The sequence below is a fragment of the Protomyctophum bolini genome (assembly GCF_963924005.1).
Source record: "Protomyctophum bolini genome assembly, chromosome: 22".
In the NCBI taxonomy this organism is placed as follows: domain Eukaryota; kingdom Metazoa; phylum Chordata; class Actinopteri; order Myctophiformes; family Myctophidae; genus Protomyctophum; species Protomyctophum bolini.
This window is the reverse complement of record NC_137883.1, coordinates 23342636-23413535: the sequence shown is the minus strand read 5'-3', so window position 1 is coordinate 23413535 and position 70900 is coordinate 23342636. Positions and strand designations below refer to the sequence as shown.

Genomic DNA, 70900 nt, shown 5'->3' with positions numbered 1-70900 from the left:
AAGGAAGCATGAGGTCAGTCCACTGCCCCCCCCAGGTTGGCAGAGGAAGTGTAGCGCCCAGGATTACATTAGATAATTGACACTGGGTTGCAAAATCGTGCGATAAAAATGTAGAGAAAAAACAACAACAAATCACAGACTTTTAATTCCCGGTCCTTTTCCCCTCCTATAGGGACGCCCTGGCCAAGATGAAAGACGTGTACGAGAAGAACCCCCAGATGGGAGACCCCGCCAGCGTGGACCCGCGGCTAGCGGAGGTCGGACAGAACATCGAGAAGCTCCAGTTTGAAGTGCAGAAGTTTGAAGTGAGTATATAACGTCACGTCACGTTGGCCCCACATCTGCATCTCATTTCTGCTGGATGTGTTTGTGTTGGCAGGGGAGTCCTGTTTGGCTTATCGGAGACAGTAAATAACGAGGACTTCAAAACAGCCGTCGTCCTCTGTCTCTCTATACTCCAGGGTGTTCCAAGGCATCTGGCTGCCCTTCCTTATTAGGAGAACGCTCACTGCCGCCGCAACGCATGTGCTGCGTTCTCCCTGTGAGCTGGGGCCAGCTGGGCTTTATAGGCAACAAAAAAAACCTGCAGGGAAAGAGGCAGTGGTGTGACATAACGAAGTGCAAGTACTTTGTTATAGTGTGCAAGTAGTTCTTATTTTTTATGTTTTTTTGTGGCTTTCGCCTTTATTTTATATATATTTTTATGGAGGGACAGACAGTAGCCTGACAGGAAATGGGGAGAGAGATGGGGGGGGGAAGACCAAGGGGCCAGTGAGGCACTCCAACGTTGAAGCGCTGGGCCCTAGTGGTAAGAGGAAGGACTGCAGTCGGACCCGTGGATTCATGACGAAACCCTGTGCAGCTGGGCTTTAACATTGAGCGCTCGGTTGCACTTCCGCATTGTGTGTTTATCAGGATCTGTTCTATACTTTACTTGAGTGTATTTAAAATGTCTACTACATTAACTTTAACCAGCTCATACAAGTCATATGGGGCGGCAGTGGCTCAGGAGTAGAGTGGCCGTTAGAGTGGCCAGAAGGGAAGCACAAGGTTCCCGGTTCGATCCCTGTGGGTTTCCCCCAGAGTTAGTGTCGAAGTGTCGTTGAGCAAGACTCTGAACCCCTGATTGCTCCCGATGTGCATGTTGCTGCCTTGCATGGTTTCCTCCGACATTGGTGTGTGAATGCGTGTGTGAAATGGGTGAATGTAATGCACAATCTATGTAAAGTGCTTTGGATAAAAGCTCTATATAAAATGCACCATTTATCATTTATACCAAAGGCTTTTAAAATGATACCCAATGCCTCCCTGCTTGGAACCTGGACTGGGGGCAAGTCTGGGGGCAAAATTCGACCGCTCGTTACTTGCTACAGCATAAAGTTAAACTAGGATCACAATATCGTATAAATCTCAGTCTCTACGATATTGGACAACTGAAAGGACTGTGCCGTATTCGTGAGAGAACACTTGGCTCCCTCCATGAGTTGAGGGTGACATAATTATCTCCCTGAAGATCACACAGCCGAACCGGCTTTTACATAGTCTTCATCTCTGGGAAACGATGATGTGGATGAACGTCATAATAGTAAGACTGCCAAAAAGCTACAACCTTAGTTGTTTAAGATGCACGTTTGTGTTTTGTATTTCAGGGCTGGTTAGCGGAGGTGGAAGGCAGGATGCCGTCTAAGAGCGACGCCCACCGGAGACAAAGTGGACTCTATGAGACGCAGAACAGCAACAGCACGACGCCCGTGGGCAATAACAACTGTGCCCAGGACAGAGAGAGGTATAGGATTAGGATATACACGCACGCACACATGCACGCACACACACACACACACACACACACACACACACACACACACACACACACACACACACACACACAATCGGTTAGTTCGATTAACTGTTGCATCCCTATTGTTTCTTTTCAGAAGATTACGCCATTATATTCCTAAATGTTGTTGTTTTTTTTAACACTGTTATGGTGTTTGTTTGTGTTTTGAGCAGCCCGGATGGCAGTTACACAGAGGAGCAGAGTTCGGAGACTCAGGTGAAAGTCAACGCCAACCCCGCCCTCCCTACCTCCAGCACGCCAGAGTTCGACGACGAGTTTGACGATGAAGAGACCCTACCCACCATTGGCACCTGTAAAGCCCTGTACCCGTTTGAAGGTAGGCCTAGAGACCCTACCCACCATTGGCACCTGTAAAGCCCTGTACCCGTTTGAAGGTAGGCCTAGAGACCCTACCCACCATGGGCACCTGTAAAGCCCTGTACCCGTTTGAAGGTAGGCCTAGAGACCCTACCCACCATGGGCACCTGTAAAGCCCTGTACCCGTTTGAAGGTAGGCCTAGAGACCCTACCCACCATGGGGACCTGTAAAGCCCTGTACCCGTTTGAAGGTAGGCCTAGAGACCCTACCCACCATGGGCACCTGTAAAGCCCTGTACCCGTTTGAAGGTAGGCCTAGAGACCCTACCCACCATGGGGACCTGTAAAGCCCTGTACCCGTTTGAAGGTAGGCCTAGAGACCCTACCCACCATGGGGACCTGTAAAGCCCTGTACCCGTTTGAAGGTAGGCCTAGAGACCCTACCCACCATGGGGACCTGTAAAGCCCTGTACCCGTTTGACGGTAGGCCTAGAGACCCTACCCACCATGGGCACCTGTAAAGCCCTGTACCCGTTTGAAGGTAGGCCTAGAGACCCTACCCACCATTGGCACCTGTAAAGCCCTGTACCCTTTTGAAGGTAGGCCTAGCCAGTGTTTTTTTTGTCGACTAAGACGAAAAATGTTCGTCGACTACCTTTTTTCACGGACAAAAGCTGAATGGAAACTAAATTTAAACTAAGCTATGATGACTAAAACTAAGACTAAATATATTATTATATAGGACAATTTCGTCAACAAAAAAAAACTAGACTGAAATGTTAGGAAGGGACTAGTGGACAAGAGATCCAGTACGAGATCAAGTACGAGATCAAGTCCTTTTACACTTGGTTGCATGCTGAAAATAGCAGATCTACAAGCTCACAACGCGTCGCACTCTCCTTCTTTGCCTCCAGGTAAAAATGAAGGCACCATCTCCGTGACGGAGGGCGAGCTGCTGTACGTCATCGAGGAGGACAAAGGAGACGGCTGGACGCGAGTCCGCCGGAACGAGGACGAGGAGGGATACGTCCCCTCGTCCTACGTCGAAGTCTTTTTGGAAACCAACGCCAAAGGTGCTATGACATACATTTAACTCCCAAACATTCTTTGTTCCTTAGATTATTTTCTTCTTTTACCTGTGAGTCAGAAAATGGATCCTTCTCTTTCCTGGACGTGATTTCCGATAAGAGAATGCGATCACAGAATTCCCCGACTTCTTCCTGTCTTGTCATCGACAACGATGGACCAATCCCATCTGTCCATTGGGCCTGTACGAAAGGCAGTTGGATTAGGTGGGGTTAGTTGCAGCTGGAGTTTAATATTAGTATCCTGAATTTGCATTGCTGTTACAACAGAGGTGCCCAAGCTTGTTAGCTCGTCGAGACCCCAAAGACAATTTCTGTTTCCTTTCCGGTATCCAAATATGAGTTCATCAACCTATAGGCTCCATTTCAAAAGCTGTGAAAATGTACGAATCTACATAACAAGCTCACAACGTGACGCACCCTGCAGCGACATGGTGAGTTTGCAGATGTGCTATTTTCGCTATTTCTTAGGAAACGTTAAAAAAAAATGGGTGTGTTTTAAACCACTGTATTACAACATTTGGCGATGTCCCAGAAAACACTAGCCTCGGTCGCAGGCGTACACTTATCTGTGAAAAGAAAAGCCTGGTCACAACGTAAGGCAGAAAAGCTATCGGCGGATGTATCCTCCGGAAACAGCCGTCAAATGTATTTCCCCCGGATACGATATTTTCCCGACCAATCACAACAGTTTTCATTCGCGGAGAATGAAAACTGATTTGTAAAGCATCAACGTAATTTCCTTGGGCAATACTTCCGCTGATAGTCTTTTCAGCGTATAGGTCTTGCCCAGGGTGAGAAAACACTGAGACGAGCCTGCTGTCCGCTAAGTGAGAAGAAGAACTGATAATGGACCTTTTTATCTGGAGAATATAAGTCATATGCACTGCAGTGTCACCTAGTGGTCACAGAAGATAAGACAAGGCATAGTGTAGTTTAACCTTAATGCTCGCCCACTGACAGCTGTAAATATTAGATACACATTTTCAGCGGGAGTTTTGTCTCCGATTTCTACGCAGAGCCTGACATGTTAGGTCAGTGGAACGTGGCTTATTGTTTGTATGGTCCACGACGTCTTATGAGCCACTGAATTCACTCATTGTATGAATAATTATGCTGAAACGATCAAGTCACTGATCAAATCAACGATCGATCGACAATAATGTGTTTCCCTTGTTTGCTGTACCTAATAGGAAAGCATGCCTGTTGTGCAATGTGAAATCGTGCAAACAGAAAAAGTAATTTGAATATTATGTAATATACGGTATATATATATATATACATTATGAAAAAAATATTTTTGTAGGCTATAAAAAAAAAGACTGCTCCCACTCATAAGTAGTGTTGCATGCTACAGTATAGCTCAGTATTAGTGCTGGTAGACATTAACAATTTATTGTTACGTTGTTTTTTACCCTTACTTAATGGTTAGTCTCTTGAAATAATGGATACAGAAAATGTCATGTAATGAATGGGCCAGCTAAACAAAAGTCTTTCTTTTTTGCAACTAAAGCCATTGCATTTGGTAATGCTAGTGTTGGGCTGTGTTTCTGCAGGCCCATAAAGGAATACAGGAGTGAGAATTAGCTGTACTAAAACTCCCATGGTGAGATGATCAGGTTTATTCTGACATGCAGGACATGCTCATCATGATGTCTGAGGCTCTATTGTGGTGTCCTGCATGTGTGGTGGAGGGCTGCCTCTGTGTGCGTGTGCGTGTGCGTGTGCGTGTGCGTGTGTGTGCGTGCGTGCGTGTGTGTGTGTGTGTGTGTGTGTGTGTGTGTGTGTGTGTGTGTGTGTGTTTGAAAGCATGATCTGTGTGGAACGCGCTTTATGGTCTTATTGAGTTCGGCGACATTCCTTACCATTTAAAATGTCTGCAATGTTACAGCGTGATTTAGGGGCTGTGTCCACCAAGGCCTTTCTCTCCCCCAGCTGATAAAACGCCAAGAAGGCGCTCACCTGAAAAACACTTCCAAAAATATATTTCAGTTCTCAGCAAAGCAAAGCAAATAAAAGTATCGGGACCAGCACGCCTCCATGCTGGATTACCGGCCTAGGTGCCGCGGCCCAGGCCAGGAAAATGAATCTTGTTGGACATGCTACCCTTAATACTTTGTTGCACTACAACATTGCAATGCCTAAAATAGCAGATATACAGGCTCGGGGTCGCGGACGCGACAGATTGTGAGCTGTAGGTCTGCTTATTTTTAGGCGTACACCATCATCTGGCGATGGAACATAAATTAGGCATATATCTCTCCTGATTTATTTTTGAGGAGTTGTTTGATTTCGACGTGTATATAGGCTGAGATCTGTCAAACTGTTTTCACATTACAAAACTGCTCATTTTGCTTTCTGCCACAGCTCATGGTTCAAGTTGGAAATATCATTTTCATTTCACCATTTCACACTGAGCACTATAACTATAGAACTATACTGTATACAACAATAAGCTAATAGTTTAAAAAAAATCGTTCTAAGTCAAGCGGATGGCAGAGTTCACACCACAGTTATAACAAACACAATGTAGTGCTCAGTGTGAGCGGCCCCTTTGTGGAGGATGTGCCGCGCGCATGCTAGCCCATTTTGTGATAACATGTGCTTAATCAGCATGTCGTGACAGGTTCAACTGGGTTGTCGTTTATAACGTGCATTTCATGCCAGACCATAAACCAGAGCAGAATATGCCGAATTGATTAACCCATTTTTGACTATTGAAAAATAGCAGATCTATAGGTCTGCTATTTTTTTTTAAATCGTGAAAATATTTATTTAGAAGATTATTTTTAAATTTTGAGGTCAGGCCTAAATGGGTTAAATTGATTGATTTTTTTTTTGCTCATGGTACAATAACTGCTAAACAAAACAATATTGTCAGTTTTCACCTAGTTGTGAACAGATTACGTGTACCTCGCTGATACCATGGCATCATTCATCCAAAAATACTTTAACCACTGAAACCTTACTTTGTTGACGGGAGTGACGCAAGGGTCTATATTCATTTTATTTTCCCCCCACCAAATCTACAGTATTTGCCGGAATTAGCCGCTCTACAAGCTCAAATCGTGCCACGCTGTGAGCTTGCAGTTCTGCTAATGTTCGCCCCCTGAACAGCGGGGCGCGCTAAAGGGTTCACGTGGTTAACGCAATGCAATGAAACTGCTTTTCGTCCTTCATTTCTATATATCTGTCTGAATAGCTTTTGGGTTGCTGTGATTTTAAACTTGATTTCCTATATCTAACTTTTTTTTTCTTTTTGTCATTCTTTTTTTTTCTTTGTTTTTCTTTTCCCTTTTCTGATTTGCAGATTCCTTAAAAGAGTGAGGCTGGATGAGGACTGGCAGGGCAAGCAGCCTCTGGGAGAACCCGCCGTGCTAAAGTCAGAGAGACAAAGTGAACCATGAACACATTGATTAAAGCATCTCTCAATTTACAAACGATTTACAAACATCGACATAGTATTACGCTTCTCCTGTAAACGTCGCTGGCATGAAGTGACGATGAAAGAAATTCCCTCCAAATTTTGTTTTAGCACCGATAACCTTTCCGTACTCATAACACGTGTACAACAACAATCACACGCACCACAAACAATATAGATTTTTTGTCTACGTTGTCTCATGCAAAGCTTGGCATCTCGATGCAACCTGACTCCGCTTGGGCTACCGTGTGTTGGCTCTCTGTCTGTCTGTCTGTCTGTCTCGCTCTCTCTCTCGCTCTGAGAACCTACCGTGTGTTGGCTCTCTGTCTGTCTGTCTGTCTCGCTCTGAGAACCTCTGCCCTTTACCGCTTCTCTCTCTCCTCACCTTTTTCCCCAACAACACACTCATGCACATGGAGTAGGCAGGGTGGGGTCAGACATTACAATCAGGACGTTGGGACCGACTGGAGACAGACCTGAATAACTCTGTTCAAATATAACCAGGCGGTTGTGGGTTTTTGGTCTGTTGGATCAGTGATTCGAAACCTTTATTCATTTCAAGGACCCCCAGTTAGATTTGCATTAGGCCACGGACCCCCATTTGATACCACTGTTTGTCGCTGGGACCCCCAATCTACGCTGTCAAATCTGCCAGTGGGAATTTAACTGTTACGAACTGAACCAGTTCTAGAACCAGAGTTATAGACCTGTAAAGGTCTGTTCGGTCACGGACGCAGACTACTGGTCACTGATTAAATGGCACTGCTGACCCATCTAGGAGTGGAATCAAAACTGCAATCCATAACGTTCTTGTCCTACGTGGGGATTTGATCCCAGGCAGCACCGAGCGAGCAAGTTGCCGTTTGCCGTTTGATTGAGCCGACTCAGCGCCATTGGAGTTGTGACCCGATAAGGACAGAATAGTGAATCATGTTCTGGCGAGAGCATTTGCTCCGACTGCCACTCAAAGTAGCTATTGGCCAATCACAGCGTGTCCTTGCACAAGTTGTGTAGGGTTTCGAATAACGCTGCTGAGCTAATAATGCTTCATGCGGTACCTCTTGAGTAAAAACCACTAAAATGCAACTTACAGATTCTTATCCAGAGAGCGACTTACAAGTATGAGATCCAAATAGGTAGAGTAAGTGTGAACTCTAGTCCAACAAACAAGGTAAATGGTCACATAAGTAGAGTGTAAAGAGAACAATCTAGTGCCTCAAAGAAAGTAGGATACAATGAACCTAAACAATATGTTAAAATAAAATAAAATAAACATTCTGTGGTAAAAAAAAAATGGATATCTGCATAGTAAACTAGCCTTTGTCAAAAAGAACTAAACAAAAAAAGGTAACAACAAAAGAGTCTGAAGAGGTGCAGTCTTCAGTCGAGAGATTGGGAGCAAGTCTGCAGTTCTGACTGCAAGAGGGCGTTTATACCACAGTTTGGGAGAGAAGAGTCCAGGACGCGTGGAGCGTTGTCCAGGGAAGCCTCGGACAGTGTTCCTACAGTATGTTAGCTGGTCTAAGAGAGCTGGATGGCTTGTAGGTTTTGATCATGCCTTGAAGGTTTGGTGGGGGGGGGGGGGGGGTAGAAGAACAGGCAGGCCAAGTACAACCACCGCAGTTGTGTTAGTTATATTAGTTATAACATACCGTTTCCATACAGTATGTTATAACATACCGTTCCATACAGGTTGGTCAGTTATATTGATAGTTATAACGTACCGTTCCATATTGTTAGTTATAACATACCATTCCATACAGGTTGGTCAGAATAACATTTTATTCACGTTAAAGGAAGTTATGGATTGCAGCTTTTAAGGCGACCTACCATTCATTCCACTCACAAACATAGCTCTATAATCACCAGGTTTTGTTTCGTGTGCGTGCGTGTGTGCTGTGCTCTGCTGTGCGTGCGTGCAACTCGGTGAGGATCTTGGTATTGTGTGTTTCACTGACTGAATCATGCCGTGCATATTTTCCACATCGACCACAACAACTCCCCCTGACTTTGGAGTCCATCCATTCCATACTGGGACTGGTATCCGGTCTCATAGTGACTGGTCTGGGACAGTGTTGTTTTTGGCCGTTTTTCTTTTCACTCGCTAAAAATAGCGGATCTACAAGCCCATAACGCGTCGCAGCGCAACGCGTTGTGAGCTTGGAGATCTGCTATTTTCAGCATGCAACTAATTTTAAAATGACTTATACTGGATCTCTTGTCCACTAGTCCCTTCCCAACATTTTAGTCTAGTTTTTATTTGTTGACGAAATTGTCAATACTGTATATATAGTCGACGAAATCAACACTGGTCTGGTCTGGGAGGAGCAGGAACACTTTAGAACACGTCTGAGGTCATTCGAGCTTTTGTGTTGCACTCCAGACAGTTTCTAAGTTGCTCGATTCAATATTTAGATATTTAATATTCATTCGATCGGACACGAAAACCCTCATTCACTATTTTATTGTGCTAATATTATGGGTTATAATGTTGCATCCAGGAGTCCCATCCATGCATGAAGTCTATGCATGAGATATTGAATCAAAACTGTCCGGGGTGCGCAACAAAACGTTAACACGGCCCTAGAAGTGTTTCACGGTGTATTAACCCCCCTTTACACTCCATCATCTTACGACGGCGTCAGCTTGTAAGGTCAGCTCATTTCCGGGCAAGCGATACCGCCGTGTATAACGACGTATGCATCAAACTTCATCGTCACTCTCACCGGTGTCACCTTCCTCTCGGACTCACACACACCTCATGCATCTCCTTTCCTAAGCGCTTTGTCAGTTTGTCACCTTCTGGTGTCACCTTCCTCTCTGGGACTCTCACACACCTCACGCATCATCTCCTTTCCTAACCACAATCTCTCTCCCCTCTAGCGTCTTGTTGTTGTATTATGATGGGCTGCTTTGAGCACTGTACAGCGGCAGTGTGGTCGTTTCCAAATTCTGCATGCTTGCCCTGTCTCCTCCTCCACCCCTCTGCTGTCGGCCCAGGGTGGTCGTGGCTGACTTACAGTGCCGCGTTGCCACCGACGACCGGCCTTTCTGATTCAGTTAACCCCCCCCCCCCTCATTTGCCTGGTCACTCACCTTCTTAATTAACCTGATACGCCACCTTCCTGGTTCCGTGCCTGTGGTTGATTTTTATTATTTTCAAAGAAAGCTCTTATTGTGTCATTATAACAGTGAGTAAGTCATGCCCTCCCAGTATTACCCAGCTTAAAGCTGCAATCCGTAATGTTTAGGTCCGGGTCCTGGGACTCGAAACCCATCCGGACCAACATTTCTACAGTTGCGTTAAGCCTCGCGTAGCGATGCTAATATCACTGCGTGGATATTTAGTCTCGTCCCTCTCAGTGTTAGATTTTCTCTCGCAATGTCCCGCCCCCATATTTTAATACTGGGCCCTGGTTGGTTATAGCCTGGTTCCAGACGAATCTGGTTGGCTCGTCACCACTTCGGCCGTGAAGTCCTCCCACTATTGAGAGGGGCCAGACTTGGGCAGATGAAAGGCTGGCTACACGAGGCTAGAGACCATCTACAACAACCACTATTGGACATGTGCTAGAGAATGTCTGGAACACAGTCAACAACGTTTTATTCACTAAAATAAGTTATGGATTGCAGCTTTAATCTCGTTACTCTTAACTAAGCAAATTGACGTTAGAGGTCCGACAATGTCTTTTTCTCTCTCTCTCAATTGTGCTGTGATTGGACGGGACTCGGGAGGGTTATGAATGTGTCAGGCTGTGATCATCACACAGTGACACAGTGTGGTTGTGATAATGTCAGACTCAGCAGTGTCCGACTCCCGTTTGTGTTGAAAAGCAGACGGTTTGGGATAGTTTACAGTTATCAATTATCACAGGTGTGTCAAATGTCTCCGTAATGCCCCCTTAACCCCCCCCCCCCCCCCCCCCCACGCGCTCGCTCGCTTCTATCCGATGCTTTAGTATGGTCTGTTTACTGCTGTCTACCGACACTGTATGTGAAAAATATGCCGTGATTCACTCCCACGCAATGTCACGTGACTGAAATAATTAAGCGAGGCACAGTTCTCAATTTTGGGCCTTAAAACCACTTAAACCCTATTATACTTTGTTGAGCGGAGTGACTATAGGCTGGTACGCTCGCTCCTTTTTTTCCCCCCGGCGTCTACAACAAAGCTCTTTGACGAAAATGGCCACTCTACGAGTCCACGGCGTGTGGCGTACAGTAGCTCGTACGTCTGAGCGTGTGTTTTCTTCGTCAAATGTTTGCTAGGGTTCTAGTTTTTATGTTACCACTGCAATTGAAAAACAATGCTGATGTCATCTGTGGTACCAAAAAAAAGGATTTTAGACGTGATTTTTCAGCTTTGTTTGGGGGCAAAGAGAGATTCTGTCGAGACTGCAGATACTATTATGTCCACTGTTTCCCTATCTCAAAAGGCACATAAGGTTAACATTTGTATTTCATTTTTTGATGACATTTGGGTCGAAGAAATGTTTCGCTTTTTAAGTTTTAGTGTAGTTTTTAAGCTGGAAAAAAACATTTGCACCTGTTTTTTTTGTTTCTTTTTTTTAATACCAGCAACTTGATCTGCCTATCCTATGTTGGACTGAAATCCCTTAACTGCAAATATGTGTAATAAATATTTTTCTGTTTTGTTTTGATTTAAAAAAGAAATTAAGCCGTTCTCGTCTCCGTAAGTATTTTAATACATTTATTTTTAAATGTAGGCTATAGGACTGAATACTGATCGACATTAAAGTGTCAAATCTGGAATAAACAGTGAATCGGTTGGTCTCTGTGGTTAACATGGGTGCAACGACTAAATGCAAACACCTGCTTCCTAATTCCGGCAGGGAATCAAGTCCGAGAGCCCCAATTTGAGCTTTTTTCGCCCCTTCCACCCTTATCCTTATCTGTGAATACATATGAAAAAAGAAAAGCCACTTATTGTGTCAATAATAATAATACAAAATCGAATATTCGTAAGAGTCGAATCATTTCAAAGTTGGTGAGATGGATCGGAGAACATTTAGGTGAAGCACACATACCGAGTATATATGTAAGAGCGGTGACTTTATGCAGTAAAAATGCACCATTTGTAACTCTGGGAGTGTACGAATGTGACCAAATGGGTCCATTTGGTCACATTCGTACACTCCTCAGAGTTTAAATTAACTCGCAAATCTTGACAGTGTACAGACAGCCACGTCTACCAATGTTTAGCCAGTTCACCGGAGAATGAGGCTTTATCTGTACAGAAGAAATGGCTTATTGGAATTAGAGAAAATATATGAATATATAAATACATTTTAAACTAAGAAAAAAAAGAAAAACATCTATTTTAACTATTGAAGTTATACTGTTACCTTTTCTGCTTTGCTAAGTAAAGACTTGTTTTTTTTTTCTGTCTCTTTTTATTTTGTTTTTGTAAAGTCTACCAAATGGTGTGTTTTTGCACTTTTCGTTTTGTGTTCCATTTGGTAGCCAATGCTTGTGTTTTTTGGAGCACTGAATACTTTGTATTGTGTTAACTGTGCCAATTAAATATACTTGGTAAGCAGACAGTCGTGTGTTATGGTCATTTTCTTTCCATAAGATACACAAGAAATAGCCATAATCACACACTCGGGCACCTCCCTAGGGAGGTCCTCGAGGGAGGAGACCCCGGGGCAAACCGAGGCGCAGTTGGAGGAAATACATTTGACTCACTGGCCTTGGAACGTCTCGGAAATAATCCCCCAGGAAGAAGTCACTAATGTTGCTCTGGAGAAGGAAGTCTGGAGCACTCTGGTGGAGCTGTTGCCCCCCGCGACCCGACTACGGATAAGCGGTTGAAGATGGATGGATGGATGCGACACACCAGGCCTGGACTATCCACTTATGTTACAACGGGGGCGGGGGAGAGGGCAAGTAAAAACCTCCTTATTAGGGAAAAAAGAACACTAAAAACAGCAGTACAGAGATGGGGAGTCACTGAACAAACACTCAGACTCAGTATAGCAATGATTACCATCAGAACTTTTTGTTTTATGACTTAGGCCAGGGATACTCAAATAGATTTACCTGTGGGCCACATTACAAAAATGGCAAGGGGCCAGGGGCCAGTAGATAAAATTACGACATTAATGATACTTGATAACTTCTCTCTTTCAATTGCTTTATTTTCGCAAAATGTATCAAAGTACAATGTGCATGCACACAATATGTAAATAAATAAATGTGTTACATTTTCTTGCATAAACACAAAGAGCTGTTTCCATAACTGCACAAATTATTGCACATAACATGAGTAGCTGTTATAATAACATAATAACATAACATGAGTAGCTCTTTGCCTGCCTGCCTGCCTGCCTGCCTGTCTGTCTGTCTGACCATGAGTAGTTATTTGTCTGTCTGTCAATGAGTAGCTGTCTTACTGTCTGCCTGTCTATGAGTAGCTGTCTGCCTGCCTGTCTATGAGTAGCTGTCTGTCTGCCTGCCTGCCTGTCCAATTGTCCATGAGTAGCTGTCTGTCTGCCTGTCTGAGTAGCTGTCTGCCTGCCTGCCTAATTGTCCATGAGTAGCTGTCTGTCTGCCTGTCTATGAGTAGCTGTCTGCCTGCCTGCCTAATTGTCCATGAGTAGCTGTCTGTCTGCCTGTCTATGAGTAGCTGTCTGCCTTCCTGCCTGTCCAATTGTCCATGAGTAGCTGTCGGTCTGTCTATGAGTAGCTGTCTGCCTGCCTGCCCAATTGTCTATGAGTAGCTGTCTGCCTTCCTGCCTGCCTGTCCAATTGTCCATGAGTAGCTGTCTGTCTGTCTATGAGTAGCTGTCTGCCTTCCTGCCTGTCCAATTGTCCATGAGTAGCTGTCTGCCTGCCTGTCCAATTCTCCATGAGTAGCTGTCTGTCTGCCTGTCTATGAGTAGCTGTCTGACTGCCTGCCTGTCCAATTCTCCATGAGTAGCTGTCTGTCTGTCTGCCTGTCTATGAGTAGCTGTCTGCCTGTCTGCCAGCCAGCAAGTTGGTTAACAGAAAATAAATTGTTATGGCTGAGTAAAATAAAATACAATAAACACAATTTGCCTGAAAATAGATTACCCAGCTATGACCTTTTTCATGAAAAAAAATGAGTAGTGATTTATTTTCGTTCGAGTAATAGTACAACTCTAATAGTATTACTTATAATAATGTAATTAAAGATAACTTCATTCAGATTTATATCATATATGGTTGTAATGGGTGTTTTCACATGTCCCATTTCACGAGCTCAGACCAAGGAGAATCCTTTGCTCATTATGTGAACGCTCCAAAAGCACACAGACGCCTTTGAAGTGACCCGAACTCAGACCACGTCACGAGGAGGTCCGAGTTCTGTTCGTTTTAACATAAGCGTGAACAAAACGTGCTCCAGGTTTACATTTAAAAAAAGTATCAATATCACAATGTAGAAATACTCCGTCATAAGTAAAAGTCTGGAATTCAAAATTAACTTCAGTAAAGTATTGGTATCAATTCAAAATGTGCCTAAAAGTACCAAAACTAACCACCGAGTGGCACAATCGACAGTTGAGGACAGAGATTATAATTTAACCTTTTTTTAATTCAAGGACTCCCAGTTTGATATGCATTAGGCTCCAGATCCCCATTTGATGCAATAGTTATCTCTGGGACCCCAGTGAGTCAACGCCGTAAAATCTTCAGTGTTTAACTCTTGATCCAAATGGACGAAAGTAAAATAAGAAATGGGATTCATATAAAAGTGGACTGCAGGATAGAAGTAACATTGTTTGCCATCTAATCCTGTAAGTACGGTCAATACAATGGAGTGAATGGGAGTGAGCTTCTGCTCAATATCCAGACTTATCAGCCATGGTATATGCTTTGTTGAGCTGTCCGCCATGGACCCTGTTACAAACACTCCATTTTGACCCCCGGATGGTCCACAGACTGAGAAACAGTGACAAAGACACAATTCCCAATGGCAAACGTGTTTCTATTATACATCTTTATTTCTGTGTTTAAGGTTTAAAGCCTTAAGGCATCAATAAACATGGCTTGGATTTGCTTGGTTTATTACAAATAAACTTAATGACGAAATGTCACACATTAAATGTTATTTTGTTTTGAGTATCAGCTCCGTTACAGAAATATCTTCAACGGCAGTCAGCCTTCTAGATGCTTTTCAGATGATCCCGTCCTTGGATGCTCTATCCATGTTTTCTTAGTCCTGTCGGGCAGCTCAGGCCAAATGTACTACGGGTGGTAGTACAGTAACCAAGTACAGTCTGTATGGAAGAGTCCTTTTACACGAGCAGAACAGCATTGATGCAGCCGTCGTTCTCTGGGTTATTTGTACACTGGGCATATTTACCTGGGGAATAACAAAAAGAAAAAATACCTTTAAAGTTACACCATACTGTACCACTTATATGCATAGCACACCATAATAAAGTGCTTTACAGTGTACAGGATGAACTGTACTTCCATGCAGAGCCATGCACATGTTCGTTGTTTTTGAGGTGGCGCTTTCTTTCAGAAATTACGTCATGTGGCAGCCTAGAGTACTTTAAACAAACATTACCAAGCGCTCGGGCCTCACTTCGCATGAGTGTGATCACTTCGATGAGTATAATCAGTTCATCAGACATTAGTTCTTTGCAAACTACATTTGCCGCTTATTTGAATATTATAATAATAATAATAATATACTTTTTTCCCTGTAGACCAAATATCTTCAGACAATAGCCGATCACCAAGCTCAGGATGTGTGTGATATAGATTGACAACCCAGAATAGGGACGCTATGTTTCCAGAGAGATTAAAACCCCATTAACTGAAGACTCACCCCAGATGACCTTTCCTCCTTGTGTAACCAAGCCCAGCTCACTGACATTGACTTCAATAACAGTTCCCTTGGTGATGACTCCTAGGGACGTGTAGAGAGGAGATGACGGGTTCTTCTTCACTCCAAGGATGGGCAGGCAGAAAGTGGCTTTCAGCTCTGGATGGGTGACATGGGCCTTCTTAAAACGCAAGCCCTGGAGGAGATGGAAAAGAGAAAATAGTTAGTAAGGTATTTTTTTAAATAAACAAAACAGGAAAGCATCTGTCATTTTACATTTTTGTGTTGGCTATTAAAAGAATAGCAGACATACAAGCTCACTGCGCGTCACTTTGTGATGCGTTGCGAGCTTGTACATCTGCTATTTTTTAACATAATTTTGAAAAATGTTGAAAATGTGAGAACTACTGATTTAGAAGGCATTTGTAGAATCGGCCCCTGGTCTTACAGTAGTTTAGCCATCATTATCTATCAAGATAAGTGTATCTCTTCACAGTTTGGAGTGCAATAGTCGATTGTTCAGTGGACAAGTATACAATGCAGTTGGGTGATGAGGTGTTAAACATACACACAGAAACATGCAGTACACAATGTTTCATCTTCTTACCATGGGTCTGATGAAACGCTCATATTTAGGAGGCTTTCGAGTGAAGCCATCGCCAACAAAGGTGACTTTGGTGACCATTCTCTTCCAGGCTTTCTTTTGCCTCTTTCCTGTCTTGAGGACTTTGAGCACCTCCGTCTCTCCCTGGGCTCGCACCTTTGGCAGGGGTACCTCCCATTTACCCTTTACAGAAAGAAAGAAAAGACAATTAGTTTCATTTTTAGCACAGTATGTCCGTTTACTTTAGGGCTGACACTATCTGTAACGAAGGCTCTCACCATCTCCAAATATGGAGATATCCCACATATCTTACTAACTAACATTACAATCTCCATACTTGGCCCGGGCTGACCTAGAGCTTCATATATGGAAACTAAAAGAGTTGACATCCATGGCTATGGTGTCTATAGCCATGGTCCATGGCTATAGACGACTGGCATCGTCATCGTGACAAGCATCCAGCCAGCAGTATTTACTATGCTCCTCGAGAGAGACTCCAACGCCTTTCCGTACGAGACAGAATTACCGGACACCACTGCGGTAGGTCCTAACTCAAACAACCAGTTCTAATAATCACGTTTTTTTTTTTATACTATCATTTATTTTCTTATAGTTATAGACTAATTATAGTAGAGAATGTTCTATATTTGCAGTCCCAGTTTAAAACGCCAATTAGTAGACAGGCAGCACATAATATATAACTGGCCATTCAGAGTGCACCACCACAGTGCCTCGGATCCAAGGAGAATTTAAGTGAACTTACAGCCTTCTCTTTCCTCTTCTGCTTGATCATGTTGGAGAGGACCTTGGCACGGGTCTGTCCCTCTCTGTCCAACAGGTAGGCGGGCACGGCTCCCTCGGGGGTCTTGTCATCGTTCTTCTGCTTGGTCCTTCTCTGTTCGTGCATTTTGATGCTGCAGAAACATGTGAAAAGAACAAGTCGACGTGGTTTTAATTTTCTAAAGCGATGCTTAAATATTGTTTTGGCCACAGTTCAGAGTACGGTTAAATTCACTTATATGATTCTTCGGTCAAGGTGAGAAACAGCATGTTTAAGTTATCCATCAGGTTGGCTAATTTCGGCCGCCATGCAACGGAGAATAAATTGGGCATCGGACTGGTGTGTGTGTGTGTGTGTGTACTCACGTCTTCTTCATCTGGATCTTCTCAGAGTGCCTCTGCTTGTGGTAGAGCTTGGCCTTCAGTCCGATCATCTTCTTGGCTTTGTGCGAGCGCTCGTGAACCTCACGACTCTCCTTCTTCCTCTTCCTCTCATGGTGATCCAGGCGGTAGCCATGCCGCTTGCGGGCTAACTCAATGTGTTCGTTCTGAGGCTGCAGAGGACACACGAAAACACAAAAGCAAACGGATTGAGTTAGATTTCCTTTGAAATTGATCTAATTGAGTGTTAACTGAATTTATTCTATTGATCTAATTGAGTGTTAACTCAAATAGCTCAGATGCTTTCCCAGTTTTAATTAAATTAATTGCCAAGCAAGCAATAGATGTACAAGCTAGCAGTGCCGGCCTGTATCAACCAACTAGCCTGATCAGATCACAGCCATTCACAGGCCCATGTTACAGCTGTTGCATGCTCACAATGTTGACATTTAGATATCGATGACCTGGTGTACGAACTTAGCGCACAGCAGCTTCAAACACCTTAAGCTCTAGGACGATGAATGGACAAAACGATGTCTACAATGTCTGACTGATATATAACATTTTTGAAGTATAAAATGAAGTGAAGTTATTATTTTAGCATAACAATGTAACATCGTGCCTCTGTACTATTTGCAACTGTTAATAATCAATCTATTAATGTATGAATATGACCAGTCCAGCCCTACTTCCCATTATTAGCCATATTTACTTTAAATCATTATTTCGCAAATTTTCCAATAGAGCGTTCAGCTGATAAACACACATATAGCCAAACACCCAACTGATTATTTAAAATGTCAAACATAGCAGCACATTCAGATCTGTACCCAGCACTCTGCCACATGTAGCTAACGGCTGTTAGCACAATATGCTACCATGTTTTTTGCACGATCGACTTAAAAAAGTACGACGGAGCGAAATACAAAGTATAACTTCTTACCATGTCGGTGTCTTGTGTGTTAACAGTTACAGTGGCGGGGTTTCGGCTGTGATCTTTAGATGGATGTTGGGGTTTTTGGTGTTATTTGTGTTGAGTCTGTTGACGTTCAGGGAAAAGCTGTTATGTTCCCCGCTGGTTCCCCGAGCCGATATTTGAGAGGACGTACGTCATGCACAACACATGTCTACGTGTGCGTCCGTTGAGTGTCACCGGGTGGAAACCATGGTAACAAATCTACGCGGTCCCATCAGGACATTATACATATAATATAATAATATATCCACAATATTGGCTCAGATTAAACAACCATAAATCAGGCGGTCATTTAAAAAGATAATCTAATACCCCCGCCCCGTTGGTAGCATATAAATGTAACAGCCCTTTATTAAAAAAAAGAAAAACAGGAACCGCATGTAGGTGGATACATCTTTACAGGGATGTATTTGAGCGACGCATCGACGTTTTGAACTGAGGTTGCAGCTCAATGTGAGTGTTGTTAAATATTTGTGTCATTATTTATTATCACTTAAAATAACTTTAATATAAATGAATCTATTTAAACACTCATTAACTACATGAACGACTTGTTTGAGTGTGATCAATTATAAGTGTACTATTCATGGTAATCTTATGTAAATGCTGTGTGTTTTAGATCACTTCACCAATGTTGTGGATCAGCTGTCATATTTTAAGGACTGAGGTTTCATTTTACGATGCGACTTAAAGCCTGTGGGAGTTTTGGAGTCATGCTTTGGGTAAGATACTATTTGTGATTACATGATGCACTAACAGTCTATTTAAATAATATTCTCGTTCTAAAAATGGTTTCATTTATATTCACAGGGTAGGAGCTTAATATTTAGTCATGTGTGCAGATGGAGACTGAATCATCATGTACAAAGACAATACAGCTTTTTGCCAGGTATGTTTGCTTCAGTTGTAATGTATCAGTTTAGATTTGAATTAAAATGTCTGTTTTTCTGTAACAGCATATTATGTTTATGTTTAATCAGCTTTGAGCATCATCACAGGTTTAAAAAGACAGGTGTTGTTATTAGAAACACTGAATTATTTTGTGGCTATAAAACTTAAAATCTAAATAATGCAATTGCCTATCTAATAAGTTAAAACACAAATCCACGCAAACCCATTTAACAGTCTGCACATATTTGGTTTGGTGGATTGGTGATTTCTTGTAGCTCTCACAGTTCAGCATATTGGAATGTCCAGTGTGTTTGCGTTCCTTGTTTGGTGACCAGATATTGTCCCATCATTAAATTGCTAATAATATGTACCTAATGTTTCATTTGTCCTAGATGATGTCAAATCGGTCCGAGCTCTGGTCACTCCGGACATATCAAAGTAAGGGCCGATTCATACTCCTGTTTCGGCGCTGTAGTGCCGAAATGATTTCGGCTCGTCAGAAAATTTCAGTAGCACCGAAGAGCCGACTTTAGGACGGTACCCGCCCCCCCGAACCTCAAATGACGTCAAATTGTAGGCTCTACAGCGCCAAACCGACTTTTATTCGGCTCTAAAATAGGAGTATGAATCGACCCTTAGTTGTGGCATTCTGAAAACATCAGGTTTAAAACATTGCTATGTAAGTCATTTGATTCTCAATATTTCTTATTCAAAGACCCCAAGTTTGATATATGCATGCATTCGGCCATGGACCCCCATTTGATAGAATTTCTATCTCTGGGACCCCAATTAATCTATTCTACACTGTCAAACACCCAGTGTTTATTTATATTTGTACAGAGTTACAGAATCAAAAAGGTCAATTTAGTTCCATTTACACACTCCCAGAGTTACAGACCCAAAAGGGTCCATTAACAAAAACTAATTTCACCTACTACTTAACACATGTACTGTAACTATAATCTGATAATAAAACTGATTCTGATTCTTGGGGGTCCCTGGCAACCTGACTCTGCCAGATGGGGGTGGTATTGAACAAATGTGATTGTGAATCAAGCGTCTTCCATCTGAGTCGGGTTAGGTCCATGGACTCATCATTGAGTTGCAGTGACGTTAGTCACTGCGACTCAATTCTAGTATGATCATGGTGTTTTGAATGATGCTCTAAACCAGTGGTTTTCAATCAGTGGTCCAGGGACTACAAGTGGAACCCCCTCAGGGTTCCAGGTGGTCCCCAGCTAAATGATGGAGAGTTGGTAACCAAATGGACCCTTGGATCTTTAACTCTCAAGAGTTAAAGATCCATGCTGTTTGCCAACAGCATAGAATTGTGTGTCAACGATAACCAAATATTCTTTAGTTTGGGGTTTGAGAGGATATCAAATGGTGGTCAGTGGATCAATTGACATATAAATAATGGGCCTTGATATGAAAATGGTTGAAACCTACAGGATTCGGAACATTGGCATCATGGCTCACATCGACGCTGGGAAGACCACCACCACAGAGAGGATGCTCTATTACTCAGGATATACCCGGGCACTAGGAGGTGAGGACACTCAGTGGTTGAGTTGTGATATAATATTTAACTTTATAAGTCAATGAAATCGAGCTGAAACCCTGCCAGATAAAGGAGTCCTACACCATCATGTCTCTCTCTTCCTTTCCCTGCTTGCCTTGGTGTGTTAGATGTGGACGACGGGGACACAGTGACAGACTTCATGGTCCAGGAGAGGGAGCGGGGCATCACCATCCAGTCAGCGGCAGTCACCTTCGACTGGAAAGGCCATCGGATCAACCTCATAGATACTCCAGGTAAAAGGCAGTCTGCTAAGAAAACATCCATCGAACAATCTACAGCTTGTTCTGTATCAAATAATATACACAGTATGTGTGGGCACAGTATGGTTTTCTTTCGCTATATTCTGTATCTGGCGACTGAATTTCCCTCGTGGAATCAATAAAGGTCTTAAATGATGTACCGGTATTCATTCAATTATGTGTGTGTGTGTGATTTCAGGTCATGTTGACTTTACGCTAGAGGTGGAGCGAGCACTTCGTGTTTTGGACGGTGCTGTTGCAGTGATTGATGCTTCTGCTGGTGTGGAGGTTAGTAGATGTTAGCCTCTAGTCTTAAAGTCTTAAATAAACAGCCTTTCCATTTGCAGTATAAAAGCAGATAACAAAAGCATCAAAAAAAGTAAAATAATAGCTGATATGTCGACCAAACCGATATACAGGTCCAGCTCTAGTAAAGACGTGTGAATTGCTATATGATTTACAACATTATGAATCTGTGCCAGTGATGTAAATAGGTTTTCAATGAGTCCCGGGGTCCAGGGATGGTCTTTTAGAATTTAGATGATTCCCAGGGACATTATATGAGTCCCACTTCAACGACGTTAGGAGTCATATCTTTCCCATTTTTACAAATTGCAGCATTTAACTGCCATTTCATTGTATATGGTTATAATGTGGTTATATTCATGTAGAAAACAGAAGAAGAAATTATTATTATAACTAAAGCTGTCAAAATAAACTAGAATAAAAAAACAGTACAGTAGTGCATCCTGTTGATGCAGAAGTCGTTGTTTTAGTCCCTTAACAGTTCATAGTTAAGGGATGCACTAAAATGTAGTGCATCCCTTAACTATGAACTGTGTTTTTGGATGCAAAATGCATTTTAGTCTCTGCTGTGCTGTATTTTCATGTTATGGTGTGTTGTCATCAGGCCCAGACTCTGACAGTGTGGAGGCAGGCAGAGAAGCACCAGGTTCCCTGTATTTGTTTCCTTAATAAGATGGACAAGCCTGCTGCAAAGTAAGCTATACCACAACTGTTCTTCTGTCTACTGTTTTTGTTTCTTAGATGTATGTTGTGGAAGTCAAACTTTTAAAACCTCTTATTTCCCCTAGCTTATTATTTTCACTTGAGAGCATAAAGGACAAGTTGAATGCCACTCCTCTTCTCCTTCAGGTAATTATCAAGAATAAATCACTATACAAATATTAAATGCGGTGAGCTACTCAAGTGCAGAAATCTACTGTATGTGGTATTACACGACAGCATTTACAATTTTGTTTTCTTAAAGAACTGTAAAGCTTAACTTTCACTGTTTCTGTGTGAATCATGCACTAATGCAACGAAGATGAAGCTCAATTTGACGAACTATTCTATTTTGCAGATTCCAATCGGTAGTGGGAAGAGCTTCACAGGATTGGTTGACTTAATAACCAAGCAGAAAATCTTCTGGAAGACGACATCCCGGGAAGACGACGGACGTACATTCGAGATGAAACCGCTGAGTCCGTCCGATAACGCAGAACTGCTACAAGAGGCTAAAGAAGCCAGAGATGACTTGATTTGGCGGGTACGAGTCACAATATTGTCACATCCCTGACATTTATCCACAGGAACGCTAGTGTCTCTATTCTGGGCATTCACACAATTGTCAATTTAGGCATTTAGCAGAAGCTCTTATCCAATAAGCAAGGTAATCACATCAAATGCAGAGAGACAGTGCAGTGCCTCAGTAAAGTTTAAACTAGGATTGCAGGTAAAACAGGAACCTAGCACCAGTCTAAACAATATACTGTCAAAAGATGCAATGTTAATTGACATTTAACATTGTCATTGTAAAAAAAGTAACTAACCAAAAAACAAGCCTATGCAACAAAAACATAGAGAATAAAATGACCACGGTCTGTCTGTTGTCTGTACAGTCGTCATACAGTAACTCGGTCTGTCGACTCGTAAGCATCAATCGAACAGAAGGTGACAGGATGGGGTACAGTACGGGGAGAGGTCATATAATAAGTGATCATTGTGTGGAAATGATCGATCAACAAGCTCGCAACTTGTCGTGTTGTGAGACATCATGAGCTTGTAGATCGGCTGTTTTCAGTGAAAGGATTTGGTGTGGTACAGGGAAAAGGGAAGGGGCCCCAAGTACAAACCCCTGGGGGACCCCTTGTAGGGGTCAATGAAGTAATCGTAGTGTTCAAGTGGTTAAGACACCACTTTGTCTGTGGTAGCAAAATGGTATGATTTATTCTGTATCTATTTACTAATCATAAGAGAGCTAGTGCATACATGCACATCCAGGTGCAGGACAGGTGAAGATCAAATAATATAGTTTTGCACACTGGAAATATGCTCCACGTTCGGTTTGTTTGTTGTCGGTTCAACGTATCAATTAGCATGCTGTAGAATGATATTCTTCAGGAATGGAGATCTATAATGTTGATCGAACCGCCATTAAACAAAGAACGTGCAGCATGTTGTCAGTGTGAGAACTCTACTAGTTATTTTTATTAACTAAGTTCTCTTTCTGTTGTTGCCATTGACAGGTTGCTGATCTGGATGATGACTTTGCTGAATTGTTGCTGGCTGACTTTGCTGATAATTGTGATGCCATTCCTCCCGTCAAGGTAAGCACTGTGATCTGAAAAATCGTGAAAATGTGGTGCAAATCTTTGAATAAATATTCTTTCAGACATTTGTAGAATCGTCCCCAGGTCTAAATCGCTTAAATGCAGAAGACACATTTACCCAAGGGACAATGAAGTGAAATCAGTTACTGTACTGTCACTACTGTGGCGAATATAAGACTACTCTGATCATAAGACGACCCCCATTTTTCAAGACTCATTTGTGGAAAAAGAACATTGAACACAAAATAGTCTAGTCCCCGATTATAATACGACCCAGTTCTTTAGGATATTTCCATTGGGGGAAAAACATAGTCTTATATTCAGAACAATAGGGTACATCAAATTAATTTCCATTTGTACTCTCATTGGAGTTAAATGAACACAGGATTGACGATTACCCTGTTTAGTTACTTGCAGATAAAACGATATTCATCAGGACATTGTAGGAGTTATGTGTTGTTGACCATTTTGACGTGGTTTCTCTCTGTATTCTCCACGTTTCAGCTCCAGGAGGCCTTACGGCGTGTGACTCTGGCTCGTAAAGCTCTTCCGGTGCTCTGTGGAAGCTCTCTGAAAAACAAAGGCGTTCAGCCTCTTCTGGACGCCATCACGGCCTACCTCCCTGACCCCAGTGAGAGGCACCACGACGTGGTGTGAGTCCCTCCGTTCATTCACTAACACACCTACATCTACCTACCTAACCCTACCTCCCTGACCCCAGTGAGAGGCACCACCACGTGGTGTGAGTCCCTCCTTTCATTCACTAACACACCTACATCTACCTACCTAACCCTACCTCCCTGACCCCAGTGAGAGGCACCACCACGTGGTGTGAGTCCCCTCGTTCATTCACCCACACACCTAACCCTACCTCCCTGACCCCAGTGAGAGGCACCACCACGTGGTGTGAGTCCCTCCGTTCTCACACACATACAGGATATTAACTAACCCATATATATTAACTAACCCATCACAGCCTACCTCCCTGACCCCAGTGAGAGGCACCACCACGTGGTGTGAGTCCCTTCTTTCATGCACTGCAGTGTTGTTTTTGGCAGCAACATTTGATTTTAGTTTTAGTCATAGTCTTTTGAATAGTTTTAATTTAGTTTCAGTCACATTTTAGTCACCTGGAATGTCTTAGTGTTAGTCTAATTTTAGTTGACTAAATCTCCAGCTGATTTAGTCGACTAAAATGTATTTTGGAGGGCCTTGATGCCGTCGTAATGACTGATTTTACACTTGATGAAAATAGCAGATCTACAAGGTCACAACGCGTCGCGCTGCGATGCGTTGTCAGCTTGTAGATCTGCTATTTTCAGCATGCAACCAAGTGTAAAATGACTTATACTGGATCTTTTGTCCACTAGTCCCTTCCTAACATTTTAGTCTAGTTTTTATTTCTTGATGAAATTGTCATTATATTTTGTCTTAGTTTTAGTCATCACAGCTTAGTTTTCATTTAATTTCTATTTAGTTTTTGTCAGTGAAAAAAAGGTAGTCGACGAAAACAACACTGATGCACAGACTCTCACACCTACAGGATATTGCACTGCATGAACCATATTCTTTCACATATTATATTAGGCATAACAACGCTGCAATTCTCCTCAGAGTACTTGGAGAGGATCAAGAGTAGACATTGGGGGACCAAACGAAGCATATAAGGGTTTATTTCCATTAAAATGGTTGTCCATTTTGGCCTTTTCTTGTGAACTATATTTGTCATTCACTCAGACAAGTACAAGCAGCAAGTGTTGGTGTGGCATGCTCCAAACTAAGACTGCTATAGCAATGAAAATAACAAATGATCTACAAGATATAAAACAAAATACAGGAAGAAAGAAAGGACGAGTAAAGGTAAAGCCTGCATAGTTCCAAGTCCAATGTGCAGGAGCTTTTGAAGGCGTTTGAGTCGGCAGCTTTTTGACCGACACCCTACGGCCTACCCTACGTCAAACCCGAACCTAAGCGCAAACACGACACAACGCATGTGGGACCAACACATGTCGGGAGCGACGGGTGATTTCCACATGATGTCGGTCTTTGGGTGTGTCGGATAAGGCTCGATTCATACTCCTATTTTAGAGCCGGTGCTACTGAAAATTTCTGACGAGCCGAAATCATTTCGGCACTACAGCGGTAAAAATTATAAAAGTATGAATCGGCCCTAAGCGTGTGCAGTGCACCCCATTTTGGCACCTCTAAGATAATGTATTGGGTCCTTTCTCTCTACAGAAGGTGGTACAAGGATGACCTGTGCGCTCTGGCGTTTAAGGTGGTCCATGACAAGCAGCGTGGTCCCATGGTGTTCCTGCGCATCTACTCCGGTACCATGAAGGCCCAGACGGCGGTCCACAACATCAACAGAAACAACACGTACGTACACGGTGGAGCCCACTGACCTCCCGTTTCCGTTAGGGGGCCATCTAGCAGTGTTGTTCTTGGCAGCAAATTTCTATTTTAGTTTTAGTTTCAGTCTTTAGTCTTTAGTTTGTCACATTTGACAACCTGGAATGTGTTGGTGTTGGTTTAGTTTTGGTCGACTAAATATACGATTTTAGTCAAATGTATTTTGGGGGGCCTTGATGCTGTCGTAATGAGTGTTTTTACACCTGCTGAAAATTGCCGATCTACAAGCTCACAGAGCTTGTAGATCGGCAGATGAAAAGAAGCGGCTTGGACTCGTCATGCATAGAAGGAAGCATGAGGTCAGTCCGCTGCCCCCCCCCCCCCCCCCCCCCCCCCCCCCCCCCAGGTTGACAGAGGAAGTGTAGCGCCCAGGATTACATTAGATGATTGAGACTGGGTGAAAAAATGGGTTGCAAAATCGTGGGATAGAAATTATGAAAGAGTGCCATCTAGTGACTGAAAGCAATACTACACACATGGATTAAAGTTGTGACTGATTTCAGTCATTTGGATTCCATAGAAGCCACTAGCCAGAAGCGTGTCCTCAGTGAAAGCATGCTGCGCACCGAAAATAGCAGATCTCCTATTTTCGGTCATTAGTTATTTTAAGATGAAAGAGTATTTGAAGTGATCAAACATGAATGGTCTCAATGTCAAAAGCAACCTTAATGCCTCAAATCTGTGATTTCTTCAGCCGGTTGGCCTAAAACATCATTACATTTTCACTCACTTTCAAGATTTTATTTTGCTTTATGTATACCGTAGTATACATTTTTTGTTAGCGAATGCATAGCGAATGCATTGCTCTGGTGTGTGTGTGTGCTGTATTCCTTCCCATGTGACAAATTAAACGTGTGTGTCATTTGCAGCGAGAGGATGAGCAAACTGATGGTGCCGTTTGCCGACCAGCATGTGGAGATCTCTTCCCTGACCGCTGGAAACATTGCTCTGACCGTAGGCCTCAAGCAGGTACTGTAGCGTCACACAAAACATCACCATTTGAACTGAAGCAGCACAAAAGTTGCCCATATACTGCAAAAAAACCTCTTTTATTTGATCATCTGCAACCTGTAACGTTTAACCCCTATTAGGGATCATCTCTCCACATGAGAGAACACATTTGGAATCCCTAAACCGGGAAAGCATCTGTGAAAAAATGAAGAAGAATTTGTGCAAACTTTGAATATATATATAAAAAAACAACTCAAATCTTTGCTTCTGGACGTGCCTGGAAGAAAATATTTTGAGCGGTTCTTGACATGAAAAAGTTTGAGCTCCACCTGATAGTTTTTCAGAAAGACATTTTTGCATTCAGCCTCAGGTCTTAGCCCATTTAGGCCTGACGTCAAAATAATGTCTTTTTTCAATGTATTTCTTTCTGAAAAACCTCATGGACCCCAACAATTATATGTAATATGCCTCCGGCCCCTAACTGAAAAGATGTTGTTCCAGGGACCCTCTCCCCAGAAGCAAAGATTTGAGTTAAAAAACGTAAAAAAATACTGTGTGCATTCATTGTAATCTATCATATGGTGATGTGTTTTCCACTGCTTCGTAGACGGTGACGGGGGACACCATCAGTGTCCTTCCCTTCTCATATGGTGATGTGTTTTCCACTGCTTCGTAGACGGTGACGGGGGACACCATCGTGGTGGTCTCATATGGTGATGTGTTTTCCACTGCTTCGTAGACGGTGACGGGGGACACCATCGTGGTGGTCTCATATGGTGGTGTGTTTTCCACTGCTTCGTAGACGGTGACGGGGGACACCATCGTGGCGTCCAAGGCCTCCGCTGCAGCCGCGGCCCGGCGGGCACAGCGAGAATCCGGGGAGACGAAACACGTTGGAGGTCCGGCCAGTCCGGTTCTGTCGGGGGTGGAGGTCCCTGAGCCGGTGTTCTTCTGCACCATAGAGCCTCCCACCATGGCCAAACAGGCAGGTTGGTGACCATGACCATTTCATTTCATTTGCGATATACAGTACATTCGTATTCAGATCAAATCAAATCGTGTGAATATCGGGACCCACGTGAGAATTATGGCGTGGCTCAAATGTGGATCTGGAACGTTTGTTAACCAAAGCATAGACGTCTGTTTTTTTGCCTTAATTGATCATACTACAGCGTCACACACGAGCAAACGCTTGAAAAAAACTATTTTCTTTATTTGAACCCTGACAAGTTGGGTTTTGGACATATGAGGTTTCCACCCGACAGTGATCGATGATTTATTTTGAGGGTAAAGTCTACGGAACCTTTTCATTTTTCTCTTTTTATTTTTAATTGTTTTGTAAGATTAGTTTTTGGGGCTTTTATGCCTGGAGGAAAGAGAAGGGGAGTGACACACAGTAAAGGTTGTCGGGATGGGGATTCTGCATTGCAGCCTAGGGTGCCCTGCCCGGACCACCACCACCACCACTCCGGCAGCGCGGGCCAAGTCTACAGAACTTTTTATTTTTATTTTTTTTGGCTGGAAATACAAACCCCTGGGTTTCCGAGGCTTACAGAACTTTGACAGACGGGCCAAGGTGTGAGACGACGCTTGTTATCCGAAGCGTTTTACATAGAGAACCTCATTGTTCCCATGATGGACATGGGAAAAACGTAGACGCCCTTTCCGGGCTCTGGAGCGTATGTGCTCAAGGGAGGGCAAAACATTCACGATATTCCTTTGCGAAGCCCGCGTGCGTGGTGTTCGGGTCTGTAAGTCCCGGAAAGGATGCGCTGTGATTGGCCAGTAATCACTCGAATGGCAGCATGACGTAACGTGCCTTCCACACTTCCGGTGTACTTCCTCTCCCAGTGTAAATTATTCCGCCCCTCCTTCAACACGCGTCGCTCCAACGAACTGCAGCGGCCAATGAGGCATCTATTTTTTTTAACCCCTTTTGGGCTTTTAAGCAATATGTTGTTGTACTTGTACTTGTAGCTATTGAAAAATAGCAGATCTACAAGCTCATAGTGTGGCACCGTGTGCCGCGCTACAAGCCTGTAGGTCTGCTATTTTTGAAAAATCGTATTTGAATATATTCTTTTATATTCTAACTCCAAAATCTTTGCTTCAGGTTGGGTCACTGGAACAACATATTTTCAGATGGGGGGGGGGTCGGCAGCCAAATACAGTTTTGAGGGTCCCGTCCTTGAGAACGACTGGACATAGAAACATGGGGTATTTCAGAAAACTGTCAGGATTCTAGAAGACATTTTTGTAGAATCGTCCTCGGGTCTCTAAGACGGGTTAATATCTCTGATTGTTCCCGTCTGTCTGCTCTACCCCTGAGCTACCGGTGGCGCTGCCGCTGCTGCTGCCACCGCCGCCGTCCTCGCCACCGCCGTCTGCTTCTTCTGGTTCCCCTTCTTGGCGAAGCGCATGTTCTTCCTCACCTTGGGGTCCAGCCCGCGCAGCGACTCGTAGCGCGCAGACCCGGGCCTCTTGATGCCATTCCTGTGGGCCTTACGAGACTGGTTGTGACTGGTGTGGTTCTTGGACTTTGCCATCGTGTTGCCTCAGGAGATTCTGTCACACGGGTCAGAATTACAAACGGAAGAGAGCGGGAGAATATCAATTATCATGTGATCACATAACATGTCATCATGAGGTCATCCATGACGTATCTGACTGTGACATATGATTCCATATTTGGGCAATGTTTCCTGATCTTGAGTGCAGGAGATGCTGATGTCATATGCCATATGTCATACATCATAATAATGGAAATGATGGCATCAGCATGCCATGATGACATGAAGACCCCATAGACCCACATGACGTCAGAGGTCAGAAACCCTGTACTAGACTGTACAGTTGTAAACCATGCTGTGGTGCTTTAGGAGATTGGCAGTCTATAACGGTCTGTCTGTCTGTCTGTCTGGGTATCTTATCTATCACAAGGGTCAGATCAGGCTGAAACCGTGCTCAAACATGGAGACGGATCATGTCATAAACCCGCCATAGATCAGTGGTTCCCAAACTTTTTCATGTCAAGGACCCTTAAATGGACACTAATGAGCCTGCAGACCCCCATTTGAAAAAGACATGCCAGGGACCCCCATAAGAGAAGATTTTGACGGCTCTGGCAGTGATTCTCAGCCCGTTTAATTTCAAGGACCCCCAGTTTGATATGCATTAGTCTACAGACCCCTATTCTTTTTTTTTTTATAATATTTGTTTTATTCGGAAAGTGCAGTATAATTGTACATATAGCATTTCTACAAACGATATAAGAGCAGTTCCCAAGATTTTCTTCTTTTCTTTTTTTTCCCCACCCCTCTTCCCTCCCTCATCCCCCCTCCATGTGGCAACATCTCCAATGCCTCTGTATAGTATAGTCCTTTTTCCTATATAAGACATCGAGTCCACACTCAAACAGAGACAGGCACGGCAGTAATACTTCAGGTGGTACATTTCAGGAGGACAAAGAAAAAAGAAAGAGTGGGCGGAAAAAGACATAAGAAACAAAAAACAACAACAACTAAAGTATATACATTTATGCTGAGGGGGACAAAAACAATATAGCTTTGGTCTTCGACCACGAGAGGAGGAGAGGTGTCTTATACATTTTATATTTATACAATCATACAGCAGGCAATGAACCAGTGAGATTACACGAAGTCCGCTCTCAGGGGGGCAATATGCACAATCCAGTTGTTCCAAATTTGGTAGAAATTGTCTAATCTAGTTCTTAACATGTATGTTAATTTTTCCATTTTGAAGATGTCTAGGACTATTCCATGCCAATCGTCCATTGTGGGTGTGATTGGGGATAGCCATCTTCTTGTTATTGACTTTTTGCTGGCTGCCAAGAGAATCTGCAGTAGCTTTGTGTATCTCGACTGGTTAAGACATTCAATGTGGCCCAGGTACATGGTTGTGAAGTTGAAAGGTATTGGAGTATTAAATACTGAGCACAGTGATTTGTGAATATTGTTCCAAAACACCCCCAATTTGGGGCACCCCCAGAAAATGTGGAAGTGGTTGGCTTTCTTTGCCCCACACTGCCTCCAGCACAGCCTATCGTCCCCTTTGTATTTTTCCTGGTATGGGGTCTTAAAATATCTAATAATATTTTTCCAACAGTGCTCTCTCCAGTCCATAGAACAAGTTGAGGTAGACTGGAACTCCCAGATCCCTCCCCATACTTCCTCTGAGAGTTCAACTCCTGCGTCCCTCTCCCATCTCTCTTTGATGTACAACGTGCTTTCATTCTTAGCATCTGAAATGGCGCCATATAACTCAGAGATGGACTTACTTGGCTCCACTGTGAGAGCTGACTTTAATATGAAAAAGAATTCTGATTCAACTGCAGAAAACTCTTTGAATTTGCATTCTTGATTGATATAGTGCCGCACCTGGAGGTATCTGTAAAAGTCAGCCTGTTCCAGATCATGTTTGACTTGTATTGATCTGAAACTATCAATTTCAGTTCTTTGCATAAATGACATGTAAGTTGTGATTCCTTTCTCTATCCATGACTTAAATCTAATGTCGCCTCTATTTGGGACAAAGTCTGTGTCGAAGGCACACCATCTGAAAAGTTTCAACATTTTTTTTAAACCACATGACCTCACAACCTTTTGCCACACATTTAACGTATGGTTTATCCATGGGTTATTGATCCTCTCTAATCGGTCCGCCAAACCCCTGTCCCCTATTGCAGCCTGCAGAGGGAAGTCAGCAACTAGACCAAGCTCCAACTCCTTCCATCTCGCTTTATACCCCCTGTTACTCCAGTATAACAGAGGAGTTATCTGGGCTGCATAATAGTAATTTCTTAAACAGGGAAGAGCCATGCCCCCTTTGTCCTTTCTCAGTTGTAGGGTGCTATATTTAATTCTTGGTTTCTTCCCTTGCCAAATGAACCTAGAAATCCATTTGTCCCATTCTCTGAATTGTTTATCGTCCACTTCTACTGGGAGATTTCTAAAGATGTAAAGTAAGCGGGGAAGAATGTTCATCTTGACTGAACTTATTCTTGAGTTTAGGCTTAGGAAGGGGATTAGGTTCCATCTATGTAAATCAGATTTAATTTTCATCGATATGGGACCATAATTAGCTTGCCTTAACTTTGAAGGATCTTTCGTCACATTTATTCCCAAGTATTTGATTTCTTCGTTGTCCCATTTCAAATCATATTTTTCCCTCAGTCCCCTTGGGGCATTAAAGTTTAGAGCCATGACCTGTGTTTTAGAAGTGTTGAGCTTATAACCGGATAGTTCACCATAACCTGTTAGTAGTGACATCAGTTCGTTAAATGACCTCTCGGGGTCCCCCCCTAAGTACACGAGGACATCATCTGCGAACATGGCAGCCTTGTGTTCGATACCCCCCATACTTATGCCTTTGACGGCTTCACTCTGTCTTATTAATTGGCCTAGGGGTTCAATAAATAAGTCGAAGAGGAGAGGCGAGATTGCGCACCCCTGCCTCGAACCACGTTTCAAAACGAAAGCATCAGACAAATCTCCATTAATCTTGATACGAGCTGTAGGTTTGTCGTATAGGGTCTGAATAACTTTTATAAATGTTTCATCAAAACCAAATTTCGCCATTACTTTGTAAAGGAAGGTCCACCTTACGGAATCAAAGGCTTTTCTTGAATCCAGGGCTACTAGGATTGCTTTGGATTTGTCCTCAGTAGTTTGACTTAAGATGTGTAGTGACCTCCTAATATTGTCTGAGGTTTGCCGGCCGCACAAAAACCCTGCCTGGTCCAAACTTATGATGGAGGACAAAGTGTTCTCCAGCCTCCGGGCCATAATAGAGGTGAAAAGTTTATAGTCTAAATTTAAAACACTTATCGGTCGATAATTGTCACATTCTAGTTTATCTTTTCCCTCTTTTGGAATGACTGAGATAATGGCCTCCTTCCACGAGGGCGGGGCATCGCCTCCCCGCAGGATCCCATTGAAAGTATTGAGCAACAATGGTGACAACTCCGCTCTCAACGTTTTATACCATTCTGTGTTAAAACCGTCTGAACCCGGGGACTTCCCTGCTTTTAGCCTGGAAATGGCTGAGTCCACTTCTCCGCTTGTAATTGGTTTTATCAAATTTACATTTTGTGGGTCAGTAAGGACTGGTAAATCCAGGGAGTTCAAAAAAGAATCTATCTGGGTTTCATCTGCTGCTTGGGGTTGAGAATATAGTTCTCTGTAGAAAGTTTCAAAACACTCTTGGATTTTTTCTGCTTTGTTTTCGATATCCCGGGACACAGGATTTCGTATTTTATAAATTGTGTTTTCTTCTTGTTGTTTACGCAGTTTATAAGCCAGATATTTAGCTGATCTACCACCCGTCTCATAGTATCTCTGTCTTAGGAAAAGAAGCTTTTTGTGAGTTTCTTGTGTATAGATGTCATTAATTTCCCCCTGCGTTTTCCTGATTTCCTGTTTCAAGTTGGAACCTGCAACATTACTGTCAGCCACCTGCAGCTGTTTTAATTTATTTTCTAGTTCCAGCAGCTTTTGCCTCTTGAGTTTTTTTTGATACGAGGTTAGAGAAATGATTTTCCCCCTCATTACAGCCTTTAATGCGTCCCACAATATCGCAGGTGAAACCTCCTCCGAGGTGTTCAGCTCTAGATATTCTTTAATATCTTTTTTAATCTTTGTCAATGTAGTCGGATCATTTAATATGTATGAATTTAGTCTCCAGAGGGTTTTTCTAGCTTTCCTCTCCAGGAGCAGGGACAGATTAACTGGACTATGGTCTGACAGGTCAATTGTTGCAATGTTGCAGTTCCTTATCTTGAATCTGTCTGAGCTGAACATGAAAAAATAATCTAGCCTAGCATATACAGAATGTGGGCATGAGTAGTGAGTGTACTCTCTATTGCTAGGGTGCAGTTCTCTCCACACGTCAATAATACCCAGTTCCACCATTAGTGAGTTCACCTTCCTACTAATGGGGTTGTTCTGATTTGCTGTGCCTGAGGAGTCTTTTTTAGTTAACCGTATGTTGAAGTCACCCCCCGACAGGACCACCCCCTGAGAATTAACCATTAAATCAAAAATACGTCTGTATAGAGCCCATTCGCTTCCCGGTGGGATGTATACATTTATTATTGTTATCAATGAACCCTCTATTTTTCCTGTAATCTTGATAAACCTTCCCTCGTCATCCCTGGTTTCTGAAATATGTTCGTAGTTAACTGAGGCTGAGATGAGGGTTGCAACCCCTCTCCTATGGCTTGGAATATTAGATGATGAAAACACATGTCTAAAACCCATCTTTTTTAATTTTTCGTGCTCAGATTGATTCATGTGTGTCTCCTGAAGGAGAGCGATCTGTGCCTTTTCCCTCCTTAATTTAGCTAGTATCTTAGACCTTTTAATAGGATTCAAAACCCCATTTACATTGAAAGAAATTATTTTCACCGGCTCAACCTGCATATCTGTTATTATGTGCAACGGTCAACACCCCTCCTCTCTCCTTAAATAAACAAAAAACCCTCAGCATAAGGAAAGAAAAAACAGTCAAAATACACACAAAATAATAATACCGTACTTGGTCAAAAAACATTGTAAACCTGAGTTCCAGCAGTGGAACCCTTCCACTGCCCATTCTCCTAATAAAGGGAAAACCTCTCCCTGCTTGTGCTAGAGGGCCCTTATCCACCCTGATGACAGCTATGAAAGAAAGATCTTGCATAGTAGTTTGTCTCGGTCGTATCAGAACAAATGCAGCAATGTTGTGTCTATTAGAATATAACCCACCCCCCCCCCCCCCCCCCCTATTTTATCAACTAGCTTTCAGTGATATGACATTCCACATATTTAGTCCCACTTAATTTCAAGACAGTGTGTTGAAACCCATTCCTTCATTCCCCCAGATTATCAGTTTGATTTCAGTGATATATTAGTGCCCCGGACACACACACACACACACACACACGTCACTCATCCCCCCATGTTATCGGTTAAATTTCAGTGATATATTTTTGGTGTTTTGGCTCCCCCCCCACACTCATTCCCACATACCCCCACACACACACACACACACACACACACACTTGTCATTTCAATTGCATCGGTACACCCCCCCCCCCCCCCCCCTTTTTTTTTATCCCTTTGGAAAGAAAAACAAAGGAAGATTAGTCTGTGTCTTCACGTCTGAATACTTGCAGCCTCTCTATGTATCCTGGAACCCCGCTGGCCCGCGGTGGGCGCGCTCCCCCTGCCGTCTGCCACGCACCTCTCCTGATCCTCTCCCAGAGCGTTGTTGGTTTCTTGATCACTGCAACCGCCAGTCCACGCCTCGCCAGGTCTGCCGTCGCCTCTTCCACTGTAGCATATGTCTTCGTCCCATCGGCGTGGTGGACTCTTAGTCGTGCAGGAAACAGCGTCTGGAACCGTGTGTCTTTTGTTTTCAGAGCTCTCCGTGCCTCAGCATACTCCTTTCTTTTGGCCAATATTTCGGGTGCATAATCATGGTCCAGGCTGATTTTACAGTTTAGCCATGTAAAGCCCTTCTTCTCCCAGGTCTGCTTAATCACTTCTTCTTTCATGGTGTAGCTCAGGAACTTTACCACGATCGATCTGGGTTGGGTACCATTTGGGGGCAGCGGAGCCATGGCGCGGTGTGCTCTTTGTATCTGTAATGGCGTCGTTGGGGGGATATTCGGATTCTCTCTTAGCATCTTTGCCACAAAGGGGATAAGGGACCTTGCTGTCCCCTCTGTCCCCTCTGCTACCCCGTATATTCTCACGTTGTCCCTCCTGGACCGTCCCTGTAAATCAGTTATCTTAGTTTGGAGAGCCTCCTGGATCGTTAGCATCTCTGCTAGTATCTCTTCCACGTTCTGTAGCCTTTCCTCACTGCCTACGATCCTAGCTTCGGCCTGGTCCACCCTCGCGTTTGTTTTAGCTATTTCCCCTTTCAGGTCTTGCATCTGTTTCTTATTTTCTTGCCTGAAACCGCGCAGTTCCCTCAGAATTATAGCCAGATTTACCTCCTCCTCTTGGTCGGAGCAGGGTGAGGGGGGGCAAGCGCCGCTAGCCACCGCGGCCGGAGATCCCACGGTGATGTCCACTGGTTGCTGCGTTGCCGAAGTGCTAGCGTTAGCATAATTGTTAGCTTCAGGTTGCTGTGCTTCGTTATCGCCGCCGGCATGCGTACTCTCCCTTGCTTTCTTTTTCCTTTCTTTCAACACCATCCTCGCCCCTTCTTATGAGTAAATATAACTTGACTTCTTGATATTTTAGTTGACTTTGGGGCCGATATTATATCTTTTGACCGAGCGAACTTTCCTCAAGCTGTCATCCTCTCAAACCGGAAACCGGAACTCCTACAGACCCCTATTCAATGGCATTTCTATCTCTGAGACCCCAATTTATATTGTAAAATCAATATTAATGTAACTCTGAGAGTTACTCTCAGAGTTACAGACCCATAAGGGTCCATTTGGTTTCTAACTATCATTTAGCTGGGGACCCCCTAGAACTTCCTCAAGGCCATAGATCACTCACGTCATCTTACTTATGTTTTTATCCCCCCCTCCCAGATCTTGACAATGCACTCACCTGCCTTCAGAGAGAAGACCCCAGCCTTAAAGTCAGGATTGATCCCGACTCTGGACAGGTAATGCCATCGTGCTGAATGATTAGTCATTACTATTGACTCATTGACGTTCAAGGCATTTATAATATCTTTCTGCATTTTAATCATCCAATAATGTGATGTATTTCTGTTTCTGTATAAGCCATCATGTTTATTGTACTAAATGTTTTATAAAGCTGCTGTAAGGCTTGGTGAATAACCAAGTGTTCATTCAATGTGACCTGTTTGTTCTCAGACCATCCTGTGTGGAATGGGAGAGCTGCACATCGACATCATCCACGACCGCATCAGAAGGGAGTACGGCATCGAGACATACCTGGGTCCACTGCAGGTGGCATACAGAGAGACCATACTGCAACGTGTATCTGCTACAGGTACAATACAACCCATAAACATATTGTTTTTATTTATTTTTGAGTGGTGCAACCACTCCAAGGAACAGCAATGTCTGTGTTCACCTATGTGACGTTAATGTGACTATGAGCACCAGTATGACTATGAGTACCAGTAGGGGTGCTGTTGTGCCAGAAACAGAGAGAGAGATAGTGCTGCACTGTTGCCTGCTAATGAGAGACAGAGAGGAGGAGGAGGGGGGGGAGGGAGTGGAGTTGCACCACTCAGTTCACATGGGTGTGATTTTTTTATTTATTGTGATTATACAAAAATAATTGCGATTAGACGATTAATTACAGAGGGTATGCGCGAACGCCTACTGAGTGGCAAAAATACGTCCAAACAGAAAAGTCCTATTTGATTGCATTAAACAACGTTAAACATTCACCTTCCACTCAATTTGCCACTCGATTTGCCATTCACTTTATGCATGCACATACCCTCTATTGTGACAGGCCTAGGTACAACATGTAAACATATAGGGGAGACGCTTCTCCAACTCTGGTAAATCTGGTACAACAGGTCCAATATAGACATGAAGGTTGTTGTTTAATTCGGTACTGTTCCAAACGCAGACACGCTGGACCGCCAGGTCGGGGACAGACGGAACGTAGTGACGGTGGAGCTGTCTCTGTGTCCCGTGGAGGACGAGGACGACATGGCGTCTTCCAGCAGCAGCAGCAGCAGCGCGTCTCGCTGTGAGACCACCTTCCACCAGGAGGTGGAGAGGCTGCTGTCACCGGAGCAGAAGGAGGCCGTGACCAACGGAGTGCACAGCTCTTACCTCCAAGGTAACACTCATGGATTAAAGTTCTCAGTCGCCACGACTGATTTCTGAATGTCATTTGGGTTCCATAGAAGCCAGCAGCGGGTCTTCTTCTTCAAAAGTAGCAGATCTACAAGCTCGGAATGCTGTGCAAAACGACACCATTTGGAGTTTGTCGATCTGCTACTTTTGCTGTTTTTGAATACGAATCCTGGAATTTCACTTTCCACCTGACAGATGATATTACACTTGCACACATAAATATACATAAATGTTTCCCTCTAAAGTATTCTTCTGTTTAGACTTCAGTGGTAACCAACCTTTTCAAGCCCAAGAGCCCATTTTATTCCCAATTGTAAGCCAAGATCTACCACTAAAACGTGTTAGAAAAAACACTTGTTTTGTTGCTATTTCTGACAGGCTCAATGCATGTGCACACATCCACACAAAGACTAAAGCTTAAATTAGAATAAATACTTATAGTAAGTTATATTATCAATGTCAAATAATATTAAGACAAATTAGAAATAATTAGTATTAGAAATATTTTGTTTCTCATTTCAATGAATATTCACATTGGCAGATGTTCAAATGACATAGGCATAACATGACCATATATATTTGCACAGATATGGTGACATACTCTCAGGGTCAGCCCACCTTTAATGAGACTGCTGTGACTGCACTTTATCTGCAAGCGTTTTGAAATCTGGTTCATATTTAGTGATTGCCAGTCTGAGGGTGTCATTAAGATGTGAGTCAGTCATACGAGTTCTAAACTTGGATTTTATTATTTTCATTTGTGAAAAGGCCATTTCACATAAGTACGTGGAACCAAAGTATAGGCATGCAACTTCAGTGAATCAGTGCACACGACACAATCAGGGGATACTTCTCTGCTCACAAGAGACCAAAATTCCTTCTCTTTAGCTCTGACCTGCAGGTGACAGTCACTTACTAATCCAATAATCTCCATTTAAATATCTGAAGTTAATGCAAACACATCCTGCATTTTATCGGACAGCAGTTCAATGACAGTAGGCTCAGTAAAGAGGAAAGGGTTTGATACAAAAGCAGCTACTTAATTGACTCATGCGTTGTACTTCAACAGGTTTTCATATTTCATATTTATCATATTTTTTGCTCTGTGTGCGTGTGTACAGAAATCAAACTGTAGCATTGATTATTGTCACGGACAGAAGTCATTATTTCCCTATGCATATGCCCTGGAGTGCACTCGGCTATTAGTTTGCATTGCAGACTGGTATATTCAGAACGCGCCTTTAATTAAAAACCAAATGCAGCTGTGTATGTGGCTCTCAGCGTGCGATACCCCCCCTCACCTCTGTGCTGGAAATATAACGTCTGGGTTTCCGAGGCTACATCCATGCTGACGCAGTGACTGTCCTGTTTCTGGCTAAGCTTTACGCGCAGGGCACATGAACCTCTCCGTCTCCAGTCAGTGCTGGTTGTTGTTTATTTGCATGGCTCAGAAAATGAGTAACAAACTAAAATGAGAACGTTATCGAGTTGTTGGAGGAGGAGGAGGAGAATAATAATGTTCTATTTCTTATTGTGTTCTCGGGCTGCTGTGCTGCGTTGCTGCTGCGCTGTGTGCCAACCACATCATCATCTTTTCATTTTGACATGATTCACATGAAATAATAATCCTGCACCGCGTGTAGCGTTTGGTTTCATTAACGCGACAAAATAGCCTACAGCTGCTGCTGCCAAAGATACCAAAGATTGGACAGTGCTACGCAACATGGAAGTAACACTGACTCGAAGCCGTTTATAAATCAGTCAGTGAAGTCAACTTTTCACCGCCGTTTAGTCGGTCATGAACGAACGAATCAAAATAACTAGTTCTTTTTGGTGAACGAAACCGATCCGGTCACTTCCGTGAACGATCCGTTCAAAATGCAATTGACGGGGAATCGCCCGGCTGCTCTTCTCATTCAGTCAGTGCGAGGCTGCGAGACGGAGCAGCCTGAAAGGCAAGCATTTGCATTCCAATGGGTCTGACACTTCGCGATCGACTCGAAAGGTTCCCGCGAGCTACCGGTAGATCGCGAACCCCCGGTTGGTGACCCCTGCTTTAGATAGATAGATGTCCATGTACGTACATCTCTGCACATGCATACCGGTATTCTTTTTCCATTTGCAGTTGTGCAATCAATTCTTCCATTTAAATTAAATGTGTCTGTCTCTTTGTCAGTGTTGGGTGTTAATCTTTCAACCAAGACAATTGCAAAAAATATATATAACTAAATTATCATTTAGTTATAATTCAAATTCAAACAAGACCTGAAACTTTTGATACTTTTTAGTGACACTGTAGTATGATCAATTACAGCGAAAACACAAAATGTTTAAATATGGAGATGGGAGGTTTCTGCCCGACAGCAATGATATTACAGTATGTCATTTTGCTGCAGATTTTAATGTAGTTTGTCTGCTTGCTGTTTCAGGCCCATTACTAGGTTATCCAGTCCAGGCTGTGTCTACGTTGATCCAGAGAGTGAGCATTGAACCTGGTACTTCTCTAGCCATGGTGTCTGCCTGTGTCTCTCGCTGCATGCTCAAGGTAAAACATTTTTACTTTTATTGTTTGTTTTTTTGTTTTATCCCACAATTTTGTAACCCATTTTCACCCCCTGTGTCAATTATCTAATGTGATCCTGGGCTCTACACACCCTCCACCAACCTAGTCCCCATATATGGGGGACAAGGGGAGAGCAACGGACTTGTCTTGAACTCATGCTTCCTTCATGCATGAGTGTCCAAGTCGCTCCTTTACACCTGACAGGGGGGAGTTTCCCTGGTTGGACGTAGCGCGTGGAAGGAACACGTTATTCCAACCACTTTTATTGTTTTCAACGCATTTAGACCTGAGGCCGATTCTACAAATGCCCTTTCAAAAAAAATAAAAAGCAGACGTACAACGAGCTTGGTCGGAGAACTTAAACTAATTCATGAACTTACACACTAGGCTCTTAAGCAAGCCGAGGGCCAGATCCTGGAGCCCATGATGTCCCTGGAGGTGACGGTGCGAGAGGAGCATCTGAGCACGGTGCTGGGGGACCTGGCCCAGCGCCGAGGGGCCGTGAAGGACATCCAGAGCCGGCGCGACCACAAAGTGCTGCTCGCCACAGTTCCCCTGGCCGAGATGATGGTGGGTTAGAAGAAATCACCTTGGAAACCCCTCTAGAAATGAGGGTTTTATTTTTGCATTGTAGTTAGCTATCAAGTGATATTGGAATTAAGTGAAATCACTGAATATACCTTTAGTGTACATTGTTGAGTTCCAGTGTCCTGATTCCCGACAATAGCCAATCTACAAGCTCACAACCTGGTGAGCTTGTACTATAGATCTGCTATTCTTTAAGCTCACAACCTGGTGAGCTTGTACTATAGATCTGCTATTCTTTGGTGCAGGACTCATCGTACGACTACAAAGGTTTTAAAGAGACATTTCACTTTCAATAATATCATTTTATTTTAGATACATGATATTAATTTGATCAGACATTAATTTCACTCATATAAACCCATTCAACTTCAAACTCCTTGTTAGGTCATTGAAGACACACGTCCCTGATTCTGGGAGACCTTCATTTGCCAATTAGTTACTTACAGGACTCTTGAAGCAACATTACATTACAGACGATATCATATGAATACCGTAATAATAACTAATACAAATCATTAAGATCTCCACATTCATTAGGACAATATCAGTCACCAGAACCAGGCCACGAGTTTTCAATGAATCTAACATGGTTAACATGGAGCTTGAAGGTTCACTGGGCAGGTTTTCAACAGGTGGTCCGTGCAAGTATTGCATGTGGACCACCTGTGGACCATGCATTTAGTTCTGTAGGATTTGTCAATGTTTTTAATTTTTTTTTCCATTAGTTGAGAAACCGTGAAGTGAAGTCCGAGGTCAAGAGATTCAACAGAAAAAAGGAGTTAGAATCTCACGAGGGGAAAGTGCACCGGATTGTCTGGTTTAGTCATTATTATTATTAGTAGTCAATGGACCATTGGTTGAGAAACAGTGGGATATATGCACATACAGTACTAATCTTAGCCCATATCCCCACTGAACCAAACAGTGGTCCCCAGGTTGATTCTAAGTCAGGGTAGTGGCTGGTGGTCCCTCATTCACAATAGTTTGAAAACCCCTGGGATAGTATAGGGGCATCTAAATATTGAATCAAGCTACCGGTACTTAAAAAAACTACAGAAGTCTGAATACCGTAGATGTGATATGACAAACCCGCTCTGTGTGTGTGTTCACTTTAACACATTTAGACCTGAGGACGTATGTTTCTAAACTTTCTATATTAGTGGTTCTCAAATTATTTCATGTCAAGGACCCCAGAAATGTTATGAATTTGGCCATTTGAAAATGTGTTGTTCCACGCTATGAGCTTGTAGGTATAACATAATGCTTGTTAAAACACCAAAAGGGGTTCCCTGGCCAGACTGGGTTTTAACTGAACATGTTTCCATCCATGGCAGGGCTACTCCACCGTCCTGAGGACACTGACGTCGGGAAACGCCACCTTCTCCCTCCAGCTGGACAGCTACGAGCCCATGAACCCTCAGCACCAGAGTGCACTGATGAAGAGAGTGGCAGGCCTGGCCTGATCCTCACATCCTAACCTTGGTAGAGTGCTACAAATAACGTTCTTTTTTCCCCCAAACAGACTGTGATCCTGGCTGCCAACATTGGTGAAGTTTAACTATGTACAGTACAGAGTATAAAGAAGGATAGAGACTGAACTGGCGCGAAGCTCAGACCCTGCAGGGGCCTTGAGTTACACGCTACATAAATGAGCCGTCGGGTGAAAGAAAGTCCATCCTTTTTTGGACTGGACCAGGATCTGCTCAGCTGGGAAATGCTAGCTTAAATATTTATTTATGAAACGGCTCCGATACCAATTTGTTTTCAAAAGACCTGAAGAGTAGCTTTATTTGTATATATGTAATTTCTGTGAATGTCAATAGGGAAGTATATGCGAATAAACTTTCAAATATTTTACACGTGGTACTGTAGATGTATCATTTATCACATACAGTACAAAAGCACATCACAAAAGCAATTATCTTTATTGTTCTGCAGGACTGACTAGGAGACCAATCAATGCTATTTAGAGTTGAGATGGAATGATGTGTAAATTATGAAGTATTCTGAATCAGATGATATTGCAATAACTCTTGGATATGTCTGTTCCCATTATACACGGCACCAATTCATTAACAATGACATTTATGGTTTTTTATGGTTTAATTTCAGTTTGACACCATAAGACTAATGTGATACCAAACCATTTAAAAAGATTTACTTTTATTCATACAAACGATTCATGTAAAACAGCCAATCACAATATTAACAGGTCCAGAGATGCTCCAATCAGGTTTATTGGGACCAATACCGATCACAGATTGTTTTTCTCATGATCGGCAGATACCGATATAGCATCTCTAGACCGTCCAGCACATGTATTTCAGTGTATCACCTCGATACATCAACAAGCTATTAAAAGACTTGTAGTTTCTCAGTGAAAAATGCAAGCACAGCTTTGATTAATCCACATGGTTCCCTTTCGCAGCTCGGCTGCTTGCGTTCAGGTCCAGCCTCGTAGGGCTCATCAGACACCCTTGTACTCATGGGGGCAGAAACTGGTGTACAGAGGCTCTGCTGGAATCCCACGCCTTCGAGAGAAAAAGAACATTGTTAAGCATGATGGTCATATACTGTCGTATGAAGGAATAGAAATTAAGTGATGTCAGTTTTTAAGTACCGGTAATTAGAAGTAAAACATTAAGAATTTGTATGCCGACTTTGCATCATTGTTTAGTGCCGTTTATATACAGATGGCCGAGTGGTGACGGCAAGTCCTGACACGCCAGGTTCAACATCGGTGAACCTTAGCCGGGTCGTCCCAACCTGCCGACTGAACTAATAGGACTAACGTGTCATGTGTTGAACTCACTTGGCAGCCATTTCGCTTCGCTCTTCTTTCTGTGAGCGAACAACTACGGCGTAAGTCAAACAAACTACACACCAGAAAAGCGGCACTCGTGCCAGCAGCACTCGTGCCAGCAGCACTGCCTCTACAGACCCGCAACGTAACATGGGAAATGCACACATTCTGATCGGACGCGTCGGCTTGCGTTGCAGATGTGTTCTGTTGGCAACTTAATTGGCACATGCATCTCATGCGTGCCATGGCGCCACACAACATCATTATCTGACCTCACAAGACTATTATTGTAGTCTGAAAACCGAAGAGGTTTCTTTAGAAACCAAGGTTTTGTAAGTAGTGTGAGCGAAATACTTCACTCTATGGGATGTTTCCCTTTGCGGAGAAAATAGCAGACCTACAAGCTCGTGAGCTTGAAGATCTGCTATTTGCTCTGCAAAGGGAAACGTCCCATAGAGTGAAGTATTTCGTGAACGAATACTTAACAAAACCACCTCTTCAGACTCCACCATGGCCCATAGCACTAGCCCCTTAGTATTCTAAACATAGCACTTTATGTAGACTTATGTAGATAGTATTTTAAACAGACTTATAGCATGTTACGTAGACGGCACTATAATTGCATTTTATGTAGCTTACGCATGTTTCATGATAACTGGATTAAGAGCGTCTGCTAAATGCCTAAATTGTAAATGATCTACTATAATAATGATAAGGTTTCATATCGGCATTGAAGAGCACAGTTCAGTGAGTGAACTCTTAATCTTTGGCATGAACTCATGCTGTATTGAGAAATGTTCTGTTTAGATTTACTAGCCCTTACCCGTTGTGAGATATTTGCCCCCCTCTTGTGGCCGTGGGGGGGTACTGCGCCCGGAGCGTTTTTAATTCAGTAATAAATCTTGCATCCTTTGGTATTCTTCTCCTGATAAACTACACGGTTTGCACACATCTCACCATGCACAACGGCGACAGGTAGCCTGTCCACACATGGACCGCTACTTTGCATTCATATTCATGTCATATTGACAGTACAATACCCATTTTTGCATTTTTTAATCCACTAATAAATTCATTATAAATCATGAATGTGTCAAATTGGAAAAAGGGCTCCATTAAGACCTCCATATAATTATGGTCCATGCCTGTGTGAAAAGTGGGAGTGATTGGGGCAGCCAATGTTGAGATAAAGCGCTGTCAGGGACATTCAGAAAGACAGACAGACAGACATTCGCTGAATTTTAGTATGATGATGATGATGATGATGATGATGATGATGATGATGATGATGATGATGATGATGATGTGTAGAGAGAGACTGATGTGAGTCAAAGCATGTATTCAATAAGGCCTTAACGGAGATCACACTTGGAGGCAAGTGTTCATGTATTTAATTGATATGGGAACTATGGAGTGAAAACAGTCTGGTAGTGGTACACTGTTTCTCACTTACTGTAAGTGTACAAACGGGAATCATTTGTACACAGTAGTACACTCGGGGTTAAATAACACCGAGGACTGTATAGTGTAGATTGGGGTCCCAGAGATTTAAAAAAACTATCAAATGGGGGTCCGTAGCCTGATGCATATCAAACGGGTGGTCCTTGATATTAAAAAAGGTTGAGAAACGGTGGTTTGTATGTGATATGACCAATAAGGATAATAAGAGTTCCTGCTAACTAGACTAGACTAAAAATAATTGTGAATCCTTTGTTGAGCGACTACTACTTTGACGATACTCACTCGACCATGCGACAGCGGTGCTTGGCCAGTCGGCTGTAGGCGTCGTTTACGTCCGTCACTTCCTTGGCGCTCCACAGCCGCTCTGCCACGGCGCTGGCACGGGGCCTGCCGCCGCGGGGGGGGGGAAAGGAAAACACATTCAGTCCAATGGATCTCAAAAATCTACAAGCTTGGACCCATTTCGAGCTCGTACATAATAGATTGTAGAAAGCTGAAGGCTTAAAAAAATATGGACACATCGGCAACATACAATTGCCTACCTACAGTACACAGATTGTTACGGTAAAAAAGGTCAAATAATGGCCGATATATGGGCCAAACAGACACCTGATAATGAATTCTCTGATAATGGGCACTATACTATACCAGAGTCTGGGTGTGAGGTTGGTTGAGTCCACAAACTCTCCCCACAGACACGCCTCTCCACCAATCACAAGCTTCTTCTGCTCATCGGTGCCTGTGTTGACGACGTCGTAAAACAACAAGCGAGAGATCAGGCAGTTTGTCTAGTGATATACAAACAAATCCGTATACTATACACTATACTATAAGGGTAGAATGGCAGTATCATAAAATGGTAGAATCATAAACGACAGTGAAATTATTTAGCCCCCCTTTCAAGTAAAATATTGTATAAATATGTATTCATTCAACAGGCATACACATATCTGCACAGAAGTGACTAAAATAACCCTAGATTAGTAAACGGACACACTGGAGACTGAATGTGACCCAGATACGACGGACCATAAAGAAACAGAATAAAACGACGGAGCCATAAAGCAAATACAACAGTTCCAACACCCATATTTGAAAGGCGGGTAAACGGACAATAAAAACAATGTAGTACAATTAAACCTGATAAAATGACATAGCCAATGGATGTTGCATTATTTTTGCAATCCATCCCCATCATGATGTGTATAAAACAGTGGTTTTCAACCAGTGGTTCCACTTCCAGGTGGTCCCCAGCAACTGTAAATGGAGAGTTGGTAACAAAATGGACCCTTATTGTTAAACATCTCTACATTAGAGAATGTAAAATAATTGTTATTTTTGCCTGTTATATCTCCTTTGGTACCAACATCAATACAGCATGGAATTGTGAGCAAAATCTTATCCAATGATAACAAAATATTCTTTGGTTTTGGGTCTTGAGAGGCCAAAGCTCATCAAAATGCCGAATAAATAATGTGCCTTGATATGAAAAGGGTTGAAAACCACTGGTATAAAAAAACAATCATGCTGGACACACCACGCATGCACACACACCATGGAAATCTTGCGGGTCGGCCTTGTAAATGGCCTGCCAGTCTTGGCCATAGGCGATACGGTTGAGGTACCAGGGGGTGGAGAGCAGTGCCTGGTACCCTGACGATGTAACTCTCGTCATCTCAGCCTGGTATTGCTGCTGGTTTCCCTTCCACACGTGGATAAGTGTGTCTGCTTTCAGCTACACACAGCATAATAAATAATATATACATCACTTTTAGCAACCAGAAGTAAGCAAGTAGTTAGTGGTGGACAAAGTACGCAGCCCAAAGTCCTTATGTTGCATTTAGACCGACGGGGTTACGGGATGCAACCCGCTTAAAAAATATATAGTTTCCTTTTGACACATGACATTCACACAGTCATCCTTCCTTGTTCGCCCACCACCACACAGGCCCCTTTTCCACCATAATAACTTTGGTAGAATCTAGCACGGAACCAGTTCTAGAACCAGAGGCCTTTTATTTTTGGTTCCAGTTCCGAAACACATTTCAGGGTTCCGATTCTGAACCAATTCATTTTCAGTGGAATCACACAAGAACTGAACCAGTTCAACCCCGTACGTACAGTCTCAAACGCTGTTCATTTAGCCAACTTTTGCCAGATTAGGGTTATTCGTGGTAAAGCGAAATGAAGACGAACAGGGTTATTTATGGAGCCAAGCCTCATGTAAAAGAATAAAGCGCAAAGACCAAAACAAAACCCAAAAAACAAGCACTCAACCAAACAGCCAACACCTCATCACAGCTGTGCAGTTATCAGATGTAAGCCTGTGCTTATTTTCACCAATTCCCCTTTTTAGATGACACCACAAAATCTTATCAAACGATAACAAAATATTCTTTCGTTTTGGGTCTTGAGAGGCCAAAGCTCATCAAATGGTCCGAATAAATAATGGGCCTTGATATGAAAAGGGTTGAAAACCACTGGTATAAAAAAATCAATCATGCTGGACACACCACGCACGCACCATGGAAATCTTGCGGGTCGGCCTGGTAAATGCCCGGCCAGTCTTTGCCAAAGCCGACGATACGGCTGAGGTACCAGGGGGTGGAGAGCAGTGCCTGGTACCCTGACGATGTAACTCTCGTCATCTCAGCCTGGTATTGCTGCTGGTTTCCCTTCCACACGTGGATAAGTGTGTCTGCTTTCAGCTACACACAGCATAATAAATATACATCACTTTTAGCAACCAGAAGTAAGCAAGTAGTTACAAGTGGTGGACAAAGTACGCAGCCAAAGTACTTGAGTCAAAATATACACCTTACTGTACATGTGTTAGCGGGCGGGGTTACGGGATGGAACCCGCTTGGATGTTGGTTCTGGAACTGTTTCCGTGCTGGATTCTTGGAACCTTGGTGCTTCCAGTACCGAAACACATTTTAGGGTTCTGAACCAGAACTGGTTCAATGTTAGGCGGTGAGAGAAAATAACTAAACTGGTTCAACCCCGGTGGAAACAGGGCCTGTACAGTCTCAAACGCTGTTCATTTTAGCCAACGTTTAGCACATTAGTGTTATGCATGGTAAGGAAACATTAAGACAAACAGGGTTATTTATGGAGCCAAGCATCATATAAAAGACTAAAGCGCAAAGACCAAAACAAAACCAAAAAAGCAAGCACCGTCTCAACCAAACAGCCTACAATATACAACACCTCATCACAGCTGTGCAGTTATCAGATGTAAGCCTGCTGAATGAAGTGTGTATTTACTCCAATTCCCTATTTTGTCCTAAACTGTAAAAACACCCTAGCCCAAATATGCTCTTGTATGACTACTAAACTGGTTTTAATCACATCATTAACCCTGGCATCGCTATTCAGAGGCATGTCATTATAAATCATTTCCCCCCTTCATTTTTCGCCATTAATTCATTCAAAAATAATAATAAAGCAAAAAAAGAAAATAAAGAAAATCTACAATCTTACAGGACTTTCAGATCGGCTATTTTGGCCATTCGTCATACGATAAAGCATGCAGGGCTTAAGCTAAGGCCATTATTAAAAGACACAATCAGTCTGAGTGACTGTCTTTTCAAAATGGAATTAACTTCAGGTCCCCAAACATTTTGTCCTGACCTAGCTGACTCACCCCCAACGCTTGAAAATAATATATATTTTTAATATGATTATGGCAAAGCTGCTCTATACATCTCCTTACAACAGCGTTTTTTTTAACAGATTTTGTAGTTTGTGTTAAATAAAACCGCCATTACCCTTTTCATGTCACACACCCCCTATTGCCCTAGAGGGCATTCGCGCCCCACAAGGGGCGCACGCACCACAGTCTGGGAACCCCTGACCTAGAGTAAGCCCTTTCTTTGTCGTATGAGGAACAGTGAAACCCTCCTCATGCAGACTGACCGTTGAAGTTCAGAGGCTCAACCTTGTAGTAGTTCTGCCAGTCCTGTCCGTAGCTAATGTAATCTAGGTACCAGGGGGCGGACAGGATGGTGGTGTAGCCCGCGGCCGTCACTTTGGACAGTTCCTCTGGACTGTTGCCCAGCCACACATGCACTACAGTGTCTGGCTTCAGCTGCAAGTCAGTCACACAGTCCATACACACCGGTAACCAAGGTGTTAATATCCTTTACATTTTTTACATTTGATTTTCTTTTTTTATATTTCTATTTTGACTTTTTTTTTTCCAATTTCAGTTTTAAAGGGATTGTGAGTTTTTTGTAATTTTTCTTATTTTTTTTTCTGAGCTCATCAAATTTCACCCAACTTTTAACTTTTAACATTCAGTAGATTTTCTGTGGTCTATGGTTTTCTGGCTCAAACAAGTACCGTAATTTCCGGACTATAAGCCGCAGCTTTTTACCCATGATTTGAACCCTGCGGCTTATACAACGGTGCGGCTAATCTATGGATTTTTACCGCTAACTCAGAGCCATCTAAGGCTCTGAGCTAACGTAACGGCCACTAGGGGGCCACCTGCGGCTTATAGTCCGGTGCGGCTTGTATACGGGATTTTCCCTAAATTTGGCTGGTGCGGCTTATATTCAGGTGCGCCTTATAGTCCGGAAATTACGGTAAGTGCTCAGATTTTTCGCAGTTGTTACAAGGAATTATAAAGTCATCACTCTCTTTATCTCATGAACTGTGACCCTAATTAAACCTCCACACTATTCTCCTGGTCCGTTTGAATTGAACCAAATTGCAGGTGTGGTGAGTCTATAAAGGCCAGACCGCAGGCCAGTCACATGAACTACTTGCAACAAAACCGTTTTAAGGACAGTCCATATGTTGCAATGGTGTGGCCTGGCCTTAGGCCAGGGACAGAAAAGAGATGACACATCTATCTGAGCTCAGCCAGTAGTTTCATTTTGGGACATGGGGGATTTTCTACTGATGTATTTTCCCCCCCAAGACATCAACACAACACACTACAGTCATCCTTCCTGTTTCTGCACACATTCTCACAGCTGTTAGGGAAACATTTAGCCAATCAGGGTTATTCATGTTAAAGAAACATTTAGCCAATCAGGTTTATGTAAGCCAAGCATCATGCAAAAAAAAGAAAGAAAGAAGAAAGAAAGCGGAAATACTAACAGTAACTATAACCAGTAAGACGCGCAAACGCGGGAAGCGAACGCAGCTGAGACCCTGCAGATCATGTCTGTCTGTCTGTCTGTGTGTCTGTCCCGCTGTTACTGTATATGTGGACCTGGCCCCTTCTGTGCCCATATATGGAGCTGAGTGGACCTGGCCCCTTTTGTGCCCATATATGGAGCTGAGTGATTGCTGATGCAACACACTCCATATTTGGATAGCGGGACAGACACACGGACAGACAGACATGATCTGCTAGGTCTCATAGTAAGTGCTCACTGCGTTCGCAATCATTTGTATTCATGTCTGGTGCTGTCCGACAACACCTTGTCACAACTGTGCAGTTATCAGATGTAAGCCTGCTGAATATTATATATCGAATAATAATATATATTCCGGGTTCCCTTTTGGTCGAAATGGTCGCCGTAAAGACTGGCATTCTGAAAAGACCCACACATCACAGACACACTCATGTAGACTAACCGTTGAACTTCAGAGGCTCAACCTTGTAGTACTTCTCCCAGTCCTGTCCGTAGCTAATGTAATCTAGGTACCAGGGGGAGGACAGGATGGTGGTGTAGCCCGCGGACGTCACCCGGTGCATTTCGTCCGCGATATTGTTGGACATCCACACATGCACTACAGTGTCTGGCTTCAGCTGCAACAGTCAGTCACACGTCAGTCCATACTTCTGTTCTGTACTCAGCTTATAGACAGACACCCCCCAATAATATTTAGCGTTTACGGTTAGCAAGGCATGACAAGCAGCAAAGAGAACAGAAAATTCAGTTCACACCACAAAACTGACAAAAAAATAAAATATAAATGCGAGTAGCTACATTTTAGGAAGCAACGTTGCTTAGCATGACGTATGATTTTGACAAGGCATTTAGCATGACTTATGATTTTGACAAGGCATTTAGCATGACATGATTTTGACAAGGCATTTAGCATGACTTATGATTTTGACAAGGCATTTAGCATGACTTATGATTTTGACAAGGCATTTAGCATGACTTATGATTTTGACAAGGCATTTAGCATGACATGATTTTGACAAGGCATTTAGCATGACTTATGATTTTGACAAGGCATTTAGCATGACTTATGATTTTGACAAGGCATTTAGCATGACTTATGATTTTGACAAGGCATTTAGCATGACTTATGATTTTGACAAGGCATTTAGCATGACTTATGATTTTGATAAGGCATTTAGCATGACTTATGATTTTGACAAGGCATTTAGCATGACTTATGATTTTGACAAGGCATTTAGCATGACTTATGATTTTGACAAGGCATTTAGCATGACTTATGATTTTGACAAGGCATTTAGCATGACTTATGATTTTGACAAGGCATTTAGCATGACTTATGATTTTGACAAGGCATTTAGCATGACTTAAGATTTTGACAAGGCATTTAGCATGACTTATGATTTTGACAAGGCATTTAGCATGACTTATGATTTTGACAAGGCATTTAGCATGACTTATGATTTTGACAAGGCATTTAGCATGACTTATGATTTTGACAAGGCATTTAGCATGACATGATTTTGACAAGGCATTTAGCATGACTTATGATTTTGACAAGGCATTTAGCATGACTTATGATTTTGACAAGGCATTTAGCATGACTTATGATTTTGACAAGGCATTTAGCATGACTTATGATTTTGACAAGGCAGTGTTGCATTAAGACACGTCATTGATTTCAGTTAACGTTACCTTAACTCCGTTGTCAAAGACTTCCTGCCAGATGATGTAGCCTTTCTTGGTTGTCGTCACAATATCCAAGAGTCTTATATCAAGTCATAAGAGAGGAAAAACATCCATCAGATTTTATTCAATTATCTTTTTTTTCAATCAGGTTTAGGATTTTAATCAAATGAACCATAGTGTCCCTATTCTCGGGTGAAAATATCTGATCAGAAGCTCACAATGCGTTGCAAAGTGACACGCTGTGAGCTTGTAGATCTGTTCCTCAACTAGTTAAAAATCAACAAATCCTACATTACTATGGTAACCACATGCAATACTTCCACGGACCACCAGTGGTGCTCCAGCCCCCATCTTTTAGTTTTTCTATGCATTGAGGCTGAAGGCAAGGCCAATTGAGCCCCGGAGCTGCCGATCGACCGACAGCTTTGACATGCGGTAAGCCAACATTAATATGTTTATCATTAAATAGAACGCAAAATAACACGTATTTGGCGCTCCTGGACTTCCTTAACAACACTGAGTAGTTACCAAAGCAGTGACCTTGTGTTTGTGTCAAACAGTAACTCACCTTTGGATGTAGAAGGATTCCAACTTGCTGTAGTCCCGTCCCAAGCCGTGCTGATCCATGAACTTTGTAATATCTGGGTTGGACTTCCTGCAAGGGGGTTTATAGTTCAAACGTAATATAATTTAGAACATAATATGCTCTTCTTATGGTTCACTAAAGTCATACTCTGCATAACATTCATTATACTAGTCTTTTCGGTGTTTTGTTAGAACTACGATTCCCAGCATTCAGTTCAAAACAAAACCACTGAACCAAGGACATCTTGAAAAGTAACATTGTCGGAATCGGTACATATTAACTTTAAAATACATAAATAAATACATTTGTGGTTAGAGAAATTGTCAAAAGAAAATAGTTAATGTGTGAAAGACTATATAACAATAACTATAAAAACGTTACACGCTATCGAACTTGCAAGTATTATGTCCATTGGCAGAAACATGAAAGTCATGCTTCCCAGCACATGGAGTGCAATAGTGTGGTTTTGGAGACGTGAACCTAATCATCTCACCAGCAGCTGAAGTCCACCTCGTCTCCCCCCAAGTGAACGTAGGCGTCGGAGAACACAGAGCTGATCTCCTTGAAGAACTGGCTCATGAATTCATACGTGGAGTTTAGGATGGGGTTGACGGGTCCGAAGGTCCCAGAGGGACTGGCTCCAGAGTAGCAGGGCGTGAGCAGGTCCTTCTGGCCTGAGATGGAGATGTTAAGATGACACAAGGTATTCACTCCATTTGTTCACTAATTTAAGGTGATATAAGGTATTCACTCCAAGGCTTTCATTCGTTTACTAATTTAACAACATACCTGGATACGGCAAGACAGTGACTCTTCATCATTTCAAGAAGCCCCAGATTGATATGCATATTATGATCAAAGTCATGGTAGAAATCCTGGTGCGCTCAAAATATGAACGTGAACTATGCCTAACCTAAACCTCAATATAAAACAAATATACAAGAATAGCCAGTGAACTCACCTTTGCCCCATGACTGAGTATGTCCCGGAGTGTCAAATTCAGGGATCACGCGGATCCCTCGCAGACGAGCAAACTCAATGATCATCTTCACGTCCGCAGGGGTGTACACGTGTGTGTACGGGTGGTAGGCTCCCTGTTGACAAACACCTTCGTGAAAATGCTACATAGTTTGTGCAAAAATAACAACGTTCTTGAGATAATAATCCCCCCCTGCTCTCTGTCTGAAGTTAAATGTCGGTATAACATTGAGATTGAAGTGTACAACGCAATGTTCTACATACAACTTGTACCTGATAAAACATAGGATAATCCGCACTGTGTTTAATTCTCCTAGAGTGAAGTTATTCAGTGCAGTGTTATGACCGAAATAGTCTTCGTCAAGTACATCTTGTGTTCACCAATATCGGCGTAATGCGAGGCACCAGTAGGACCAGTAATAAATAGGCGCAAAGACAAAGCACAAGGCCTTTTTTATTATGAGTATATACTGTGAATTTAGCTTCACCATACAAAGAGTGAATTAAATCACTGAAGGAACAGATAAATATGATGAATATTATTATTTATACCTACAGTAATACCTACAATACTTTTGCAAGCCGGAACATTAAAGCTGCCATTCTATAGTTAGCCAGATGCTGAATGCGGTTGTAAGCAATTCCACTGACCTGTTGGCTGAGCTGGGGAAACGTACGGCTCAGGTAGGGGAAGGAGGGGTCGTCCACTATGTGCCAATGGAATACATTGAATTTGTTCATCGCCATTGCTTCCTGTATGGAGGATTGAAGAAGACGTTAGGAGGAAAGGACATTGACCACTAAACCACACCATGAACCCTAACTTCCCTTTTAGTCTACTTGTCAGAATGTGAACCCGGGCATTTTGAGTACACCAAAGTTTTAGGTTTTTATGTTTAGAAATGTTGAGTATGGGTCTCCAGCATGTAGAAACTGCCAGATGCTAACTTGCATATGTTGAGCATTTTTCATAATTAGCTGTAATTACAATAATCACTTATATGGACAATATTTCAGCAATTGTACCAGGCCTAATAGGATATTTCCTTGCTAATCAGTCTTAAAAGCACCAAGTTTAAGGCCAGAGACTATTGCTGAAATATTGTCCATATAGGTGATTAATTTGATTATGGTAAAGCTAATTATGAAAATTGCTCAACATATGCATGTTAGCATCTGACAGTTTCTACATGCTGATGACCCATACTAAAACGTTGGTGTAGTCAACATGTCCGGGTTCACAATGGGGCTCTATGGGCTGGCAAGTAGACTATTTTATCCTGGGTCGTCATAACAGGCGAAACATTCGCCAAAGGTAACAGACCAGACCTACGACTCGCATTAATGAAGCATTTTGAAAAGGTTCCCATAATGGTATACCCAAAAAAGGGACAGCAGGCATAACTCATTAAGACCTGAGGCCAATTCTACAACAATTCTTCTCCAACTTTTTCATGCCCCCCACCCCCCATCTAAGAATGTTTTGTGCCAGGGATCCCCAGAAGAGAAGATTTGTGTTTAAACAAATCTAAATTATTCACAATTTCTAGATTTTTGTAAAAAAAAATATGTAAAAAAAAAAAGAATAGCAATGTACAAGCTCACAGCGTGGCACAAAGTGACGCTTTGTGAGCTTGTACATCTGCTATTTTTCAGAGCTACCGTTCTAAACCACTGTTTAGAACCGAATTTACCTTTTCTGAGGAACTAAAATCTAAAATGACAGGTTTTATTGGGTCAAAGTGGTTCAAAGACTAAAGCACAACAGAAGAACGTACCAGGTTAGCCAGGATGACTTTAATGGACAGGAAGTGGCGAGAGGTGTCCAACAGGACGCCCCTGTGTGCAAACCTGGGAGAGTCACTGACCACCGTCTGGTTGACGCTTTTCTGAAAGCAGAGACAAGGCCATCAGGCTCACACCATGGTCAGCAACACAAACTGGACATGATACTCCACTTGAATGCAGTTCTCTCCACTATTCATTTGTATTAAATCATCATACCTACATCATCATAAACATCATGTATTTATGATACACTATAGTTCTATATTAGATGTACTATCTAGGGATGTCCATATCATGTTTTCTTGCTCCCGATCCGAATCCGATCATTTGATTTTGAGCATCTGCCGATACAGATTTTTCCCAGATCTAATATTTATATTTTATAGAACACGTTTATGCCATATCACAATAGTAGTCTACAATATCCCAAATCACAGACAATTTCCAGTCTAATATCATGATATGGATATAATATTGATACTAGGGATGTCCCGGTCACGTTTTTTGGCTCCCGATCCGATTCTGATCATTTGAAAATTACGTGATCGGCTCCGATTTCCGATCCGATCGGGACAACCCGAGTACTATCCTGTATATCAGATATAGGATACTACTTGGTTAAATTAATAATTCATTAATGAATTTAGATGAATGTATTTATTTATGTGTAAGGCTTTATATGGGCTTCCCCCGGGAATCTGTAAAACAAAAACCAACACCACTAGAGGACAATGTGAGGGGTCATTTAATACCGTGTGGACAGACACCATGTTTTGAAACAATGTGCTGCCTGTCAGCAAAGTGAAGTAAACATCGGAATGTCCTACCGTCCCACTAGCAATAAGGAAGTGTCCTACTTTTACGGCCCATCTGAAACAATGACTTCAAGGCAAACCAGAACTTTGGATTATAACCTCGACTGTTGTACAATGTATGATAATCTTGTGTCGTTTCTTGTTTTCTCTACTACTTCTGCATGTGTGTATTTGTAATGTGCACATTGTCATTTGTGATGTTTCAGTTTTTGTTACCTGCCTAGGGAGGGACTGCCATTCTTTCTAACTCATGTAGGCATGTTTGCGTCTTATATTTTTTAATATGTCCCTATCAAATAAACAATTAAAGTAAGTTGTGTTTGGTTCACTTACAGCGCCATACTCGTCTTCATACACCAACTGACTGAAGGTCTCAAGGCCTGAGAGAAAGTGCGTACAGTAAGACACAATGCAAGTCAGTAGGAACATACTGTAGGAAGAACCTTTTAACGTTTATCACCACACAAATACAATTCAGTGGTTCTCAAACTTTTTAATTTCAAGGACCCCCAGCTTGGTATGCATTAGGCCTTGGATCCACATAACTCTGAGAGTGCAAAAAATGGAACCAAATGGACCTGCTCGGGGCATTTTGGTTTCAATTGTATACCCATAAGAGACTCCTATGCGCTTGATCCGAGTACCTAAAAAGAAGATCCAATTCAATAAATATATATTCCATCCATTCTTGAGTTGTCCTGACTGAAGCGCTGTATTACATAATGTGTGCAACTGCAAACAGATTAAATGTTAGATGTACTCATAGGATAACACTAAACAGTGTTGCTTTTATTGTGTGAACTCAGTGTGTAACACCAATAAAGTCAATACAGGTCACATGGGATTCATCAAGCTTTGTTTATTCTTTAGCTTTTGAAGCCACAGGTTGCCATGTAAAAGAAAGGTCAACCATGATGGTGCTGATCACATGAGGGCATTGATATATGGATGTTACAGTACTTGATGTGATAAGACGATAATAACAACTGTACCTCTGAGCGCGCCCCACACCTTTGGGGCCTTCAGTACAGCGTACGGCTGGCCCACTGAGAGCTCATCTGGACAAAGACACAGGCAGAGACAATTTACGAATTAGGCATTTAGAGGACGCTCTTAATCTAGAGAGATTTACAGTAAGCAAGGAAGACACGAGGTAATACACCAGATGCTTAATCTAAGATCATTAGGTAAAGCAAGGACCTATCATCAGTCAAGTTTATAGGTTCTTGCTTTACCTACGATTGTAAATTGTATGATGACTCTAAACAGTAGAATATCAACAAACACAGATCAATAATCTGTGTAGATTGAAACTATACATACTGTACTATACTTAAGGGTGTCACTTGCCAGGTCTACAAATGACCTGGCATCTGTCTACAATAACATGTCATCTAAATTACATTTTAGCTTTTGCATAAGCCTGCAACTAAGGAAGTCAAGGCTAGGGCAAGTGCTACAGGCTAAGGTGGCGTCTGAAGAGGTGAGTCTTCGGATTACACAGACATAACCATTCTTTATGGCTTGGCTAAAACAATGCATGCTATGCTACCTAAAGAGAATTCTTATTAAATAACCATGCAACCTATTAGTGCCAGGTCAAGAGTGTTAGGACCTCTCTGGCATGGTTAATAGTATTAACCTGGTTAAACCAGTTACTAGTAGACTAGTGATCCCTCACCCATGACTCTATTGACTGCAGAATGTTGCCCCACAGGATAAACTGCATATCTCTATACTCTCAACGGACAGTAGCCTAACACTCACAGAGCTCCTCCCAAGACCAAGAGACATACATACTGTATGTACATAGTGGTGTTGCTGAAACGACATACTGTGCAGCCCTGATAGAACACCAATGGGGAAGCTGTGGTTAAACAGACTCACATGACTCATCAGAGGCGACACTGGGGTAACCGTCACACTCAGAATCAGGCGATGTGATCACCACCTGTAATTCAGGTATGTCAGATGACCTGGGCTCATGTCTCCTCCCTCGTATGTTGGCAAACACGTATCCATAGTACCTGTACAGCAGAAGAAAAACCAGGGGAAATCAAGGTTTATTTGTCACTACCGCTGATGATCTCTTATAATGGTAATGGTAAATGGTAGCCTGGCTTCTTGGCCAGACTCCTATCACACTGCAGATTCGCGTCTGGCTATGTAAATGGTGCATTTATATAGCGTCTTTATCCAAGGTGCTTTACATAGAATGTGCATGTAATGCATTGTAATGCACATTCACAGTATAGTATAGCCACAGATATAGCAGCAGTAACATCAAGATAAAACCTACATAACCTAATTATAAATGTATAGTCAAACATCCATATATACAGTAGTACCAGATGAAACCTGATTCTCAGCACAGTAAATTAGTGTACATATAATAATTATATAGAGAAATGTAGCATTTTACTTCAACAGAATGCATGTTAGCTATGAAATGGCTCATATATTATCATACATTACAACTTACATGTTGGGCATTTAGCAGAAGCTCTTACCCAGAGAGACTTACAATAAGCAAGGTAATCACCATGGCTAGGTAATCACTGGTCTGGACCAGGGTTAGCCATGGTTCACATGACGCTGTCATGATAATCATGACAGTCATGTTTCAGGGCTAGACCAGGGTAATCAGTGTAATCACATACATAAACAAATACAGAGAGACCATAGTGCCTAGTCTTAGCCCCAAGCGTAGGGACAGAGGGAACATGGGGCTAAGTTAGTACATTACATTATGGAATAGCAATGTATGTAATATCAGCCATTCTAAGAGTTAATACAGATATGCATGACATTGTAATAACAGCGTATATACCTTCTATATGCGTTTTGCAGGAGGCTGCAGCCCGCTCCAACGGACGACTCTTTGCCGTCGACGATAGAGAAGCCGGTGCTGCTCAACCTGAATGGAACCTTGGACATCTGCACCTTCAGGGGCAGCGGCCACAGAGAGCCGTACTCAGACTCCCCTCCGACGGCCACCGTCTCCTCTTCCTCCGCGGCGGGCTCTGTGTACACTCCTTCACTGTACAGATCATCATAGAGGTCGTTGTACCTCAAGCCCTGGCAAAGAAGAGCCACCTGCAACAATATGAAAGTCTTCTTCCACGCCACAGCCATCATCATCATGCCTGCAGTGCTCACTCACTGTACTAAATTCGCTACTACACACAGAGCGGGGACTCGGGGAGTGCAGGAAGTGAATGTGATTTTAAACTAAAGTTATGACAACAACATCATGTGATCTATGAGAAACAAGCCAGAAGAAGGCGGGGCCTGGGCCAGAACCCAATTTATATCTAGACAAACTATAATATAATATAACCTCTGGATGTATAACTTTTTCTGACCGAAAACGCACAATTTTTAGCCCCTCCTATATTCAGCTATTAGTGTAGATTTTCGTCTTAATACACAAACATTAAATTCCAATTGACAATCAATGGCGAACTTATGTCATATGTGGACGAGCGAATCGCTATTTTGGTCCTACACAAAGATTCCCATTGACAATGAATGGAGAAATTACGTCATGTAGCAGTGTCAGTGTAACACGTGTTGCTTTGCTTGTGTGAACTTATGACACCAAGAAAGTCAGGTCACATGGATTCATCAAGATTAATTTGTTTATCCTTTAGCTTTTGAAACCACAGGTTGCCATGCAAAACAAAGGTCATCCATGGAGGTGCTGATCCAGGCTAGTGCTGATCACATGAGGGCATTAATATATATGGATGTTATTTGAGGTGATAAGACAACAGATAACTGTACCTCTGACCTTTGGGGCCTTTTTTGATTGATTGATTGAAATCTTTATTAACAGTTTGCAGAATTACAGTACATTTCAAACACAAACTCAATACAAAGACTGTTAACTGTGAGTGGACGACCCAATTAAGCCTTACACTTGTTTACAACAGGGTCCACATTGTTCAATTCATCAAAACATTTAGAGACAAACAAATAGACACTTCTATGTAGTTAAAGAACAGAACAGGAATTCATCATATAGGAAGCGAAAAGGGAAAAAAAGTATATATACAGTGAGGGGAACAGGGGGATAAAAGAAAAGAAAACGAAAGACAGAGTGTAGGGCGCCTGCACACAACACCATGCGTTGATGCCATGTGTGCATATGTGCAGGCACCCAACACCACGTCCATACAAAAACATAGTACAATCCATAGTACAAAGACAGAGTGTAGGGCGCCTGCACACAACACCATGCGTTGATGCCATGTGTGCATATGTGCAGGCACCCAACACCACGTCCATACAAAAACATAGTACAATCCAGATACAAATTCAGCTTTTACAGAGGCCAGTTTCGAATTGCAGCCATCCGTAGGTGCCCTTTGAGAGCAGTTTTGAAGGAGCCAAGGGATTCACATGTCTTAATGACTGTTGGTAGGGCGTTCCACATTTTGGTCGCATAGGAGCGAAAAGAATTTAGTCCCTTGTTTGTGCCGAATCTGGGTTGTACATGGTTTGTTGCACTCCCTCTGGTGTTGTGGGTGTGGACTTCGTTTACATTAAGGAAGTATTTAGACAGGTACATGGGTATCTTGGTGGTGTATCTAATCTTGTGGACCAGACCCATTGCAAGATGCTGTACTCTGTCGTCGACCCTAAGCCATCCCAGCCTGTCAAAGTGGGCAGGGGTGAGGTGGGTTCGGGGGGTGAGGCCAAGTAGGAGCCTGACCAGTTTGTTTTGGGAGGTCTGGAGCCTTGTTTTAAGGGCCTTTGAGGTGCTGTGGTACCAGGAGGTGGATGCATAGTCAAAGAAACCTTGTACAAGGGCTCCTGTTAAGGTCTTCAAGGTGTTTTTGTCGACCAGTGAGGAGATCCTGTAGAGGAATCTTGTTCTTTGATTGACTTTTTTGATTACGTTGGTGGCCATCTTATCACCGGAAAGATTGGCCTCCAGGATGGAACCTAGGTAGGTAATTTGATCCTTCCGTGTGATAATATCATCACCAACTCTAACCAAGAAGCCATCTGCCTTTTTGAGATTACTATTTGATCCGAAGAGAATGGATTCAGTTTTTCCCAGGTGTAAGTACAGCGTACGGTTGGCCCACTGAGAGCTCATCTGGACAATGTAACTTATTTTTACCATGGCCAGAACCCCGCCTAATAATAATTATGTCAAACTCCAAAACCGTTCCCTTTTTAATATTTTTGTCCTTTTTTAGGTTGTAATCCAGTAGGTGGCGGTAAATATTTCCAGACAGGTTCCAAAAGTAGCTTCTTTGGTTCTTGTTACCTGGAAGTGGAAGCAGAATAAACCGGATAAGAGGCGCGCCGCGGGGCCTGTTTGTTTAAAAACAAAACTACTGTTGACGGTAAGTTAACGGAACACCAAACTTAGTTTTAACGGTTTTTATTAGTCCATATACTACCGGATCAGCAAAGAATGAGAATGGCAGACACATGAACAACCACGCGAAAAATAACCAAGTCCCCTTTTCAATAAAAACCTTTTCCGACGCTTATTTCGAATGGCTAAGAACAAATGAGTCTTCTATCCTATCCTTCTGTCCGAAGACCGAAACATCCCCCTCGTCGACGACGCCCACTCTGGTAAAGTTATATAACCGTGTGTTAAAATGTGATTCTGTAATGAAAGTTGAATAAGATGGTTCCCGAACTGAGGGTCCCCTAGCCCCACAAGCAGAACCCAATGGTAGTAAAGTTTCTGACATTTTTAGCTTAAAGTCCAAATTTCATAAAAGCTTTATGGAGGGTTCCGAGAGGGGCTAAGGGTCCCCCAAATTTAGCCCAAACATTTAGACTCTCGTAGGTGTTTATTCTGATTAAAATAAAATACAAACCTCTACGAGAGTCTAAATGTTTGTGCTACCCCAAATTATTATTTGGCGGGTTCCACGTTCCAGATAATATATTTGGTGGACCCTGTTGTTGTGCTTTAAATGTACTGTAATTCTGCAAACTGTTAATACATTTTTCAATCAATCAATCAAAACTCTCACTCAACGGTAAACATTGAACAAACCTTGAATTTTAATGGGTCACTCACGACTCCTATTAAAATGTAATTTTCTTTTCAAAAGATTTTATTTATAAAATGTAAAAGAAGTTATACATTTTAAAATAAACAAAACAAATCTAAGAAATTCCATAAAGTAAATTGCTGATCTACAAGCTCACAATGTTTTACAGAAGAGGCCCATCATGGACCTAGGATGCTCGGCACACAAGGAAAGGTATGTGTTGTGTACTAAAGTATGCCCCCACCCCCCACGCACAACCATAGGGGCGCACAACTCTGCCAGGTCACAGGTGATCCCAATTAAAGGCTCATACCTAGTCTGGATTTTCGGTGGTGGGGTGACCACTGAACTACAACATGACGTCACAAGCCGCGGTGAAGAGCAAACCACCACTCCAGCCCTGCTCTCTGTTTTTACTCACCACCGCTCAACGTTATCTCAGCTCCGGTGGTCAGCTCACCACCGAAAATCCAGACTATGAATAGGCCTTAAGATTCCCAATTAAGGCCTGATGAGGTGAAGGTGACGGCTGGCTCTTTTTTCATCCAGCTCAGTTGGAGTAAGCATGCATTTTGTAGACTAGAGAGCAGCGTTTTCTTCCTTCACACTTCGTAAACCTCTCCTTGATTTACTATTACTCCATGACAACACAAATGATTAGCAGTTGAAGCTTTGTTATCGTCGCATCGGGTCATTCCAGTTAGTGAGTACATCGGTGTCAGAAGCCTGTGTGTTGGTTCCCTGGATAGTTCCCACAGCACCACTTGGCTGGCTCTTCGGACGGGGTCCTGCTAGTCTCATTCTCCTGGCTGCTATTTTCTGTCTCACCCTAGGTCAGTGATTCCCAAACTTGTTAAGGTCAAGGACCCAGGGACCCCCATAAGAGAATATTTTTACGGCTCTAGCAGTGATTCTGAACCCGTTTAATTTCAAGGACCCCCAGTTTGACATGCATTAATGTATGGACCCCCATTTAATGGCATTTCTCTATCTTTGAGACACTAATTTGAATTGTAAAATCAAATGTATGTTAATTTAACTCGTAGACGTAGAAATGTGTACACTCTCAGAATTGCAGCCCCATAAGGGTCCATTTGGTTCCAAACTTATCATTTAGCTGGGGACCCCCTGGAACTCCCTCAAGGACCCCTGCAATAGAACAGACTGTAGCAGTTCAATCTTTGTTTAACAAAAAAGTTTACCGGTCCCCTAAATTATTTGGATTTTTTTCAACTCAGATTCTATCTTTTCAGCGGTACCGGTGATTCGGGTCGAGAAGAAGGGATCATGGAGGCAAGTGCTGCACTGGCACCTGGACACCTTCATCCAAGTGAAGAATCCCAATCTGATGGATCATCATCTGAAATGGTAATGTACAATGTGGTCCTGAAACGTTTTCATGTCAAGGACTCCCGAAAGGATCTGAAAAGATGATGTGTAGCGGAGAGAAGATTTATGTTGTTGAAATGTTCAAAATTATTCAAGTGATGGGAGATTAATTGGCAAACACATCTGTATCGATTCTAGTTGTTTTTAGATTAATCTGTATCGGTTCGATTAATAAATCAATCAATTTACAGATAAACAAGCTCAAAGTAACAGCTTGAACTACAAGCTCACAATATTAAATATGAAGGCATTAAAGTAAAATCTGACTTGCCTAAGCCTGCAGTGCAGACACCCTGTTGCATGTATTTTCAGAATAGACAAAATTATTATTGTTTTAATACAGAATAAGATCATATCGACATCGGTTATCGGCCATTATGGCATTTCATTATATCGATATCGTCCAAAATGTCTATTCGGCACATCTCGTTTGGCAAATATTAAGACTAGATTTCCTGTTGAGTAAGACATTTATTTTTATTTTTAGGATCCCAAAATGGATGTCCTGCAGTTGGCGACGCCATCCAAGAGCCTGGATATTGGTACAAAAATTACAAAATGGCTGTCTCTGGTATAAGAAATATTCACATTTGGAAAGTTGTTACCATGCTTTTGGTTTTATTCTGTTTTGTTGTCTTTGTCTGTTCTTTTTCCCCCTTCATGTAGAGGAAGTGGTTAAGGCCTCCTCTCTTCTAAACACACCTGTGAAGAGGGGAACGGAGTCACTGAGTCACTGTGAATTTTTTGAAAAGCATCCACCAATTTGGGCATCAATGCCTGATGCCTCGTCATGGGAACTGGAAGAACCGGAGCCCATCCTCTTCGAGCTGGATGACGAGGATAAGCCTGGGAACGTAGTGCAGAACAGATCGTAAGGAAATAATATTATAAAGCAGTGATTCTCAACCGACCCCCAGTTAGATTTGTTACGATCGGTTATCTCTGGTACACCCCAATCGACACTGTAAAAACCCTCTGTGTTAACCCATTTAAATGGTGCATTTATATAGCGCCTTTATCCAAGGCACTTTACATAGATTGTGCATTACATTCACACATTCATACACTGATGGTAGCAGAAACCATGCAAGGCACCAACCAGCACATCAGGAGCAATTAGGGGTTCAGTGTCATGTGTCATGGACACTTCGACACTAACTCTGGGTGAGCCAGGGTTTGAACTGGCAACCTTGTGGTTACTGGTTACCATCCAGCCACTCTACTGAGTCCTGAGCCACCGCTGCCCCCCCAAGACCCGAGGCACTTTTCTTTTGAGTCTGGCACCAGCACCTCACCCTGTCAGATGAGCACGGTGTTTTTATTAAAGTCTACAAAAAATTACATTTGATTCATTCGTACATTCTCGAAGTTCCAGACCCATAACGGTTCATTTGGAAGAAATGGAAATCTAATGGAAATGTAGTACACAGAATGTTACACATTGTATTTTCCTGTCATATCCTTCAGTGCGTTCTTACCTTTTAGGCTGGACAGTTCCGAGGCTGAGTCTCCCATTGAAACTCTGAGCCCCTCGAAGAAGGTTGTAGCACCCCGGTAAGTTCTCCCTCCATGATCAGTTGGTTTTCAGTATTGAATATGGTACTCATTTGACTGTTTTATTGATGGTCATTTACTCCTTTGCAGTTTTTGTCTTAAACTGGGCACGCGCCAGATTGGAATGGAACTATACCATTCTATATTCTAATATGCTTTATTTTTGCTACACTGCCTGCCTTTGGGCATTGCACATAGGATTTATTACGCTGAATGGCTGTTGTAGGTCTGGAAATTGGGTTAAATATTCTGGAAAGGTTTTGGAAATTGTGTGGGAACCCTGGGCCAGCTTAGGCCGATTCTACAAATGCTTAGAAGTTCTAAATCCAAAACTTTTCTTTTGAGTATTTTATTTTATTAAGGCAGAAGTAGCAGAGAAAAAGAGTGCAGTGTTTTAAAGCTTGTGGATCTGCTACTTTAGATGCTTTCGTGTGATGCTGTAGTCAGTGTAGTTGGTATGATAACGTAGGCCGTTCACGAAAGTTTGAATATGGAGAGATGAATGGTTTCTGTCAGATAGCGACAATGTATAGCTAAAATGACAGTGATGCTTTCACGGTTTTAATGGGTTAAAGTACATGAACATGGTAAAACACAACCTAATCATGTTTTGTAATTCATCTTTTAAGGAACATGGTGTTCTCTCCGCGGACAAAGGCTCCAGTTCCAACACCTCCTTCGGAGGTCGAGGAAGAGGAGTTCATGATGGTGGACGAGGTAGTAGTATCTCCTTTTAGTTTCAGGAGAACCAAGAGGAGACCGAAGGAGCTGGAGACAAGCTCCTCTTCAGAGCATGGAGGATCACCAGGTAAGGGCAACTGGCAATGAACAGAAAATGTATCGAAACCCACATTTAGAACCAATAGCCTAACTTAATCTCGCTCGTGTAGGTTTACCCATTCCACCCAAGACCTGCGGCTGATAATAAAAAAAATCTTCCCACTTTAACCCTGTATTAGACGGGGAGCGACGGGTCATGAGCGACAGGTCTGCTCATGTCATGAGAGGTGCGGGATGCGTAGCGTAGAGATAATAAGCTCACCACAATGCTCACCACGTAAATTAATCACCCCTTCAACTTTGCATCTAAAATTATAGACGCACGCCTCATTGAAAATTAATTACTAGGCGTGTCACTCCCTGTCTGAAAAGGCCATTACACTTTGTTCTTCCACATACACATCTATCTATCTATATCGTTCATTAATTGTAATTGAGGCAAAAGTTTGAAATAATCGTGACATTGATTTGAAGTCGTATCGCCCGTACCTGTCGGCAGATTCCAAAGACTTTTCAATGGAGGAGGAAGGAGATGCAAGGGAGAAGAAACCTGTGAAGATTGGTTCCTCACAGATCTCCAGTAACACACCTGTGAAGAAGACTGGTTCCTCACAGATCTCCAGTAACACACCTGTGAAGAAGACTGGTTCCTCACAGATCTCCAGTAACACACCTGTGAAGAAGACTGGTTCCGCACAGAGCTCCAGTAACACACCTGTGAAGAAGACTGGTTCCGCACAGAGCTCCAGTAACACACCTGTGAAGAAGACTGGTTCCGCACAGAGCTCCAGTAACACACCTGTGAAGAAGACTGGTTCCGCACAGAGCTCCAGTAACACACCTGTGAAGAAGACTGGTTCCGCAGAGAGCTCCAGGAACACACCTGTGAAGAAGACTAGTTCCGCACAGAGCTCCAGCAAAGCTGGATCCAAAAAGTATCCCAAGAGAAAGGTGACTACGGTATATCCGACAATGAGCTTGATGATAGAACCCAGTTATTCCCCACCACTTAGTCATAGTCTTTTGAATGATTTCTTTTTTTTTAATAGTCATGTTAAATCCTTTTGATTACATTTTTGAGTCCATTTGATTTAATTTTACACTTCAAATCAGGGTCCATTTGTTTACATACTCCATAATTTAGCTTGGGAACCACCTGGAATCCTCTTGGACCACTGGTTGAAACCCACTGATTTAACTGTTGCGTCACTCCCTGTTGTAGGTATCCTCTGACAGCTCGGCATTAGAGACGGAGGTACAACCTACAAAGGTAATGAAGCCTGAAAATGAGGCAAAGATGGGGGTCCTTGACATGAAAAAGGTTGAGCATCACTGACATAGAACATAGACATGTGGTTTTCTAAAAACTATTAGGATTTAGAAGCCTTTTTTTAGCGTTTAAATTAACGGTTGCATCCCTGTTCTCCACTCAACAGGACAGCTCTGAAGAAGAGAAGACTGACTGTTCAGGTAACTCTTTTCCACCACTTTCAAAATGTGTTTGGGGTCATTAACCTACTTGAGCTTTTGTGTGCAACCAAGGAAGTGACGGAAAATGAGTATCGTATCTAATTGCTGAATCAAGCAATTTAACAACTGGGGTGCTCAGTGACGTTACTAGGCCTGCGTCCACGCATGCTACTTTATCCTGATATGTTATGAACAAATTCAGCACTCGAGTTATGCCCAGAGCAAACCTGAATGCACCCGTGTGACATTCCAGAGTGTCTGCGTCTTTCTACAGCCCTCCCCCCCATTGTCAATGCGTTCACTAAACAAACTTTGAACTAAAGAAAAACATTAAAATGTGTATAAAAATACATTTCCATTTGTGTATAAAAATACACAAATTTTTGGGTATGCCCATATGATGACCACAGATGTTATAAAGGTGTGAAAAACGTATTTCACTACGTCTTTAAACTGTCTGTCCCCATCCCCAATCATGTGGGACCCTTTTTGAGTCCTCACCGAGGTTGAGAACCATGGCTGTAGCCTATCGTAAAGCATGACGCTTTTAACTCTTTATCTGCTCAGATTCCGTTGTGCGTTCATCCGAAAGGAGTCGGAGGCCGCCTGGCGACTGGTGGCTGAGCCATGGGCTGGGCATCGGAGACCTCCCCACGTCTGACAGGTAGGCCTGGCACAATCATTACAGATATCTCAAATGACTGACATCATAATTGCAGAGCATTGTCATGTGGAATGGGCTTCTTAAAAGTCTTTCAAAGGAGAATTTTTTAATTCTTCACTCAAAAGATGACTAGCAGGACCTATTCATTCATAACTAACAATGCCCTAATTGTAAATGATCTAATGGATGTATCACTTTTTTTTTATTATTATATTTTTTATCCCACGATTTTGTAACCCATTTTTCACCCCTGTGTCAATCATCTAATGTGATCCTGGGCTCTACACACCCTCCACCAACCTAGTCCCCATATATGGGGGACAAGGGGAGAGCAACGGACTTGAACTTTTATATGAATATCCCTGCACACTTTTTCTCCGAAAAACTATTCCAGTCTACAACAACCTTTTTACTGTTTTGAAAGGACCAAAATGGAAATGACCTGACAAGCTTTTGTGTTTATCCCTGACTATTATATGCACTTGTTTTTTTTTTACTTGTACATGAAATTAAGTCAATCAATCATCATAATTTTTGCATAAGAGCCAGAATCGTTTCCATATTGAAAACACAATGACTTCATTGTTATTATCCTGACATTTCCTTGAAAAGCATGTTAAGTGAGTTTTCTTGTAATCATAACGTCTCATAACTACACTTAAAAAAAGAAAATGGTGGAAAAAGCCCATCTACAATACAAGCTCACAACGCATTATTTTGAAAGTATAAAGATACTGAATATGTACTGTAGGTCATTTCTTTGTATATGTAAGTTAATATTCATATCTGCCCCATGCAATTATTGTTTGCGAAGCCTTAAAGTCCAAACTGACATTTGTTATTCACACGTTACCAATATTCAGCTAAATTGAAACCATTGATCGCAAAACATTCAACACAAACGGTCAAATAAAGGTTTGTGATTGTTGTGACAGAAGGAAGCGGAGCCCCAGCAAGACGCCCAGAGCAACGAAGCGTCCCAGTCAGACAGCTGGAACTGTTGAGGTGGAAGCCACCGGGAAGAGAAAACCCACAGCCCAGACAGGTAAGGTCTAGAACGGTGATTCCCAAACCTCAAAGACCCCCTAATAAGCCTGCGGACCCCCATTTGAAAAGATATGACAGGGACCCCCATAAGAGAGATTGTTATGGCTCTAGCAGTGATTCTCAACCCGGACCCACAGTTTGACATGCATTAGGCTACAGAGTACAGACTCCCATTTGATGGCATTTCTATCTCTGGAACCCTGGTCAGATCCATAAGGGTCCATGCTTGGTTCCAAGCTATCATTTAGCTGGGGACCACCTGGAACTCCCTCAAGGACCCCTAGGGGTCCCCGAACCACTGGTCTAGAACACTGATTCTCAACCTGTAGGTCGGGACCCCCAGGGGGTCCCCACATGACAGTCAAGTGACAATTTAAGGATTTTTCTTTTTTTAAATGCCTCCATAAATGAAAAAAGACCAGTACTGTGTCAAAAGTAATTAAAACATTAGCCAAATTGTCAAATAATATAAGGAGGCAATTTTTTTTTTAAACGGACACTATATATTCTATAACCTTACACCGCCTTGTCTTGTGCAACATTGGGGGTCATGTCCTTAAATGGTTGAACCACTGATGTGTAACAGATAACAATTGATAAAATAACTTGACTAATCAAAAACGTAATCAATAGAATATTCGCAAGGGAAATAATAACTGTTCTCTATTCGCATGTATCAACATCATGTATCATGATGTTGTGATAGTTGAATTAATAACCGAATGTGTCTGTTTTACAGGAGACGGCGCCTCTGAAAATGGAAACGTGGCAATCTCGCCACAGCGAGAATCCCCTGAACTCCCCCTGAGAAAGACGTTCGCCTCGACTCCAAAGGCCGTCGGCCGTGTGCGTGTTGTTGTGAGCAGCAGTCCTTGCACGGGCAGCGCCACAGAGGAGGATGGAATATCCTTCCCTGTCGAGGAGGAGCAGGCTTCACCGCCCAGTGATTCCTGTGAGTATCCAGCTTTAGAACATGTAGGCCTCCCACAATTAGTCCATCGCTAAATCCCACCCCAACCCATCCTTGTCCAATAGGCACGTACGAGCAAAGAAAGCTTGACCTGCATAGCAACCGTTGCTAAACTATTTGGATTGGCATTGGACAATTGCTTTTTGGGGTGGGATTTAGTGAAGGGCTAATTTAAATCCCACCCCAAAAAGCGATTGTCCAATGCCAATCCAAATAGTTTAGTTTATTTTGTATGGCTGTGATGTTTGTAGAGAGAAGACTTCCGCACACCTGGTAGGCAATTTGGAGCAGGTGCGATGATGACAGAGTATGATCATGTGAAAGGAGGGACATCCGCACACTGCCACTTGCTGGTTCAGAGCATTTTATTGAGCAACGTTTCGGTCTTGCGACCTTCCTCAGGCTTGGCTGTGATGTTGAAATGAACGTATACACGGCTTAACTTCGAGAGTTACACAGCTGACCCACCCAGGGGTTGGCAATAATACTAATGACTGTAGTCTTACCATGCAACATTGCAACATTTGACTATTGGTAATGGGTACCAGTCATTCTCAGCCATCTGCCATGTGCAGACTTTTGTTTTGGAAGCCTAAAAGCGAAACGGAAATGTCCAACAATTGTACACCTATTAATCATCAACTAAAATGTCATGATCGTTCGTCGCAGCCCTATCGGAAGAACAGTCTGCAATGGAAGATGCAGACCCTGCCACCCGTGATTCCGTTTATCACTCTGCAATGGAAGGTGAAGCCAGCGGGAATCCGGCGGTGGCAGTTTCAGCCAGCGACACCAACCAGCGTCCGGCTGTGATTGGTGCATCCTCGGCCCTTACAGTATCCCCTGTGATTGCTGCATC

At 42.6% G+C, this 70900-nt stretch overlaps 5 protein-coding genes across 26 annotated transcripts in view; 3 read left to right on the top strand and 2 right to left on the bottom strand.

Annotated features, from left to right (window-relative positions):
- fnbp1b (formin binding protein 1b) overlaps positions 1-7958 on the top strand; it is a gene marked incomplete at its 3' end in the record, with an annotated part of 101696 nt that extends 93738 nt beyond the window's left edge. For 13 of the 16 annotated variants that reach the window (XM_080755928.1, XM_080755929.1, XM_080755927.1 and 10 more), the window contains 4 exons: positions 173-305; positions 1650-1786; positions 2008-2174; positions 3070-3248. In XM_080755928.1, coding sequence (XP_080612054.1) covers positions 173-305; positions 1650-1786; positions 2008-2174; positions 3070-3248 — 616 coding nt within the window. Of the gene's footprint in view, positions 1-172; positions 306-1649; positions 1787-2007; positions 2175-3069; positions 3249-4796; positions 4847-6550 lie in introns of those variants that run through there. The other 3 variants (XM_080755937.1, XM_080755936.1, XM_080755935.1) reach the window with 3 other exon arrangements.
- A 6672-nt stretch (positions 7959-14630) lies between these two features.
- Positions 14631-18353, bottom strand: nsa2 (NSA2 ribosome biogenesis homolog). The gene is made up of 6 exons (XM_080756295.1): positions 18194-18353; positions 17236-17423; positions 16853-17003; positions 16093-16272; positions 15489-15681; positions 14631-15014 (listed from the first exon to the last, which is right to left on the bottom strand). The coding sequence occupies exons 1-6, from the start codon at positions 18194-18196 to the stop codon at positions 14947-14949; spliced, it is 783 nt and encodes a 260-aa protein (XP_080612421.1). The 5' UTR covers positions 18197-18353; the 3' UTR covers positions 14631-14946.
- Positions 18354-18662: 309 nt separating this feature from the next.
- On the top strand, positions 18663-42672 carry gfm2 (GTP dependent ribosome recycling factor mitochondrial 2). The gene is made up of 21 exons (XM_080756093.1): positions 18663-18679; positions 18846-18948; positions 19037-19115; positions 19510-19555; positions 20569-20666; positions 20807-20932; positions 21138-21226; positions 21849-21937; positions 22033-22093; positions 22302-22487; positions 23467-23547; positions 24055-24203; positions 25789-25929; positions 26832-26931; positions 27716-27902; positions 36464-36540; positions 36755-36893; positions 37488-37703; positions 40150-40265; positions 40671-40853; positions 42206-42672. Exons 2-21 carry the CDS (start codon positions 18907-18909, stop codon positions 42332-42334), a joined length of 2334 nt encoding a protein of 777 aa, XP_080612219.1. The 5' UTR covers positions 18663-18679; positions 18846-18906; the 3' UTR covers positions 42335-42672.
- A 199-nt stretch (positions 42673-42871) lies between these two features.
- Positions 42872-59363, bottom strand: hexb (hexosaminidase B (beta polypeptide)). 4 transcript variants are annotated; one of them, XM_080756096.1, is made up of 14 exons: positions 58969-59363; positions 58026-58165; positions 57131-57196; positions 56472-56518; positions 55314-55424; positions 54187-54288; positions 53519-53651; positions 53051-53231; positions 52540-52626; positions 51978-52050; positions 49054-49225; positions 45784-45874; positions 45418-45522; positions 42872-43402 (listed from the first exon to the last, which is right to left on the bottom strand). In XM_080756096.1, exons 1-14 carry the CDS (start codon positions 59280-59282, stop codon positions 43339-43341), a joined length of 1686 nt encoding a protein of 561 aa, XP_080612222.1. In that variant the 5' UTR covers positions 59283-59363; the 3' UTR covers positions 42872-43338. The 4 variants fall into 4 exon arrangements, 3 of the variants coding, with proteins under 3 accessions (XP_080612222.1, XP_080612220.1, XP_080612221.1); XM_080756094.1 differs by lacking the exon at positions 49054-49225 and adding an exon at positions 47660-47843; XM_080756095.1 differs by lacking the exon at positions 49054-49225 and adding an exon at positions 50728-50902 and having other exon boundaries at positions 43023-43402.
- Positions 59364-61488: 2125 nt separating this feature from the next.
- LOC308309479 (uncharacterized protein) overlaps positions 61489-70900 on the top strand; it is a 13471-nt gene continuing 4059 nt past the window's right edge. Inside the window, exons 1-14 of one of the 4 annotated variants that reach the window (XM_080755351.1) lie at positions 61489-61736; positions 62337-62380; positions 63421-63535; positions 64044-64098; positions 64223-64427; positions 65042-65110; positions 65740-65918; positions 66390-66841; positions 67113-67160; positions 67327-67360; positions 67928-68024; positions 68960-69069; positions 69811-70023; positions 70711-70900. The exon at positions 70711-70900 is cut by the window's right edge and continues 84 nt beyond it. In XM_080755351.1, coding sequence (XP_080611477.1) covers positions 61587-61736; positions 62337-62380; positions 63421-63535; positions 64044-64098; positions 64223-64427; positions 65042-65110; positions 65740-65918; positions 66390-66841; positions 67113-67160; positions 67327-67360; positions 67928-68024; positions 68960-69069; positions 69811-70023; positions 70711-70900 — 1961 coding nt within the window. In that variant the 5' untranslated portion in view covers positions 61489-61586. Of the gene's footprint in view, positions 61737-62336; positions 62381-63405; positions 63536-64043; positions 64099-64222; positions 64428-65023; positions 65111-65739; positions 65919-66389; positions 66842-67112; positions 67161-67326; positions 67361-67927; positions 68025-68959; positions 69070-69810; positions 70024-70710 lie in introns of all 4 variants that reach the window. The other 3 variants (XM_080755350.1, XM_080755352.1, XM_080755353.1) reach the window with 3 other exon arrangements.

Excerpts from the sequence above, each read along its gene's own strand:
- nsa2 (XM_080756295.1), bottom strand. Across the intron at positions 17,004-17,235 it reads AAGATCCAGATGAAGAAGAC|CATCAAAATGCACGAACAGA; the intron begins GTGAGTACACAC and ends ATGTTTCTGCAG. Across the intron at positions 16,273-16,852 it reads AGAAGAGGAAAGAGAAGGCT|GGTAAATGGGAGGTACCCCT; the intron begins GTAAGTTCACTT and ends CTTTCTGTAAAG.
- gfm2 (XM_080756093.1), top strand. The coding sequence starts at position 18,907 with ATGCGACTTAAAGCCTGTGGGAGTTTTGGAGTCATGCTTTGG. Across the intron at positions 22,488-23,466 it reads GAGATGACTTGATTTGGCGG|GTTGCTGATCTGGATGATGA; the intron begins GTACGAGTCACA and ends TGCCATTGACAG. Across the intron at positions 25,930-26,831 it reads AACATCAACAGAAACAACAC|CGAGAGGATGAGCAAACTGA; the intron begins GTACGTACACGG and ends TGTCATTTGCAG.
- hexb (XM_080756094.1), bottom strand. The coding sequence starts at position 59,282 with ATGATGATGATGGCTGTGGCGTGGAAGAAGACTTTCATATTGTTGCAG. Across the intron at positions 58,166-58,968 it reads CTGCAAAACGCATATAGAAG|GTACTATGGATACGTGTTTG; the intron begins GTATATACGCTG and ends TCTGCTGTACAG. Across the intron at positions 52,051-52,539 it reads GAATCCTTCTACATCCAAAG|ACTCTTGGATATTGTGACGA; the intron begins GTGAGTTACTGT and ends ACTTGATATAAG.